The following is a 62647-nucleotide window of genomic DNA, read 5'->3' on the forward strand; positions in this document are numbered from 1 at the left end:
ACTGGTGAGTTTAGCTTAGCTTATTTCAGTTGTTTTAACCAGCAGTTGCTCGCACAGGCAAATTCATCTTTTCCAGCAACTTTTTTTTAAAGATTTATTACTCTGAACTTATTAGACTATTGTTCAACTTTTTTATACATAGAAAAAATACAAAATGAAAACACAATGATATCATCCAAGTAGTTTATAAGATGTGCATATTTATATTCTTACACCATAGCTGCATGTTGTGGCTGTGCATGCATATGAACTGGAAATAGATTAGAAGTTTCATATGTATTTTTTTTAATTGTGAAATAAGCAACTGTAAATTATAGCTAAACATGTTTGTTGAAATGTTTTGACAAAGATTAGTGTATTTTCCATCTTTAGAGCAGAGCTTCTCCTTTTCTACCACAGAACCACCCGTGAATTGAGCTAAACGATGCTAACCTCGCTATTCAACACACCTTCCAAATGCTTACAATGGTTTTCATTGACTACAAGTATACAGGAAAAAATGTTAATTCCTCCCAAGTAACCTAAACTATCTCTTAAATGTTTGCAATGTGTGTTTTGCACGTTGAACACTGTCAGGGTAAAATATTGCCATACAGGTGTCATTCCTACCTATAAAGACTAAATTCTTCTCTCAAGATGCCTCTATTCACTCTCAATGCCATGTGTCCAAACGCCTCCCAGAATAAGAAACAGTAGTGCTGCTCATCCTGCTAATTCAAAATCCTACTCTTGAATAAACAAAGGACAGAGTTTCTAAAAGGGTTCTTGGGCGCCCACTGTGCAAAAGATCACATACTTTATAATATGCTCCTGGGGTTTTATGGTACATTCTCTTCCTTACCTACCATAACCTGTTACCTCAGATGTTTTCTTGAAGCATTTGTTTTGGTATGCATGTCGTGCCCATATCATTTGAGCATCTGTGCCCACATATGTGTCTAAAAGCCAGAAAAAAATATGTGTGTCTCGCATGCCACATTCCTGCCATCTGACCGACCACATTCCTGCCATAGCCTGGCAATTAAAAGCCGTTACCTCCAGATCCCCACCACATAACCTACCCCAGCAGTGAACTAAGAGCACAGAAAGCCCATTAAAATGGGAAGTGCATGCCAGCTTCTTAATCGAAACACATGTAAGTCATTAAGAGTACACTTTGAATTCTTCTCTGTGAGCTAAAGGAGGAAACAAGACACAGAGGGAGAGCGAGCCAGAGACAGACGTCAACTCGGGGAGAAAATTTGGGATTCTGATCTCACTTAAGCAACTTCAAAGTCGGCAACAGAAGGAAAGAAATTGAGATAATAGAAATAGAGACATAGACAAAAAAACGCAGGGACAGAATAAACTCGAGGCTTTGATTAGTGGGCCGGATGATAGTAGTATACGGGGTGTTTAAGCACTGAATCCACACTCTCGCTGGGTTTTCACATCTTCAAATCACCCCCCTTCACATCTTTCAGATGGTTTGGCCGGGGGTTCTTTGAATTGGGTCCCTATGGCGACAGCCCGGCTGGCGGCCAGAGCAACACTCTTTCCTGATGCTGTTTGGAAGTGGCAGGGATCACAGAAGGCCACTTCTGAGCACAGACTCTCTGCAAGGGCTGTCTGTCTGTCTGTTTGTCTGTCTGTCTGTTGGTCTAATCTAACTCTTGTTTCAGCTCAATTATCACAGGCAGTATCTAGAAATTCTTTTTTGAAATTCTTCTTGTTAGGATAGTTGTAAGGATTAAATTATGTATAGTAAAGACTATATGTTAATCTATTTTTTTTTAAAATTAACTTTCAAATAAATGTACTCTCTGCTTTCTTTCAGTTATGCTGGCTCAGTAATATGAAGCTCCCTCTGTGGTTCCCTCTGTTTCATTGTCTCGCTTTTATTCTTGCCCTCTTCCTCGATTTGTACCTCCTAATTCAGCCTCCCACTGTCTGTGTCTTGTGGTTGTTACATAAGTGAACCCAGCATCACACTCGCATACACACAGTACTCATTCATAGACCCCTCGCTCTGGTTCTGTCTCCTCATACACACACTCTCACAGTGTTTAGGTGCTGTTGAAGGGAATACTTTATGGATTTAACCTTATTGCATTTTGCTTGTCCTAATTTGACCATTGATGCACACACTAACTGCAAGTATTGTTTCATGCAGGGTCAAAAAGCTCCAAAATAGTGTTTAAATTCTGACACTCGGGATAGCAGGATGATAGAATAAACTAAAATTAACCAGTATAGATGCATTTACAGATGAATTAATGAATAAGACAGATACGAGGTGTCTAGAATGTATTTGTGTCATGCACCCAATCAAAATGTTGCAAAAGATTCAGTGCTCGTTAAGTGAAATCTGTGAATTATTCATCGACTCTGTAATAAATGTGATCAAATATGCTGCATTATATCAATCATATCACATGAATCTGCTAAATCTCTGTTCAGCTTGCAGTGTCCTCTAGAAGTGCCCTGGGCAGAGGGAGAGGATCATAACTGGCAGCTGCTTGACACACACATTACTGAGGGGAAGTCTCACACACACATACAAAAAAACACATACTTTTTATGGGCTATTTCCAAAGTTTTCTTCATCCTCTCAGCTCTGTTTTTTCTTCAGTTGACCCTCTGTCTTTCTTCTCGCTTTTGTTGTTTTGATGCCACTGATGTTTTTATATTCCCTCTCTTTTTTCTGTCTTTCTTATTGTCAAATCCTTCATGCACTCTCTTTGAACGTACTCAACCTCACAAGCACACGCAAAATTCACAGAAATACAGTATTCTTTTTCCCTCGACCCTCTCATGAATCCCTCCCATTCCTCTGCCCCTTTCTTTCTTCACTTACCTGTCCCTTCTTTCATCACTTCCTCTTTATTCTGTCTTTGTTATATCTCCTTCCTCCCTTCCTCAAACATCCCCATTCGTTTCTACATTACTGTTAAAACTACTGTTTTCCTCTTACCCATCTTCGCCTCACACACCTCACCTCTGCCTCTTTTCCCTTCCTTATGTCCTTCTCTTCCTCCTCTCTCCTCATATCTAACTGCCTGCCTTTGTAACTCCTCCCTCCTTGTGTTAAATCATGTTGGCCTCTGTCTTGGCTGGCATGGCAGGCTGCTGTGGGCTTATTGACCAGGGTCACACAAGAGGAATCCCCGTTCAGCACCCCTCTGTGCAATATAGACATGCCTAGCACATGGCCTCAGTCACACTTAACACTGATCATAAAGGCCTGAATGGTTCTATTTCTGTAATCTGTGCCCTGTTTACACAAATGAGAAAAGGGGAAAAAACGGCAAGATCGAGCTCTTTGCTGGCTGTGAGTGCTTGTATTTGTGTGTGCGTTTGTGTGTGTGTGTACATATACAGTACGTACAGTATATACAATACATTGTTGTATGTGTGCAGTGCATGTAAAGCATTGTATTTACATTTTTTATTATGAAATGTAATACTTTTCCAAAGGTTACACTGTATTTCATGCCTGCAACTGTGACACTCACTTTTTCAGACTTTGACAAGTAAAATGCACCTCAAACTACATGTCAAATTATAAACCATCATTGACCTTCGTTTAAAAAAAAACAGCATATATTTGGCTCCCAGCTTTGCCTAGTGGAGCTTAGTCACTTTAGACTCTCAGGGCTGCAGGAAACTGATCGTTTGAAGATGTTTGCATGTCCGTTTCGTTTATATTTGTACAGCTTTTCGGTATAACATTTAAGTGTTTTTTCTTTCCTGCTTTCAACCCACCTCCCAACATGAATTGTGTCAACTAATGAGCTTGCTTGATGCACACTTTATTGAGATTTGTGAGATGTGCACATTAGTTCCTCTGCGAGCCTCTGCGACCTACAGCTACCCATAACAGCCTAGTGTGTTTTGATGTTGTGTGTGTTGTGTTTTATGTCATTCTTTACAGAACTGTAATTAGAAGAGGACAGTCTTAGAATTGTGTTGCTGCCTGGAGTTTGAAAACAGAAATTGAGCACTGGATAGAACAGACAGGGCACTGAAGTTGTGCTTGTAGTAGCTGATTGGCATCAGTTTCTTCATTCAGGCTTAATCATGAGTGGCTCATTTATGAGCTGCTTGTGTACCAGCTGACTATTAAGATCCAATCATATTTATACAAGTGGGTACGATGGCCTTTATTACCTGACACATCTCATTGACAACACTGCTGATACGGTCACGATGAAGCAGTTTGCTGAAGCTCCCTCCTCCATCACAACTTCCTCCTTATGTGATAATCGTTCCGTGATAATTGTTTGTGGCGTTTGAGCCGCCAGTGTCTGCATGAAGGGTCAGGTGGACAGTCAGGAAAATCAACAGTGTGAGAAGAACACATAGAAAGAGGTGGGAAATGAGAAAAAGACGAAAGAGGAAGCAGATGTTAAGTGCCCAATGACATAGCAGAGGGGTAATTGTACAGTGACTGGATTCTTTTGGAGCAGTCTATATGTGCATGCATGCACCCATGTTTGTACAGTATATGTATGCGTGTACGGGTGTGCATGTGTGCGTGTGTGCATGTGTGTACATTGCAGCCACAGGCAGACACATGGGAGCCTGAGGAGTGGTGAATATTACAGAGGAGTGGACCACAGAGGGACCAGGCCCATAGCCAACAGACAGGCCCCACTCATAAATCCTCTCCACACTGACGCCTTTCTCCTCCGTCTCTGTCTCTCTCTCTTTCTGTCAATCTTTGTATGTGTGTGTGTGTGTGTGTTTCATTGTTTTGTCTCACTCACTCTCTTTGCGTGTCTTTGTCTCCTTAGCTGGGAAAAGGGATTTTTTTACTTGTGGAATATTCAGTAACCATGCATCCATAATATGAACAAATTGTAACCGTCTAAGTCTATGAGCATGAGTTTTATAGACTAATTCTGGCAGGTAGGGAAGTATTCACTGTTCACATGTGCAATAGGACTATAGTGTATGTAAAGAATTTATTTTTTTAACCACTTTGTACAGCTTTTGCAAAGAACTATGTACAGGACATCCATTAGAATCTGTTGAAATATGGTCATTGAAATACCACTAAGACACACTTATTTAAGCTAAATGTCTAAAAAAAAAACATCTAATGTACTGTATGTTAAAACCAAGTAATAAGAGACACCTAGATGTTTTTTACCTTTAAATCGCTAAACCACACTTGCTGCACTGTGCTGTTATCGGCTACTACAAACTTCTACTACAAACTCTACTAAACTTAAACTACGAACTTGTGACAAACTTCAGCTTCAGAAAAACCTGAATGCAAAATCCAAAAGCTTCTGCTCCATTAAATCTTCATGCATTCTTCATGCATTTAATGTCATCACCCTAAAATCCTTGCACACTTGACACCTCTGCATAGGTGCCAAGTATGCAAAGAGGAGAATTCAGTTTTTACAATTTCATATGTTTCAGAATTAAGTTCACATGCTTACAATGCACAAAATGATGTATTCCAAATTTGCTGATTGATAAAATTCTAGTCTGAAAAATTACTCCACAGCACTTTCAAATTCATCCTGTGGAAGTCAGTCAAAAGTGACCATGTTAATGTTATTTTTCTTCACCCAAAGCTTTACTGCAACCAATTATAAAACGGCAAAACCAGCACTGTGCCACAGAACGGGTTGAAAGGCAAAGCCACTTATCCTGGTGGATCTTGTAGGCCAATAACAAAACCCCCAACTCTAGACACCTTTGAGAAGGTGGGAGGCCAGTAAGTTGAAAGCTGGGGGATCCCAGTGGTTCAGTTACACGATCACACAATAGCATGTGGTTGAAACATTGCAGCATCGGGCTTTGAGCATTTATGCCATAGCATCCATCTCTCAAGTTTTACTCTCATCTTTCCTGTTGTTTTCTACCATGGCCTCCAATACTGAAGAAAAAACATCAAAGTAGCTAGCTAGCTTGTGAGCCAGTTCACAAACAATATTTAATTGCAGAAGCGATCTTTGAGAAGTGCAGTGCAAAAACGCCACTGCAATGCAACTTAGATGGCTACCATGGCCCGCATCTTAATTCTTGCCCATCTGTCCATCTTTACTTCCTCCCTTTTCTCTCACTAGCCGAGGTGTCAGAGAAGCACAGATCTTTTCAGCAGGCAAAATATGTTGTGAGTGGCAGAAATGAGATTGATTTTAATCAGAGCCTATAATTACATTGCTGCTGTTGTCACTGATGCTGACAACAGCCAGCCCTCCTATCTGCCTGTCCTTCAGTATGACTATATCTCTTTGTCTCCCTGCCCAATGCCTGTCTCACTGTCAGTCTGCCCGTGTCTCACTGTCTCTGTTAGTTCCTTTATGTGAACCTGGTAGCTGCCTTCCTGTTTGCCTGGCCATAAGTCTCATTGTGTTTCCTGTCTTAAAGCATGTTCTTTTGTCTGTGTTTCTTTAAATCACCATGTAATAAGCAGTATAATTATTTGTTTCTTGCATCTCCCTTTGACACACACAAACAGGAACGCCTTTTGCCAGAAGGGACAAAGAACAAGACAGCCTTGGAATGGCAGCTCAAAACAAATGACCTTGATGCAATTCCCAACCTTCCGCTAGAGTCTGTCCTGCTTCATGTCTGACTCGTTTGCTGTCACTCTGTTTGTTTCCCTGTCTTACCTTGTGTATATGAATGTACTGCCTGTTGTAACAAGTGACCTTGAGTATCGTAAGACTCTTACAACACCTGCATGTAAGGCTGCCTTTGGCTCCAAGCTCAGCCATTCATACAAACCAGCTCTCAGGTATGTCAAGCAGCATCTTTGTCGTCTTTTGAAGGATGTAAACTTAATTCGAAAGGCGGTAGCAAATTAAGCCACTTTTAATGCAAACCAAATCACAGCCAAAACAAAATGTTGACAAGTTGTTCTTTAAATAGGTCAAATGTGCACAAATGTGCAATTTGTACTGTGCCTTTGAGAAGCAATGTCAAGAAGACAGTGAGGTACTTGGAAACGGTCTGTTTCTTAAGAACGAAAAATAGTTCACATACAGTCAGCAAGCTACTCTCCTACGGGGTCAATTATAAACATAAATAACAAAACAAGGCAACTAGTTAAACCAAGGGTATAAAACAAAAGGGAACTGATGACACCAAAACAATTAAGAACACAGTGATGGTGTTAATGCTGCGTTTACACCACATGCAACTACTAGCAGTGTTTACTGTGCATGTAGAGCCTGCCAAGCATAACACAACCACAAGTGTCAGTGTTTCATTACCAAATCTGGATGATGTTCTGTATGTGTTATGTGTTGGTGGGAGTTGCTTGTGGGATCACAGCTCAACAGCTAACCAATCAAAGCTCCTGCTATACTGTCATGGAGACCCAAAGCGTTTGAAATGATAAAATAATAAACATATGAGTAAATACAAAGAAAATATGCAATGTTATCATGAAACTAGACTTTGGAAAGAACTTTAAACTGCTCGGAGGAAATCAAAATGACCTGAAGTAAACTTTGTTGTAAAAAGAAGCAAAAGAAAATAACATTTCATAATAATGAGCTCTCTGAGTTTTAAAACTATTTCACAATTTTATGATTACATTTTTCTCTTTGTATTCATTCATGTGATTATTTATTAGGTGATGTATTATTGAATACTGTGTCTCTGTACTGTGTGTAAAAGAACAAGATAAATTGTGAGATGGAATATGAAACACGTAAATTAATGGAATAACAAAAAATAAATATTAAAAGCCAACTTGAAATTAATTTTGCAATTTCATTTTAAAATTCAATTTTTAACTCAACATTTAAAGACGGAATTAAGAAATTGAATTATTAATTGACAAATGTAATGGTGGATTTTTTTAATGCATAATTTAAATGCAAAGTGTATGAATGAATTTATAATTGCTTTTCCTCTTTCAATTTATCAGTGTATTAATTGATTATAATTAAACATGAATAAAGTCTATACTCCATAGACTGTACCACTTAAGATATAAAGGTTAGTAGGCTAACAGGTGATTGTGGTGAACAGATGTGTATGTAAAGCCGATTCTCTCCTATTTTAAATGAACTTTCACATCACTTAAGCTGCTCCTGTTCTCCGGCTTTAGAAAGCCTAGTGCAGTAGATGTGAAGACATTGATTTTGTGCCACTAGAAATGTCAGTGAGGTGCAAAACTTTGAATTGAACATCATCCTTTAAAATTTGAGCCAGAGGCCTCCATCATGATTGGGCCAAAAGGTCCCGTGGCTCTCCTTGTTCAAGAGCCAGTTCATCCGTCTGCCTGTTGGTCCACTTTCATGTCTGACATGGCAGGTTGCAGCATGGTGAACTCTGCTGCCCGGTGGCACAGAGGACTTGTGACACTGCTTATCCCCACACAGTGAGACGCCGAAGCCGCTAGCATGACAGAATGGCATAGGTCAACTCCTCTCTGCTCCCTCCATCACCCTCAGTGCCAGCGGGCAGAGCAGACTCCCAATTAAATGACTGTGATTCCCTCATAAACAAGGTCAAAGAGACTGGAATCGGAGAGTGAGTGAGCGGGAGAGCATGAGTTTGGACCAAAGAAGCAAAGGGAGAAAGGACAAACAGACAGATGTAGAGGGAGAAGAAGTGAGATGGAGGCCGGGTGAGTCAGGGTGGAGGGAGGGAGTAACTGGGAGGGAAAAAAAGAGAAACAGAAAGAAGGGAAAAAGAGAGGGAGATTGGAGAGACAGAAGGAAAAGGCTGTATTAATATTCACAGACTCCCAGCGCTTCCTAAATATTTTATTACTTCCAGCTGTTTGATGTTAAGGAGACTCACCAGAGAGCCCCCCACTCACTCACTCTCTCTCACACACACACACACACACACACACACACACACACACACACACACACACACACACACACACACACACACACACACACAGTGTTTGCACAGCTATCCTTGTTAGGACATTGCATTGACTTCCATTCATTGTGGACAGCTTAACCCAAACCCTAACCCTGACCTTAACCTAATCTCAATTCACACCTTACCTTTACCCCTAACCGGGACATTTTGCCTCTTTAGGGCCGGGCTTTGGTCCCCATCAGGACTACTGGTCCTGACAAGGTCGGTGTTTACACACACACACACACACACACACACACACACAAACTTGCACTAATAAAAATGGATGCTTGCACACACCATCACAAAGCCACACGCAAGTAAAAACCAACTCACACACTAACAAGAACTCATAACCACAAACTCACAGTCACATGAGCACAACATGGAGACTAATACACACACAGACACACACACACACATAGACACACACACACAGATGTACTATCAAATACACTTTGAACACACACTCATGGGCAATTACATGTATGTGCACAGCAGGAAACACACAATAAAAACATGCATGTTTACAGCCTCAAACACGCATATACCAAACCACATGCAGCGTGGATACATAAGCATACATAGCCATAACACACAAAAGTAAAAATGCATTTACAAAAACTGACACACATGAAACACCACTGACTGTACATCGATCATAATCTGTCTTTCAGGAGTTCTATCGCATTTATTCATTTATTTATTGGCTTATTTATTTATTTGTGTATTCATTATTCGTTGGACTGGCTTTCTTTTTATTTGCGAGCTCAGTTCCGAGGGGAGAGCGGGAGAACATTCATCTTCTGATGAGAGCAGTCATTAATTCAGAACAGGCCTATCCCTCGCTCTCTCCCTCTGTCAGTCTGTCTCTTTCTCTCTGTCCATCAGACAGGCTCACTCGCTCTCTGTCTCTGCCCATCAGCCTAAATTTCTGCCACTGTCTCTGCGTCAGTCTGTCTCTCTTTCTCTGTGTTTCCCAGTTTCTCCCAGTCTCAGTCAATGTCTCTCTTTCTCTCCATCTCTCTCTTTCTCTCTCTGATTTTCCCAGCAGTTTTTCCTCCTCCTGCATTTCTAAGAATATGTCCATATAAAGCGGACTAATTATGAAAATCCTGTTTACGTCTGAAAGCGAACACCACACTAGTGTTTTCAACTAATTTTCTCATTCCACACTAAAACACCAAAACAATACAAAAATGGCAAATTAATTTCTTCTTCATCGTCATCCGTTTTCAATCAGCAAACATTTAAACTGTGCATCACAGAGAACATCTGGTAAGGAATGGGACAGACACAGCCCGGTTACTCTGCTGAGTCTCATCTGATTAAACCTCCATTCCATCCCCCTTCTGCTCTTTTCAATTAACTATTCTGTATTTTAATGCAGCCAAACTCACAACTTAGTTGTTCTGATTGACATATTTTTCTATTTCTGTGGACAGACAGACTGAATGGAAACAGTGATGTGATCAAAGGTCACAAATGCTACCTGTTAACCAGGCATTCATTCAATACTGTGCTAAAAATGTTGATCAGATCATAATTTTATAATCGCAAAGTCATCTGACAAAATCAATATAAACACAGCTTAATGACGACACCAGTATTGAGTGGTCACAGAAAGGGATACCTCTTGCTGGCAATCAGCCCCGGCTTATGTCATCATTCTCTAAAAACTCAGTTTAAACTAAAATGGGAGGCCAGATTTCTTCTGTAACTTTTTAAAAATCTTTGTTTTTTGAGTGTCAAAAACACCAGATTAATGTGAATAAAGTGCCAAGACGGCAGGCTTAAAAATTTTGCATTCTGATTGTTCAAACCTATATCGATACATACATGTAAGTGCAAGGGAACAAGATGTAAAGATAAGGAATTAGAAGAGGGTAACAATCTGGGAATTTATGGAACTTACTGTCCTAATTTTTAGCTAAGGTGTACCTATTCTAATATTACAGGGTACAGTATGACCATTACTGAGCCAAAAACTGGAGGTTTGAGGGAAGATAAGTCAATGAGTTCTGTACCTCTTTATATATCCATCTATCCACTCCATCCATCCATTAGTTATACAGCTTACACTTTAGAGGGTCACAGGGGACTGGAGCCAATCCCAGCTGACAATGGGCGAGAGGCAGGGCACACCCTGGATAGGTTGCTAGTCAATCACAGGGCTGACACAAAGAGACAGACAACCATTCACTCTCATTTTCACTCCTACGGGCAATTTAGAGTTGCCAATTAACCTAACCAACATGATTTTGGTCTGTGGTAGGAAGCCAGAGTCCTCAGAGGAAACCCACACAAGCAAGGGGAGAACATACAAACTCCTAATAGAAAAGCACCAGCCGGCTGACAGGTTTGAACCCAGAGCCTTCTTGCTGTGAGCCGACCAGGCGAGGTGCCAACCACTGTATCCCCATGCCACCCTAGGACAGATATACAGTATATAACAAAACTAAGTACGCCCCTGTGCAATATGAGTAAATGTAAAATGATTCAAAATTGTATCATCTTACAATAATTGTAGTATTTTTAGGGTGAAGTGTTGGGTATTTCATCTTATTTGTAATTAAAAACAAACAGGTTAGATAGACTAAATTGAAAATACAGGCCTCAAAGTACAACCTCAGTGCAACAAAAGTGAGTACAGCTGTGACCACTAAAACAAAAATGAGTACAGCTGTGACCACTGATACAAAAATGATTACACCTGTGACTTCCACTTAAGACTAATTGCCTGAATAAGGTTATAAAAGGACCTGTGAACACCACAACTTTCTCAATTTTGGCTTGGGCTGTGTCTCATGCAACATGGTACATGGTGAGGAATTGCTTGAACAAGTAAGAAACCAGATTGTGACACTTCATAAAGATGGGAGAGGGTACATGATCATCAGTAGACTACTGAACAGAAGCCAAAACATAGTTGCAGCAGTGGTTAGGAGGTACAGGAGGACCCATACTACCAATAACAGAAGGTGCAATGGCTATCCGCGAAAAATGACGGCATGCACAATTTGCTATTTACACAACCTTGCATTGAAAAACAGACAGGCAAGTGCTTCTGACTTGGCACAAGGATTATCTGTAAATTGGTGTTTCAGTGACTGCTCAGACAGTTTTAAGGACAGTGCATAAAGTTAACCTCTATGGACGACGTCCAAAAAGAAAACCATTGCTCACAAAACAGCACAAAACTGCAAGATTAAACTTTGCAAAAGAACGTGAAAATAAGCCTGATGAATACTGGCACCGCGTTCTTTTGTCAGATGAAAGCAAAATAAATTTGTTTGGATCAGATGGGGTCCAGCACGTTTAGCGAGGACCTGTCCAGGATTATCACAATGACTGCGTAGAAACATGGAGGTGGGAGTGTGCTGATATGGGGCTGCGTGAGTGTAAAAGATGTTGGGGAGATGACATTTATAGATGGCACTATGCATGCAAGTTTGTATGCCCAAATACTAAATGAAAAATGACTGCCAGTTTCAAGAAGGTTGGCAGGAGAAGAATTTTCTAACATGACCATGATCCCAAACACACTGCAAAAATCACACACAAGTTTTTTGAAGAAGAAAAAAGTGAAAACTATGACCTGGCCAAGTATGTCCCCTGGCCTGAATCCATTCAAACACCTTCACAGTTTTTTTTTAAAGGGGAAGGTAGAGCAACAAAACCCCTCCAGCAAAGAGCAGCTGAAAAGAATTATCTGTGAAGAATGACAGAACAACTCTCCACAGATTTGGGCAAGACTGGTATCATCCATGCCCAGGAGGATCCAATCTGTCATTAAAAATAAAGGTGGGCATACAAAATATTAAAAAATAAAAGAATACAGTCTCACTAATAACGGGTGTGCTGACTTTTGTTGCAGTTCATTCTTAAATATGGCCTTTTCATTATAATTTAATTAGTCAAACATTCTGATTTTCAAGTGAATTGGCTTAATTCTTCTTGGGTATTGTCTAAAAACAAGTAAAATTGTATTAAATGTAAAGGATTTGTAATTACTTAACATTTTAGTGATACTGACCAGGGGTGTACTCAGTTTTGTTATATACTGCATTTGTGTTTTTACTTCAGAACAAACAGAGGTTTCATATAAAACTGACTGCCGGCTATATAGCTGTTACTGTGTATGTTGTAAAGTAGGCCTGTTGGGGTACAACATTGTAGTTACAGACTTACAACTAAAGAAGCCTGAGGTAGCGCGGGTTTATGTAGATTGACACTGTTGTTACACAGGTTGCTTTTAATTGTTATAATGAAGTACAGTAAATGGAGAAGCTTTTTTTAAATAATGAAGTTTAACCAATAAATACAGCTGAACTGAAAACCAGGAGTGTTCATCTAATGGCCAAGGCGGTTGTTGAAGATGATTGATTATATGTCCTGTCACAGTGTAACTGGCATGAACCTTAAATGAATGACTGGAAAAGTCATTGTACAATATCAAAATTAAAATATGATACAACGAGCTAACTCAGGTCTCCTCTAACAGTAAACTAATTGCAGCTTGCGGTCAAAACTGAGCAGACTTACTGCTATGCAATAACTATACAAAACATCTCAAAACATAGCATCCCTCAACAACATCTCCACAGAAGACATTCTCAGCTGCCATTCACTTCACCAGCAAACTTCAATGGTGGACATTTGTTTATGACTTGTGCGGCTCTCAAAGATGGTCATGCTCATGGGACTCCCCCCACCATCAATGAACCAAATGCACCCACCCTGCAAGACTATGTTTTAGCATCCCTCACTTACTTGTACGTTTTGGAATAAACACATGAATAGGTACGCGGTAATTAAAAATACTTAAAGTTCACTTCCTCCCACATTGTAGTATAGTACAGTATAAACTTCACATCTTGTTGTCTTGTACCTATATGTATGCATTAGTACATACAGTACTAGTACACCTTTAGTACAAAGCGTTACTGATTAATCCCATTGATAGAACAAAGTAACAAAGTAACTGGCATATTTTTGATTTGCCAGCGCATTACTTTGCTGCATTTTAACAAAGGTTCCACTACAGTAGGTTCAAGCCAGGTGTGAGCCAAGTTCAAGCCAATTTTTTTACCATGACGACCCTGCTTTTTTTGATGGAGCATTTTTTGCGTCATCGCAGTGGTCTACTTAAAATGAACAAGCAGTCTGAACACAGCCTAAGTGTGGATGCATTATAACTTGTATCCCCCTCTTATTCTTTCTCTCCATGTCTGTCTTTTTGTCTCTCACTCCTCCCTCTATCTTGCCTCATCTGATCCGTCTACCCCCCCATGTTCCCAAGCCTGTTAATCAGCAGATTGTTAATGAAGGCCTTAGTTCAAAGACACAGAGTGAGAGAGAGAGAGAGAGAGAGAGAGAGAGAGAGAGAGAGAGGGGAGAGGCAGCACAGAGCGGCAAGATCGGGAGGAGTTTTGGAGCAACTGTCTGTTTGTCAAAACATGTCCACCCGTCTGTCTCTTTGCCTGTCTTCTCCTCTGATGTGAGTCCCTCACTGAGCTCCCCGCAAGGACCACAACACAACGTTTGCTCTTTGGGTTTCCCTTTCATGTTCTATTAAATGTGAGAGAGAAGGAGACAGAGAGACAGCCAGTGAGGGTGAGAGAGAGATTAATTACATGTTTCAATAATGGAGATTAATTAGTATTATTTAAACATTGACAGTATCAACTAGTTGTCAAGCATTTTGTGAGGCACACACTGGAGTTCTCACTTTAATGGGTAAATTCATGTCTCCGTGGCAGCCTAAAAGTCATATCCTCATATCTTTTCCCTCCTTCCGCTGCTCCTTCAATACTGTACATCAACACCACTGGCATCCAAAATTGTAGATTTCGTGCGTATCATTTCGTGTTTATTCCTTCCATGTTTGCATGTTTATTTCATTATAATTCTGAAACTGGAAATGGTCAAGTTAGAAGTTAGAATGGTGAATTCCACCACAAAAGGAAAAATACACAAAGAGAAATTGCAGACAGAGTGGCCATGAAGATGTCACACATCCCCCCGCCCCCCTCAAAATAAACACCAATGCTCTCCAGCCTTGGCCCCAATTTGAGCGGGTTGACAGGAAACAGAGAGGGGAGAGGGAATGAAGGCAGAGAGTTACTGTAGCGATGAGAGCGTGAGCACTCAAACCACATCCCAACACCACAGGCTGACTTCACCCTTTTTAACAGCACCATATTTCTCCAAAATGTATCAGACGTAGCACGTGATAGCCAAATGGCAGTGAAATCTCTGATAAATCCAGGCACCAGTTTTTCTCTTGAGGGAAGCGCTGTCTGCTAGAATCATTTATAAGGGAGGGATGGGAAGATCCCGCTGCTTAAAGAACTATAATAACTAAAAATAACTCTAACATGTTGGCACACTTTAATGCATGCTCAACCACACACGCACATATGTGCACATATGCACAAATGCGTGAAACACACACACAAAAGTGAAGCTTCACTTTTAGATCCTGCAAAGGGTCGAAAGATAAATCTGAGCAGTCAAAAGATGATTAACTAGACAGAAAAAAAGAGAAATCATAGTTCTGGGACATTAAATTATGGTCATTTTTATAGACTTGAGTCTTTGTTTTTTTGTTTTTGTGAAATCCTGGATAGAGCTCTTCAGATTTCCAAAATTACTCAAATGAAACCATCTGAGAAGGTAAAATCCTCTTTGTATTTGGTTGAATTTCTCTCAACCAAACCTGTGATATAAGCTCACAAGTAGACAGTGGTTGATTTTAAGGGGTCACAAAAACCAAAAAGTCAGGAACAACTGCAGCAACAACATGGATGAATTATAAAATGATCTGACCCCCATCTACTTGTATGTAGCAGCAACATATTCAAGATTGTTTTGTGTCTTTTTTAGTGACATTTTGCAGGTTTAACATAACAAAGTGCTGCTGTTTTTTGGAAACTGCTGCTGGAAAAAAAACAAAAAGTGATCAGGACATCCCTTCTTTTGACTGATCAACAAGAAATGATAAAAACAGCCACTTCATAAAGTAGCACTGGTTTAGGGGCCCCAGCAGCAGCAGGCATTAATCAGATACATACACAATGTTCAGTGTGATGTCAAATATCTGTCTATGTGTGTAGCCTCTGATTGAGCTGTACCAAGTTTTGAAACCTGGACTATCATTGACTTGTTTCTCTTTAACTTTTACCCAACCAGGGAAGGTATGTGGTTTTTCTGCAATAACCAGCTTCACAATTCTGCCGTTACATGCCCTCACACCTGGGAGTTGTCTAACATTAACCTAAGGTATTTTACTATTGAGCAGCTCTGACACTATAGAGCAGTGTGAAACTCCGATCCATCTCTGCAGATATATGGTAGGTTGGTGTGAAGGTTTGAGATGTATACTGAAGTAACAAGATTTCTGGTTGAACTCTCACAAGACGGAGATGAGGGAAGTGAAGAAAAACCAAACAGCGGGCATCCGCCTCATATTCAGCTCTACAGGGTGCATTTGTGTGCGTGCGTGCATGTGTGTAAGTTTGTGTGTGCGTGTACAGTATGTTGTGGGTGTTTGTGTATACTTTCTCCAGCAGGACCCCCAGATCAAAACCGCAACCCACTCTCCCTCCCCATGCCTCTCTCTTTCTCTCTCTCTCTCTTTCTCCATCTCTCCACCCCCTCTCTCATTAAAAACTGCAGGCCCTGGCTTCTAATTAAATCCCACTTGAAAAGTCTTAAAGTCAGCCTCAGATTGATTCAATTTGCATTTCTGAACAGAGAACATTGCCTAAAAGGATTAATAAATTGGACGAAAAAATGCCTTCTTTCTGCGCCATGCCATCAGAGCTTGTAAGACAACATCCAAAGAGAAATATCCCCCCTCAACAAATGTCTATCCAACATATGCTCTTTCTCTCTCTCGCATGTCCCTCCCAGGATGCCAGCAGAGATGGGAAGTGTGTATCAGGACTCTCTCTATGTGTGTATGTGTGTGTGTGTGTGTGTGTGTGTGTGCATTTCCCCGTGTGTGGAACAAGCTCAGAGTCCTCTGAGGCACAGTCGGGAAGGAACACACACAATCTGACTCTCACTGTGTGTACATGTGCACGTATGTGTGCTTGCGCATGCATGCATATGTGTGTGTGTGTGTCTGTTTACTGTGTGTGTCTGGATATTTGTGTATGTGTGAGAGGGGTGACTTTGCTGGAGCGTGCCAGAGTGCTGAAAGTGACAAGGAGGCGCAGTGGGAAAAGATCCTTGCTGTACTGTCTGTATGTGCAGAAACAGACCACGGTGATGGAGCCATGCCATTGGCTAGTGGACACCTACAGCAACATGTTTGGAAATCCAAAAACACATTGCCAGCTAAGAGAGCCAAATTCAATTAGTGCGATAAAATGAAAAGAGCAAGTAAGACACTCCAAACAAACCCAAAACTGATATTGTTGCCAAAAGAAAAGAGCAAACATTAATATGAGAATTTACATTTGCATTGACACAATAGGTCTGTCTCAAAATCGTCATACATTTACAGGTTCTTTGTATATGTGGCTGTGGATCCATGCTAACAAGATAAGAGAAAATTACCTCTGAAATTTCTTCAGATGACAGCTATCAAAGGCATTTGTGTCTGCAAATCAAACTGCAGTTTGTATAAACGGTTTGCGTGTGTTTTGAGTGTGTAGAATAAGCTTTTTGCCAGGTATTTTCAGTGTCTTTCAACCCTCAATATATGAAAAATGAGAATGCTTATCTAGCTTGTCACCTCTGTAATACCTTTATCAAAAGCTTGTCTTTATCGTGTGGCAACATAGTCACATACTGTATCTCTCGCCTTATAATTTCCTAATCTTTACCCCTTTTTTTAATATTTACTTTTTAAAAGTGTTTTTCTGTATGTTTATAATGATATTTTTATTCCATTTTGGTGAATATTGTTGAAGACTCTCACTCAAGAGTTTTCTTTCACAAAAACACTTACGCAAGACTCTCAGAATAACAGTATTCCTAGTGATGTGGAATGTGTGTCCAATTTGTTGAACCTTGGAAAAGTGCAATTTATATGAGAGGGGACTGTTGGATGGGACACATTGTCAGTGTTATTATTTGCCAGTCAAACTGGCTTGTATAATGGCTGATGGACTTTCATAGACTGCTGGCAGCTCGGTGGTTGAAGCCTTATTAATAAAGAACTAGAACCACATGGAGACCCTGACAGACAGGCACACAATATACAGTAGGCACGGCTTCACCGCACGACACTTGGTTTGGCTATAATTACAGTCACACAGAGGGAGAAACTAGAGAACGATCAGTTCTCAAATATATAAAAAAAAAAGGAAACAGACCCCCAAAAATTTACCTAATGAAAGAAAAAAAAAGATTTAAAAAGAGAAAAGGCCATACTCATCATTAGAATTGAATAAAAGTTAGAGTTTTTAAATGATAGTGAGCAGCAAAGGTGAATAATAAGCGGCACTCTGCTGCTTTCCTCAGAGGAAAGCAGGGATACATCTCGATGAAATGAATATGGGGAAGAACAAGAGTGGCAGAATTATCTTGTCCTGCTTTGTATAAAACAACACTGACCCCTAGTGATATTAGTTAGGATCATCCATAAAGTGATTTGCATAAAGCTTGTGTGCATGCAAGGGTGAATACACTTATGTATCTGCATACAGATGGTGAATACTTAGCTGTGGTACAATATTTCCATAAGATTGTGTTAGTTTATATGTGTAGATGTGCATCTTGTGTACTTCTGTGTGCCTGTGTGTTTTGTGTGTTTGCATGTGTGTTCACGGGGCGTGTGTAGGATGTGAGTGTATTCCTCCACATATGTACAATCATGACAACATTAGATTTAAGAACAGAGTCTTTGTATAGTCTGTACGTGTCCATGAGGGGTGTATTTGTGTGTGTCCTAATAATGGTGCCTGGTGGACTGGGGCTTTCTTTGATGCGATGAGGGCCGACAGGCGTGAAACAGGTCCAATCAGGTTCGTGGGCGATGCCAATTAACCCTTTTCACCGTGTGAAACCAAACATAATTGCCTGGGGTGCAGGAGGCCACTGGGCCATGGCCTGCCCAGCGTAGGCTGAAATGGGCATTAGCAGTGCTGCCAGGTGACCATTACACACAATTGAACTGCTGGGTGTTTCTCCAAATCACATAGTTACAGTTGCTATCCAGACCTAATTGGCATGGCATTACCAAATGGCCCCATATTTCTAATTTTCACACCCACACAATTTAGCTAGAATACCTTTTGAGATACTGTACTGGGCCAGATTTATTACACTACTGCAGGCACACTGTATTTCAGTTATTTTGCTAAGGTTTCAATGTAGGAGTGTGATTTATGTTATGTTTGAAATATTAAATTTCCCTATTTGTAGTACATTCTGATTTTTCCACATTTCTGTTGATAATGTTAAAATAATCTTTACTGGGACAAATAGTGGTAAATAAGTTAAGCTTTGTGTGCACTGATAATCAAATTTTATTCATATTATGCTCAAGGCTAATACCCCACATTTTTAGTCAAACACCCAAAACTAGAGCACAGTTAAATGAAACTAGAGTGTTGCTCTGTACTGCTGTAATGCTGCAATAACATTTAATACAATAATTAGTATTTCCATTTTTATTTGTCTTTCCATATTCTTGCAATAAATTAATGATCATGGTTATTAATACAGTGTGATAAAATATTTGCTTAAGAGTTATAGAGCTGAAAATGTAATCTCTGCAGCAGTTTTACAAGCAAATCAGCAGCAGTGTATGTTGGATGTGATTTATGTCACTTTATTTCCACAGATTTGTTTTTCACATCTATATTTTCATGTCTTATACATTGGAATCTATCTGTGATTAAAATGATAAAATCCAGATTGCAATTTTAATACATTTTTTGAAATAGAGCCACTGTATGTTATTAGATTTTATGTACTTTTTTGTAAAGATGCTTTATTATGCTCTAAATAAGTGCTTTAACTTTCCTTAAATTTTTTTATGACCTGAATTTATGTCACTTTATTTCCACAGACTTGTTTTTCACATCTATATTTTCATGTCTTATACATTGGAATCTATATGTGATTAAAATGATAAAATCCAGATTGCAATTTTACAATGAATATACCCTCAAAAGCACAAAGCACATACGGGACATCTCCCAGGGTTCCAAAATTATATCTCTATAAACTCATCACTGAAATCCGCTGATCCTATTACACTCAGAATCAGCTTTGTTGTCCATGTTTGAGCATACAAGGAATTGGATTCTGGTTTCCAGTAGCTCTCATTGTAATTATAACACAGTGCCAACAACAAATGGACAGGAGGGACACATGTTCCTAATATTTTTTTCCATTTCCATTAACATACATGAGAGGAGCAAAATATTAAGAACACTTTTCAATATAATGCACTCCAGTACACTGCCACCACCCTCTATGACCTCAATAATAAACATAACGTGGAATCATCACCTTTCTGACAATTTCAACACAAACTGAAAATGTATAAGCTTCTGTAATAGAAGAATTTATGGCAGAGCTGTTGTATTGGATTGCATTAGACTGCATTGCACAGGTGTTTCTAATAAAGTGCTTGGTGAGTCTATGTGCAGCATACTGCCTGCTTATAAAATCATATTATGTAGTTACATGCTATTGCACAAAGTTTGATATACTGTATATTAAAAGGGATATAATAAGTACAGTAGATGTTTTGGTATTGCAGTGTAAAATATAACATATAATAGATAATCAGGATATTTGATTTGTTGGTTTACCATACTGCTAAATTGACTTTTGGCCACCAAGGGTCGTTGTTTCCCCCTTTTTCCTCATCCCCCAGCTTGCCCGCCCGGCTGACTGACTGCCCTACAAGAAATGTTAGCAAAACACCCCCTCCTCATCGTGTAGAGAAAAAAATGGCGGACAAGCGCTAAATCCCACATCAGAAACAAACATACACGTTACAAAGCAAGGTAAACATCCTCGGATACACCGAGCAACGTCTCCTTTTAGGCCACGGCTCCATCGCCGAGCCCACATTATCACTAGCTAGCTTCAGTGTGCTGGTATGCTCCCGTTTTGCTAATGCTAATATTTATAATCAGGTCAACGAGCTAGCGAGCCACCTAGCATGCTAAGATAGCATCCCGAGCGGTGGGCATGTCTCTGTGTAGCCGTGCGTAGCATATAGCATGCATGCTGGATGTGGTTCCTGAGCGGCTGCGTGCGTGTTTGCTTTTCATTCAGCGATTTCTTTCCCGGATCTATACCGTGGAGGTTACCGCTAATATAGTGTTAACTCCTGAATAACATTGTAAACGCTGCTGTCAGGTAAAGGAGTATCTGGCACACGGGGAAGGGGTGGGGGGGTCCCATGTTTTGGCTTTGTGTTTTGAATGGAGCTCTCAATAATTTTTGATAATGTAAGACTGAATGCAAACAAAGCGACTCCTGTAGATGTCAGACAAGTGTTAGTAGCTGGACGTTTGAGTTTTCAACAGTTAGCGGGTTTGCAACAGGAGGAAGGTGTACCTGCTGGGCTCTGTTAATAACGCCAGTCCTCCTGTCAGTTTCTCAGACTGGGAAAAACAGGGAGCGGGGTCGCTTTAATTTGGACGCCATCCCCCTTGGCGGAAGAAAAAGGCGCACTTCTATTGAAAAGGAAATCATCCGGAGGGGAGAAACGCTGCTAAACGGTTATGAAGTATTAAGGTAGGTGTGTTTATATCACAGCATAACAGCAATCTGTTCAAATTACAAACTGGGTCCATTGTCACCGTTATAGTTTTAACGCTTTTTCTACCCAACTGTTGTCATAATAAATCTGGTATGTTTTTCTCGGCAAATTCAAATATTTGGCAGATAGAGTTGCTGGATATTGCGTGTCAGTACTAACTCCTGTGCACTTCCCCAAATTAAATCTATTGCATGTTTGAGTGTCTATTTAGTAGATGTCCTCTGTTGCTGTATTGCATCCAAATTTAGGGTTATTTAGGGGATTATGACCTATAAATGCCGCTAAGTCTGTGGGTACCTGCTGACTGGAGGGAAAAAAAAACACTTTAAGTACTTGTTTATATCAGTTTGACCTGATGACCTGTGTGTTGTGTCTGGCTGCTAATGTTGTGGAGCCCATGCTTTGGGTTACAGGGGTCACCGAGGCTCAAAACATGTTGCCTTATTCTAAACCTCTGTCCATTAATTGAAAACATTTTTAAGCATTCAGCAGAGTAAATTTTACATTATGGAAAACACTGTTTTCTTCAACCAAGAGGCTATTAAGTTTAATTGCTTATGTGGTTATGCGGTGATCAAGTGTTTGTTTGGTGTCACCTCTCCAGTTACATAACTTTGCATTGACTCCTTGTGCGAATGTGAAAAGTCATGTGGAATAATGATGATCGCTTTCTGCCCTTAGCAAAACTGATAAAAGTACCTCCAGCTAAAACTGAAGCAAACTTAATAAAACAACCCTGCAATAAATTCTACCTTCGTGAAGATTATAGTGTTGGGCTTGTTGAAATTGTCGAAGAGAGAAATTGATGGTTAATTGGAAACTGTAGCTTGTGGTGCTGTTGAATTATATTGCTTCATGCTGAGAGGTGTTGTTTGAGTTTTCTCTTTTGTCCACAGCATTTATCTAAATAACCGTCTGCATATAGAGTCAATTCAACAAAGAACTTTTATGTATTTAGGTCTTCAACTTGGTGATGTATTTGGATCAGAGCTGCAACGATTAGTTAATGAATCCATTATTTGATAATCAACTAATGTCTTGAGTCATTTTTAAGCAGAAATACTAAATATTAGCTGGCTGCGGCTTCTCAAGTGTGATGATTTGAAGCTTTTCTGTGTTGTTCATGATAGTAAACTGAATTTCTTTGGATTTTGGAGTGTTAATTGGACAAAACATTTTAAGAAATCACCTTGCGAAATGCTAGCAGGTGTTTTTCACTATTTTTTTGACGTTTTATAGACAAACCGATCAATCATTAAGTCTAGACAATAATCAGCAGATTAATCAGTAATGAAAATAATTGTTAGGTGCAGCTCTAGTTTGTGTGATGACCCTCTGTCTGGAGAGAAGGTCAGTAATCAACAAAGCTAATAAAGTCAGCACTCCGGTTTCACTTTGAAACACGGTTGTACAAACATATGGTAGCCACCCTGAGTTTTATTATGTTTGATCAGTTATTTGAGCTCATAGAATCCCTTAAACTCTTGATTTTCTCACTGACTGTTAAGTTATATAATGTTTACACTGCGTTAAATAACCCTCAAACCCAAGACGCCTTGTTTTTAGGGCTTACGTGAAATACAGATATTAATTAAATTAAATTCAGTCTGCCGTATTTGGTGATCTTGAAAAGTTTGAATCGAAAACAAAGTGACAGGAAAAAGACGGATTAATATTTTCAATTCAGTCGTCACAGCAACGATAAACAAGCATCACCAAATTCCTCTTTTTCTCACATGGTTGGACGGTTCACACAGCTGTAACAAAGCTACTTTTTTGTATTTTGTATTTTCCTTCGTCTTTAGAGTGGAGGCCACTGTTGTGTCGTGAGCTTGGTCAGTATTGTTGGAGCATGAGGAAGCCTGTGCCACAGAAAGGTAACAAAGGATTATTTAATTCACAGTATGATAACAATATTTTACCAAATATTTGTATTAACAGACAAGTATTCACAGTAGCTTGCAGGTTAAGCTAGAAGTATGACATATTTTTCCTATTTAGGCAGATTGGTATATTATCTTATAATAGTCGTGTAATCCTGGGCAATGTTTGGAGCAGTGAATGAGGCAAGAATTGCAAGGTATTGACTGATGAGAAAACCACCTGCAGATGAGAGCTTATTTCGTTTTTTCTGGCTCCTCTAGCTATCGAGTGGAAAGATGCCAGAAGGATCAAGCATGCCCGGAGTGGACGACCCTCCCGGGTGCCCTCACAGTACCAAGGTAAATAACCCACAGCAGCCGGTGAAATATGAAGCAAGTTTTGTGCAATTCCAAAGGGTAACAGTGCCCAAGGGTTTGCTTCAGTATTGTTTCATTAATCATCAAGGTGAAGTTTGCCACAAATGTTGATAATGGATTTTAAGCCTCATGTCTCTTTTTGTTGTCTTTTTGTTTTTGGCTCACAAAACATTGTCTGGAAGCTGATTATGACATTTATCAAACTTTTCACAACTTGAAAAACACTATTTTAATATGAAATGGATATTTTTTGCAGGGCATTTCAGTTGGGAGAAATACCTGAAAGAGACGGGTGCCAACGCTGCACCTGCTTCTTGCTTCAGACAGGTGAGCAAGATTGTTGTATTCTTGCAGAATGTCCACTCTTGACTGTCCACATTACGCCTGGGACACGTGAGCAGCGCGTGTGTGTCGCTGAACTGCTGCGTCTCTCACGCTTGCAGCGTCCACACTGGAAGCGTGTCTGCTGCGGCGCTTCTGCCACTGGCAGCCCTATCGTTCTCGTTTTCCCTGTCTATTTCTGCTGAGAACCGCATGTCACGCGGAGAAAACAGGCGAGACATCGAATCTGTAGATGAAGTGACGCAGCAGCCTCACGTGAGACGTGCGTGTCACACGGGCAGTGTGGCTGCTCTAACCTGTTAACATGGGCGCCGAAATGAAAAGCAAGAGGTTCCGCGACGCACACACGCTGCTCACGCACCCAGTGTGTCCCAGGGGTTAAGCCTATTGATAAGAATTTCACCTGTGATTGTGCCACTCTCCCACCAACACTTTTTTTCTGCAGAGCCTCACACCTCCAGTAAATGAGTTCAAGGCAGGCATGAAGCTGGAGGCTCAGGACCCGCGAAACACCACGTCCACCTGCATCGCTACAGTGGTGGGCCTGACAGGCTCACGGCTGCGCCTGCGCTTAGATGGGTCCGACAACAAGAACGACTTCTGGCGCCTGGTGGACTCCTCAGAGATCCAGCCTATCGGCAACTGTGAGAAAAATGGAGGCATGCTGCAGCCACCACTCGGTAAAGACACACAAATGACATGAGTTTTTTTTTTAGTTCACCTTCACATTGTCAGTTGTCTTGCTTTCATGGAACATTGTTAACGGTTTTCCACAGACCTCACATTACCTTTTCTCATTTTTACTTTTTAGGGGTTTTCATTTTGTCCACTAGGTGTCAGTGACTGACTGTACAGAGTGTCATGTTAATCCCCATAAATAACTTTCCAATACAGTTTAGAAAGCCTTATACACAGGTTATTTCAGAATCGACTACCAATGGGAAAAGACACAAGCACTCTTTCTGCCTATTTAGACTGTTACCACAAAGTATTGTTGATAGTTTTTGTCACTCATCACATAATCCGTAGATGTTTAAGCTGTAGTGTGTAGTTACAACAACAGTTGTCCTTTCTCTCAGGCTTCCGTCTCAATGCGTCCTCTTGGCCCATGTTCCTTTTGAAAACACTTAATGGAGCTGAGATGGCACCATCCCGCATATTTCACAAGGTACCTGTACAAGGCTCACAAGCTCAACACACGTGCACACTCTTAAAAACTGGTTGTTTATTCGCTAATTCATAATTCATACTAGAATTCACCAGGAACATTTGATGTTTCACTGGTGTCTTTTAGAGTCCCACTAATTGATTAATTGCTGTTGTAAGAATCAGCTAAATCAGCAAGCAAAAATTCACCAGCATTTGGTTGGATTTACTGAACTCCCCCTCTACATATGTAATCACAAATATTAACACATGCCAACTTCCATACCTGACCCCCTTTGTTTTCTCTCCATGTTCCCCAGCAGGAGCCTCCAGCCCCAGAGCAGAACTCCTTCCAGGTGGGCATGAAGCTAGAAGCGGTGGACCGTAAAAATCCCCACTTTATCTGCCCGGCCACAGTGGGTGCGCTGCGTGGAGTCGAGGTGCTGGTCACCTTTGATGGCTGGCGAGGAGCCTTTGACTATTACTGCCGCTATGACTCACGTGACATCTTCCCAGTTGGCTGGTGCTCCCTCACCGGAGACAACCTGCAGCCGCCTGGTACCAAAGGTCTGAACCTAAACAGTGGGTGGGAAGTTTTGCTGTTTATTTTTATTTTTTTTTCAGTGTCTGTTCACCCAAATGAGAAAAAAACATATATTTTCTTCCTTACTCCTAGTGGTACTGACCTTGCAGATCATTTTGGTTATATTTTATCATATATGAGATTTCTGTCTCTTTGTCAGTACAGTGGAGGAAAATTTTGTTTTTTGGTGGTCACAACAAAAAAACTACATGAAAAAATTAAACAGCCACTTCTCTTTCAAGAAACAGTGTCCAAGTGAACAAACTGTTCTGTATATTGTCTCTGGAAAGACAAAATGTTGATTTATTTCATATTTTTTTAATTATACAATGTCAACACCATGAGCACCACAAACTAAATTCTCTTGACCTCTACTGTTTTGGCATGGAGGCAGAAATCTCAGATATGATATCTCAAAACCTCAGCATATAAAACTAAATGCATTTGCATGGCCAGATACCAGGAGAGGGAAATGAGAAAATGCTTTTTGGAATTTGGGTGACTTTAACCACCATTGGTAGAGGAACATTACATTGCTTTTTAAATAATATATTTACTACACAGGGGGTGGACACATATGTATGTTGAATAATTTACAGTGCATTCAGAAAGTATTCAGATTCCTTCACTTTTTTCAAATTTTGTTTTGTTGCAGCCAAAATTTCCTTCATCAATCTGCAGTTAATACACCATAATGACAAAGTGAAAACAGAATTTTAGAATTTTTTGCAAATTCATTAAAAAGGAAAAACTGAAATATCACGTTGACAAGTATTCAGGTCCTTTGATATAACACTTGAAATTTAGCTCGGGTACCTTCCATTTCTCTTGATCATCTTTGAGATGTTTCTGTACCTTGACTGGAATCCACCTGTGGTAAATTCAATTGATCGGACATGATTTGGAAAGGTACACATCTGTTTAAATAAGGTCTCACAGCTGACGATGCATATCAGACAACCATTACTGCAACACTCCACCGATCTGGGCTTTATGGCAGAGAGGCCAGACAGAAGCTTCTCCTCAGTGAAAGACACAGGAAAGCCTGCTTGGAGTTTGCAAAAAAGTTTATAAAGGACTCTCAGACTGTGAGAAACAAGATTCTCTGAAACCAAGATTTAACTGTTTGGCCTCAATTCGAAGTGTCATGTCTGGAAGAAACCAGGCGCTGCTCATCACCTTCCCAATACCATCCCAACAATGAAGCATGCTGGTGGCAGCATCATGCTGTGGGGGTGTTTTTCATTGGCAGGGACTGGTCAGGGTTGGAGGAAAGTTGAATGGAGAAAAGTACAGAAATATCCTTAATGAATACCTGGTCCAGAGCTCTCAGGCACTCAGGACCTTAGACTGGGCCAAAGGTTCACAATCCAACAGGACAATGACCTTAAGCACACAGCCAAGACAATGCAGGAGTGGCTTATGGACACCTCTGTGACTTGTACCCAATCGAACAGTCTCTGGAGAGACCTGAAAATAGCTGTCCACCGACAATCCCCATCCAACCTGACAGAGCTTGAGAGGATCTGCAGAGAAGAGCGGCAGAAAATCCCCAAAATCCAGGTGTGCAAAGCTTGCAAAGACTTGAGGCTGTAATCGCTGCCAAAGGTGCTTCAACTAAGAACTGAGTAAAGGGTCTGAATACTTATATTAATGTGATATTTCAGTTTTTCCTTTTTAATAAATTTGCAAAAAAAATCTAAAATCCAGTTTTTGTCATTATGGGGTATTGAGTGTAGATTGAAGAGGGGACAAATTAATTTTAATGATTTTAGCATAAGGCTGCAAACATAACAAAATGTGAAAATAGTGAAGGGGTCTGAATACTTTATGAATACACAGTACACAGAAAATGTAATAAGTTATACACATACAGTTGATTTAACACAATTCTGAACAAAAAACAAACTTATGCCAAAATTATAAGCTTCAAAAAGTCACTGTTCCTTACAGACCCATGCATTGGATTGTATTATGCTGTAAAGATGCTTTTATTGTGTCCACCCATTGTATTTGCTCAGCCTATTGCATAGCAACTCCAGTGCATAACAAGTTGACCTGTTTTTCTTCTTGTGCACCCAGTACTTTTCTGCTAAAAGACTGCAGTAACTGAATTTTTTTGTGGTATGTTTTTTTTTTTTTTTTCCAGTTCTGCTTTTTACATCTAAGAACCGTTGCAGAAAAGTAACTTTTTCACCACAATAATGAGCCTGTTTCATCAACATTTCATCAATATATCTCTATCTGGAGTTTTACTGTTTACTGTCTCCGGGGCGTGTATGAGTTGAACTTGTGCGTTGTGGTTTTGCAGTGTGATGGTGAACTCCGTCTGCCTGAAGGCATCTTTAGTAACAGTTGATCAAGTCATCTGCACAAGTTTGCTATTTTTAAATCCCTGATAGTTTCAAATGAACAGCAGTTGAACGTGTTCTTTCGACCTCCGTTATCCAGTAACATCCAGCTCAGTTCGTAGCGTTAAAGTGTTAAAGAAGGGAAATATGAGGGTTATCAGCCACAAGGTCATCTATACTCATCTGTTAGAATCCACAGTGTGTGAAGGAGTGGAAAAGGAAGGAGGGAAATGGGGAGGCAGGACATGTCTTTGTAGCCTGCTAGTGTTTTTATGAAGGCCTGGCACTTACCCAGTTGGCAGAGTGGAGGGGCCATGACGTGGTTGAAACGAGCCTGGATGCCCCTCCACAGGCCTCTTGTTGGCACCCTGGCAGACTGAGGTTCTGATTAGACACATCGGAGAGAATTGAGTTAAGAGAGGGGGCAGAAACCAAGAGAAAAGAAAGACATATGCTGGGAAAGTTGGACTGTTTACATTGTCGGCAGATGGTGGGAGGAGAGAAGAAGAGAAGGGAGGAAAAAGAAAGAAAGGAGGAGCAACGCAAAGGAAGAGTGGGAGAGGAGGACAGGGCAGGAGGAGAGGGTGAATCTGAGGACAGCTGCACAGACAACCAGTCACTTTTTGACTTTCTTTGGGCAAGAGAGAGGTAAGTTAAGATGAATGAAATTACAGAAATGCATTCGGTGTGATAGATTAAAAGGTCTTTAGAAGTTATCTTCCTGTAATATGAAGCCGGCAGTGGTGGCTTTGTGAACTCGATGAACTCAGTGCACTCAGGGGAGAGGGAAAAAAAAAAACAGGAGTTTGCTTGTTACACGACTGTTTGGATGTATTTACAAGGGTTGTTGCTGATCAATGAACAACGTAACCAACAGCTCTTTAAACCTTTTAAACATATTATCTCGGAATCATTATATCTGTGAGGATCAATCTGGTGTCTTGTTTTTCTTCTTAGCCTCATAGTGGCTCCCCTATAAAAAAAAAACTACCAGTAGCCTGCAGACTGAGCTTTGCATTGATTGGTGTGCCCGTGTGAAAGTGTGTTTAATAAATACAGCCCTACGGGCCAAGACCTGTGTTAATGAATGTGGCCGCTCCTCTCATAAATCTGTCCTGTGTTGATCCAGGATGAATACCAGTGCATTTCAGTTTGTTTGTGTATGTGTGTGTGTGTGTGTATGTGTGTGTAGGCTTGCAGGTGCATATGAAGCCAGCTATCTTGGCTATACTGTGATTCTTTAACTGTGGTTTTTTTTTTTTTTTGTGTGTGTTGAAGTTTTTCCAGCTGTGTTGGCTTATATAAAACACATGGCTCATTGGGTTTGCTTTTATCTATTTAATATACACCCTCTTAATGATTTTACCATGTGCGTGTTCCCTCATGTGATTTCTGAAATGCTTCCCATCAAAAAAGGCATAGTGTGTGTTCATTGGTGGAAGTTTAAGAGATTAATTTAAAGAATGTCCTCACCGCTGTCAGCAGCTAGCTTCTTTATTAGGGTTTGTTAGGCTTTTAAGGTGTTCTTTTTATTCTAGCCAACAGGGACTTGGAAGTCAGACCTAGAGAAAATTCTCTTTGATTACCTCTGTCCCTTCTTTTAAAACAGCTGAGTTTTCTTCCCTCTCCTCTCGTCTGATATGTTTCAGCCCTTGCTTTTCCTTTGCTTCATCTTCGTCTTTTGTTCATCGGTATGGATCACAGTTTATGCAGTTAATCATAATAAATGCATGATTGTCAGACTTTATGATACAATATTTTCATACATTGTTGCTTGCCCACCATATACCCACCATAATTATGATGTTCATTTAACTGAGAAGAAAAAAAAAAATCAAAATCTCATCTTCAAAGCAGGATTCATGTATTTTACTCACTGCATTATTAAGTGCCTTTAGTTACACATGATTTTACAGACAATGCAATGTTAAGTGTAAACCACAAACATTCCAGTAAAAGGCTGATCAGCCAAACCTGGATAGTTAAAGAGACAGTTGACCAAAGTTATGAAAAAGCATATTTTCTCACTATCCTCTAGTGTTATTTGGTTACGCAGATAGTTTTGGTTTTATTCGCTCAGATTCTGAGATATCCATCTTTTGAGATTTCTACCGCCACACCAGTAGAATGGAAGTAAATGCAATGTTGTTGATGGTGCCCACAAAACTTAAAAGTGAAGCAAAGGACAGATGTGAGCAGTCTTGTGAAGCGAATTGGTGCGTGCACTTCTAGATGTAACCTCTCTCTACCTGTTTGCTCTCTCAGTGTGAAGCACAAGACAGTCTAAGAGAAGTAGTGTGTGTCCTCAGGGTTATTACCGAGGAAGGAAAACTGTTTTACTGCTGAGAATGTTTGACCTTCTCTGCTGTTGTGCTGCTGTGAGAAGCGTGAGCTCTTGTGATATGAACAGTCAGAATTTAGTTCTGCACTTCACAAACTGAAAGATTTTTTTATTTTTTTAAAGTTTGATGCTACATATTGCAGAAAGGAGGTGGTACATAACTTCTTAGTTAGCATTTGAGGAATGTTTTTATAGAAGAGGTGAGGTAATGGTAATACCTGATAAGCCACATACAATGAGAGTCCGTGATGCATGTGTGTTTAACACAACTTGCTTCTTGGTTGGCTGCAGCTGGAGTCAGACGAGGACATCACAGTTAACAGCACAAAGGGAGGAGCAAGGAGTTGGGCACTCACTCATTCTGCTGTATTTGACTGATGCAATACAAATTCATTACACAAATAATGAATGTGACTAAATGGTGAAACTCAATTTGCTCTTTTTTTGCTGTTATCCCACTGCTTTTCACTCAACTTTTCTTTCTTGTCTGCCTTGTCTTTGCCCGTGCAGTAGTGTTGCCTAAGAGCCTTGGGGCATTGACAGACGGTAGTGTGGAGAGCCCAGCCATGCACCCTGCCCCCACGGTGGGCAGACCTCCGGTTCAGAGAGGACGTAAGCCAGGCCGCAGGAAAACCAAGGTGACGGGGCCCTGGAGTCAGAAGGGATCAGCGTTGGGACCACAGAGCATCCAGCCAGGCAAAGCCCTGGAGCCCATCAAGATCCCCAAGAAGCGTGGGCCCAAGCCTGGCAGTAAGGTAGGCCTGATGTAGCTTACAGATACCAGGGTCAGACCCTCAGAGATATCTAATTGTGTCAAGCCATGTATGTCTTCAGTTTTATTAAGACTACTTCTGTTAGCAGTGAGATCTGTGGATTATACAGAGTAACAGTGACGTCGTTCCTAGAGGGACTCTTTTTAGTGCTGTTTTTAATGCATTACAGATTAGATTTAATTCTAAAAAAAGGGAAAATACTGGAGCACACTGATTGATTTGCAGTCTTCACTTAAATTTTATTCTCCTCCTTTGTACTGAGGTGGTGGTCAAAATCTCTGAGGCGGATATCTCAAAACTATACGAGCAAAACCTGTAGGCTATGTCTCAAAACAATCCCTTGTTGTTTCTTTTTGGTCACCTCTGATGAACAACAGTGCTCAAGTTGTTTCACAATGACAGCCTTGGTTGCATGGAAACATTTTTCACCATATGTCACACTTTGTTTTCTGCTGGAGGGAGCATTACCACTGTAGAGTCTCACAGCATGAGGAGTTAGCTCTACTTGACTCTGTCTCCTTTGCTCTTTGTTTGCAGTTGGGCTGGGCAAAGAGAACTGGCTGGCTGGAAGAAGCCATAGCTGGCCCAGGACGGCCAGTGACAGGCCCAGGGAGACCCAGAGGCAGACTGCCTGCCAACTGGGCACAGAGGATAGCTCTGCAGCAGGCCCAGACTCAGGCAGAACCTATCAAGATCCCAAAGAAAAGAGGGCCCAAGCCTGGCAGCAAGGTAACATCCACTGCATACCCATGAACACAGGCGTCATTAAACCACTGAGTGTCTCATTATAGCATTTTGGCTGCACAAGGAACACTTCTGTAAAATGTAAAAAACATAGTTGTGGGGTAGTCTTTTTTTTTAATACATAAGGTATTTTTAAAGTCAATGGTATGACTTGTTGAGTACTTGCCTCATGTACTTGAACAAGTTGTTTAGTAAGAAACTGACCCAGTTGACCCAGTGCTGAAAAATACCCCTGGTAGCCCACTCCTGTCTTTGTTGTCATTTTCCTTACCAGTTAGACTAGACAGCACCTGAGTAAACAGCTAGTATATTTCAAATTACTATCAAATTGAAAAGGGTCCTTTGTTTCATCATGTGTAATATGCAGGGCAGGAATTATACCACTGCCAAACGGCCAGTGCCATGGATACCACAGAGTGTGGCCTTAATGCCCCTTCTAAAATTAACTACCCACACGGCAAGTTTGGCTTGCCCTGTTTTGAACTGGCCGTTGTCACCTTAAAAGAAAGTTGCGCATTTCCTCATTTAAAACTTCATGCGATGCAGCAAATAAACAGACTCAATGTTTCCCAGTGTTTCCGTCATCAAACTGGACATCAACAGTAGCGTGAGATATCTCCCACTCCCACAAATATATGTGTAACGTAAACATTAACAGTTAACCCGCTAGCTAACGTTAACTAACAATTACTGCACAAACAGCTAAACACTGTACAGTGTAAATATTAATACAGGTTGTGTTTTAAAGTTTCACACACTCTTGGAAGCAGTCAAAATTATTTTCTCCAGCTGTTAACGTTTATAAGACTGCCTGTTTATCTTTTTGAGCTCCTCATCATCTGTGACAGTGGTATTTGGCAGCTTGACATATTCCATTTCTGCAGTAGAGACGCTTTGGACTGGTTTTCACTCGTCATGAATTTATTCCCTCCGTGGCAGAAAAACATGTTACACGAGCATTCAGAAACTCCTGCAGGTTAAACTGGACTAACGAAACACTTTTAGTGCTGACTGACTCTGACACACTCAGTATAAACAGACTTTAAGACACTCGCTAGCCTAGCAACATTAATGCTACAAACAACCCGTAATGTAACGCTCCGTGTAGGAGTCTGTTTTACACATTGACCGACATGCGTAACCGGTCAAAAATATTCTCGGTGCTTAACTGTTGACATCCCTAACCAGGATATTGCTGCATAGTGTTAACTAACTACGAATGTACGTAGAGTATATAACTTGCTCTGAGATCTGACAGGTTGCAACTTTTTCAGTGTGATGCAATGTTAACACACACACACACACACACATCCATTTCTCTGTAAGCAGTCAGCCACCTCTCAGTTAATACAGATCAGGAGAGTCTGTCAGCTGTTACATGACTCACAGTTATCATCGTAGTCTCCCCTTGAGAAGTTTCTCATCAGTGTGTTTAATGTGTAACGTGTAAAAAAGTATTTTTTGTGACTGCTCCTATGATCTTAGACTCAAATGCTAATAGTCGCACGGGTGTTGAAACTTGCTCAGATTAATTTTGATCACCTTTAGCCTATTTAATAGGGATGCACAATGTTATCGGCACATCATTGGTATCGGCCGATATAAGCTCTAAAATGAAATATCGGCATCGGCCCGAAATGAACATTTTCTGCCGATTATGAGAGGCTGATATGTTGCCTTCTCCTCCGCCGCCTGACTGTGCTTCCCTCCACGGACTGTTTCCCCCTGACGGTCCCAGTGCTTCCTCCGCAGGCTCTATTTCACTCAGCTGCCCGTCAGACCAGCTGCTTCTTCTAGCAGAGGCTAGCTGGCTCTGCTTCCCTCCGGTCATGCTGTGGCTAACGCTCTGCTAGCCCCTCAGCTAACGTTAGCCCCGACTCTCCGTGTGGATCCAACCAGAGCACCGAACCCCGGTTTGTTATTCAGGTTTACACGGGAAGCTGAGTGAAGTGGAGCCTGCGGAGAAAGCACCGGGACCGTCAGGGTAAAATAGTCCGCGGAGGAGCTGCTATGATCAGCTGCAAAGATAGGAAACACATTGGCTGACAGGATGTACCACTCTGTTTGGTTTATAACGGCGGTTGGCAACCAGCGTTTTAGGTGCATTACCGCCACCTTCTGCTCCGGAGTGTGGACCAGAGATTAAATCCTACACATTAATCCTGTCTGTCTAATAAACTCAAAGAAAATTCTACTGCTCCACCCACTTGGCAGGTTCGTTAAAGTCTTCCCTAAGTTCCTCCTTCATATATTGTCTTTCTTGATCATAGTTTAATCAATGCTTGCATGCATAATAGTCTCCTCAGCCAGCTGTAAAACATATGTGCATATATCAGTATGGGCAATCAGCCACAATGAGTTGGAAATATTGGCATATCGGATATCAGCAAAAATCCCATATCACGCATCCCTACTATTTATAGACTTTATTTTATCATTAAAATATAACAATAACAATCAATATAATGAATTGTTCACATTTTTAAAAAGAATCAATCAGACAGCATTTTGCAGAAAAGTCAAAAATTCAGTGTAGTTTTAATTTGTTTTAATAAACTCAGTACTGTTTTTCATTGATTTTATACTGTTTTGTCTTCATACAATGTAATTATCACTTATGTTATTGCACCAGTGGTTTTGGCCATGAGCCCTATATTTTGGTTGCTGTGCCCCAATAAATTTGTATTTATCAAAAGCCAAAGTGGCCTTGCCCTAAAAATGAAAATAATGATTCCAGGTCTGAATATGTTTGGGGTTAAAATTCATAAATGAATGTCACGCTGTTTGTTGGTGCTCTGAATGTGAGTCAGATGGAGCTTGTTTTCCATTTCAAAGGCATCTACTTTTACAAAAACACAGTGGTTGTCCACAACAAATGTTGGCAGCTCAAAACCACTCATCATGCCCCAATAATGTATTGAAAAGAGATACTTAGTTATGAATTTTCACCTTTGATCTTTGTTTTGTTTTCTCCGTGTTACACCTTATTACATTTACAGGAAGTTCCTTTGTTTTGTGGGCTCAAATATAAAAATGATGACTATGTGCAACAAAGGAGCAACATTTGTATTAACTGTTTTCATCAAAAGGTACTGATGGTAATGAAACAGTTAAGATACAAATGCTACAAATGTCTCTACGTATGTGTTTGTATCCAGAGAAAACCACGCGTGGTACCTAATCCAGTCCCCACGTCTCCCACCAGCAGCACCCCAGAGCCTGACACCAGCACTGTGCCTCTGGACAACGCCACCATCCCCAACTCTGCACTACAGGCTCCCACAGGTACGTGACGTCCACAGGCCTGGATATTATGAATATTATTGACACTGTGGTGCGGAGAGATTTTCCACCCCTGTTAATACATGGAAACAAGATGTAAAATCAGCATAATAGTCCTTTTAATATTTTTTTTTATTAGATTTAAGTATTAAATAAGTCATATAACATTAATTATTGACTCCTCTGTTTGTCTCTTAGTTTGTGTGTACCTAAACAAGTACGGCAAGGTAGGGCCCCATTTGGACCAGCGGCGAATCCAGCAGCTCCCAGATCACTTTGGGCCAGGCCGGGCCTCTTCGGTCCTTCAGCAGTGCGTCCAGGCATGTGTTGACTCTGCCCACAACCAGGCCACAGTCTTCTCCTGCCTCAAGTCTGGCCAAGGCGGTGAAGTCATTTCAGGTGGGGATTACATTCATTTGAGAGGGAATGTGCTTTCTGTCTCTGTAGCATTTTGAAAGTCTTCATGAAAGACTATTTTAAGCAGTTTAGTTGTATTTTACTTGTTTGTTGTGGCATTTTCACATCTTTGTTCAATTAACTTTCGTAAGAGCAGTAGAGCTGTTGTGAAAATAGCAACAAAACACTACTGCACATGGAGCACCGAGCGTAAATTATGTTATAAATGTGACATGAAATGTGAGGTCCAAACAACACAATCGGACATTGTGCTTTTATTCATTTTAAAACAAAAGAACTGTACACTTCATTGAGCAGCATTTGATCGTCTGGCCTTTCGCCCCCTGTTTCTTGTCCAGCTTACTTTGACCAGCAACATCACACCTTAACCCTGCCCACAGTCAGCAGTGTCACTTACGTCCTCCGCTTCCTGGAAAAACTCTGCCACAACCTTCACTGCGATCCTCTGTTTGGCAGCCAGCCTGTTGCCAGAGGAGGCCTGCACTACGACAGTCACACATACACTACAGGTCAGTGCTGTTGTTATCACAGAGTGGGTTCAGGTGCGCACAACTACATCCTGATAATATTCAGGAGGCTCTGATACTGTGTGTCTGGTGTATGTAAATACTGTTTTTCATTTACAACAATGAATGAATAGGTTTTTTTTTTTTGTATCTGGTCATCTACATGACCCACCCCTCATGGAATCGTTCAGATATATTAACTAACGACAAACCAAACATTGCTGCATGTTAACCCACCATTATCTAACAGCACAGTACATCGACAATCATCCAAACATAAACATAATCCTCCCACAAACGATGATTCAAAAGATATCCCACAATGGAAATACAACAAATATACAAACACAGCCCCATAAGCACAAGACACAACACACAAATCCAAACAAAACAAAATCTACATATGCATCCATTAGTGCCAAACGCTGTGTATAATTATTTTTTATTCCAGTTCATAAACCAATAGTCTGCAATACATATAGAATAGAGTATGAGCAATTTATCTATCATATGTTTTTTTTTTCTCCTCCTATTCAATGCTTTAGAAATATATTCAGAAAACGCAAAAACATTAGCAAAAAGGTATTCAATCAAAGCTCCATTCTCAGTTCCTATCAAATCTAAATCTGGAATTTTTGCCCATGTTTGTGTGCATTTGTAACGAGAAGGGTGAGCTTCTGTCCTCATTATTAGAAATCAGTCTGACTGCTGGATATGTCAGTTGTAACTGGTGATAATGAGGCATGTTTAGAAATATTTATTAAGCTGAAAACCAATAATAGACTCTATATAGCAGTTAGATTGTGTGTGTAACACCAGTATTGGTTCTTTAGTTGTGTTCTTTTATATATTGTCCCAGAAATAATTGTGATAAACAATTTTATTGTCATTATAAGACCATTTTATGCCACAGTTGCAGTTAACATGGTAACATCAGTTTGAATACCATACTTACTTATTTAGGAGGTGCCAGGACCTCTAGCTTCACCTTATTCATTTACACCATACCTGCAGCCTACATACACTCCCCCAGCATGTGTTCACTAGTGGGAGTGAAGAATTTTAGGGTTTCTAGAAATGTCTGCAGGCTTTTTTTATTTGTTGGGGCGTGATGTTACAAAAAATGGATTTTATGAGTTAAATAGTTCATATACACACATCAAGTCCTGCTCTGTTTGTCTTGAAAAGGAAAACAAGAGCAAATTTACAACCACCATAGTAGCAAAACGTCTGAGATTGTCACTAAAATGAGAATACCTGGTCCACCTTAAAGGTCGGTTCACCTTAAGTGAGATTGGTCAGGTTAGGTTTACCCATTGTCGCTAACTTCGGGGCTAACCCCCTTCATTTTAATCATGGGTCATGAGGAGTTGTAGCATTTATTCACTGACAAATACCCTAAACTGTACACACACTGCACTGCAACGTTCACAGCTATACTGATATGTCTGCTGCTGCTGCGGTTGCCAGCGCCAGCCTCACCGTCACACACCCACTCTCTCTCTCTCTCTCTCTCTCTCGACCGCACCCTCCCTACACACCTGGTGACATTCTTATGCAAACAAACACGCGTAAACAGAACGGGCAATGTTGATGTCAGTAAAAATGAATGAGGGTCATGTCCATATCTTACGATAATGTCGATAATGTAATTATTGTGACAGGCCTGATGTCTTACTCACAGAGATGTTGGCAGTAGACTCCTAAAACAAGTTTTGTAAGTGCTCAAGGGAGGTACACTGTGTTCCTCTCTTGAGTATATGTATACTATGTTTACTTGTTTTACTTTGGGAAATGTCAGTTTCTGAGGATAGAGATTAGAGTTCTTGGGAACAAGATAAATAAGGCATAAATGAATTAATTACCGGCCGTACAGCCACTTAATAGTGTACTGACAACAAGATGCTTTATCTGGGTGGAGGAAGAAACACTGCGAGAAATATGTCAAACTGTTCATTGCCAGGCTGATTGTTTGTTGTGAATGTCGTAGATCACCTCCTATTGTTGGCAAGTCAAAACCTTCTAATGTGATTGTGCAGATCATTATTGTGCTATTACAATGGAGGGTGGCTGAGAGAGTGTGTTGTTGCCAGTGTTGTTGGAGATTCCTAAAGTACAAGAATTAATTAATGATTACAGCGAAAACATGACACTTGAAATTGAGTTCACTGACACAAACCAAATTGTGTTTTTAAAAAATTACATAGCTTGACAGGTTTTTTTCTACTAATCAAAATACTTTAATATATTTATCTCTCTCTGCCCCACGTTGCTGTTTTTGTTTTTTTTTTTGTTCCCATTCAGCATCTTAGACCAAAAGCTCTAGATATGTTTTACCCAGTGATTCACAGGTCTGTTTAGCCTCTACCTATATGAGCTCTCATTATTTCCTCCCTCTGTACTGCTTTTAGATAGAAGAAGTTTTGGAGATAACCTGACGACAGGCCCGGGCCGAGGCACTAAGCGGTTCCTCCAGGAGTCCTACAACAGTCCCCTGCCTCAGAAACTGGCCAAAATCCCACGGCACTCCACTGATGGTACATTAACTTTGTTGTTGTTCATATCCCTGTACTTCCATAAATTGTATTATTTTCTGCTTGTTTATATTTAAACAGAGCTGAAGAAAATTCATAATAATAATAATACTTTGAATGTTGATAGTGTTCAGAAGAAACAATATATGTAAATGTATTTTGTAAAATGCCTTGGCCTAATATAATAATGTATTATTTTTTGTCCTTTGTTTGTGAGGGTTGAAAATACACTTAAATGAAAGAATTTCACTGATTAAACAAGCCTTCCACTCATGTACATAGTATTTATTTATATAATCAGTGGCTCTCCACTCTTATACTGCACCGCATTTTATGTAAGACATTTAATTCTGATAACAGACCGCTCTGAGTTGTCCAGTAAAGTTCGGTAGTAGTAGTAGTAAAGTTAATATAATCTTATAAAAAGAGGTAGTAAAACAGAAGAAGCTCTTGGCTCAGGAGCAAGTGGTATTAAGTTCTGGTGCAGGAGGTTAATCATTTAGTCTTCTTTCAATTTCCTTAGATTATAATTAAATTATTGGAGAATAAGAGATTTATATAAAAGGGTAATATCCCCCTTAAACTGGCCTTCTGTCATACTAGTCATAAGTCTTACACTGTGAAATGTGTCATGAGAATAAGCCAGCCACTTGCATTCATTTTGTAATGCTTCTTTACATTCAGCATTTTAAATCTATTTAATATGATGGATTTTTTGGGGCTGGTGGCCACTTTAGGAATTGTTAAGTATCTCTATCTATGTATTTATTTATCTCACTGCTTAGCCAGCTGTCTCTGTTGTCCTCAGGAGAGTCCTTCATGGAGAACAGCGTCGCTGCATCAGAGCACTTAAAGAAGAGCCCTCTCTCCCCAAACTGTACGGGCCAAACACCCGGCCTGAGGTCTCCCTCCAAGCTGCTGCATCATACCAACTCTACAGGTAGGAAGAAACACTTATACAGGAAACACTAGTTTTGTCTAAGAAGTTTGCACCACAATTTAATTGTGTTGTGTTGCTTATAACACCAGAAGAAACCTATTAAATTTACTGCTGATTTACTGTAGTTTGTAGTTGTTTGTGGCATATCTTTGAAATGGTAAATAAATAAATGTAGATAGGAAAATTCTGTTCTTCCAAAATAATTTCAACTTAACAGGATGAAAGTACTTTTTGAAAGCCAGGCAATTGGATTTTTTGAAGCTGGGTTAGTTGCTCTGTTAGAGAGGATAAAGCAGGTTTTAAAGCTCTGTCGTTTCTGAAGACGACGGCACTGACTGACAGTTGTAATTGAATTTGAAAGACTAAAGATTGGCTCAGACACAAAGGAAAGGAAAGCTTTGACTTTTGTAATTGAATCAACAAGTAGTTTTATTAATGTTATTTTGGGATAGCAAGGTAAAGTGTAGGATAGTGCTTGACCAGTTAGTGGATTCTTGGGGAAATCTGCAGTAACATTAACAGTTTAGGTGAATGAAATACCCGATGAATGACCTGAATGTCGTTATGAATGTATGTGCTTGTGCTCCCCTTCAGGCAGTTTTCGGGAGAGCCCCAGGCCCAGTGGTCAAGACCCCAACCTGTGGACAGTAGAGGATGTCATGCAGTATATCAGAGACATCGACCCAGTGCTGGCACCACATGCTGACCTTTTCAGAAAACATGTATGTATACCCTCATAATGATAATGATAAAGAGAATTCTGGCTTATAATAAAATATTCTTCTCTGAAATTGATATATACTTTTTGCAAATAGACTTTCACTGCTAGACATCAGCTTTTATTTAGTACATCTACTACTTTTGCACACTCGGTCCATTCTCCGTGTCTTCTCTTACAGGAGATTGACGGGAAAGCACTCCTCTTGCTGCGTAGCGACATGATGATGAAATACATGGGCTTGAAGCTCGGCCCCGCCCTCAAGCTCACCTTTCACATCGACAAGCTCAAACGGGCCTGAGGAGGTCAGCTGACCAGCCACAACCTTCCAAAGGACTAAACTCCAACCCCGCCTCCCTGTTCTAGGATCAGTATATAATGCACTGCATATCGGACATATACTGACCATTACATGTAGCAACTTCCATCAAACCACCATATCTGGTATTACATACCCCTCTCCTGACCTCATCCAATGAGGAATGTTTATTTTGTGTAGCACAATCCAGCCCTAAGGCAGCATGGGATACGTAGGATCACCCACTTGTCCGTCATCTGTTTTGCATTTCAGTATAACTTGAAGAGTCATATGTGGCCAACTGTAAAAGGCTTTTTTGGCCTTCTTTTATTATGTTACATTTATTCTGTACATTTCATATTTTGTACTTCATGAATATATGGACTCGTATTTTTGCCTTTTTAAACGGTTTGTGTCGGATATGCTAAAAGAAAGAAAACCATAAAGGAAGAAAGGAAATCACTACATTCATCCCAATAGTTGGGAATGTGTCTAATTAACGTCTCTGTTTGAGGCATGGTTTTGCAACTACAACAATATTGATTATGGGGAAAAAACATGTTTTATGAAAGGACAACAAAACATTTATTCGGAGGATACTGCCATGAGGAAATCTGTTTCTTTTCTCTTATTCTGAATGTTGTTTACAATGACTTGTCTTGTCTTTGTTATTTGTACTTTTTTAATTTTTTATACTATATTATTAGAGTTCCTACATGGAGAGCCCTATCATACTTAACATTGTTCAATAAATATATAATAATTCAACTGTTTTGTTTATTTTTTTTTCTGTTTTTTGTTCTGCAATGTTAGAATTTGTGATTCCATCATGTTTAAACTCTCCTGTGTTGCTACACCAATTGATTTCTTCACTTATTTGAATGAGGATCATATTTTCTCTCTCTAATTTGCCTGACCTTTTCATTTAAAGACTGATTATATACCACATACAAATGTACATTTAACAATCTTGACATTTTGAAGCTGTAAAAGGTGTATCTTTTTTTAAATTATACTGGGTTTAAAATGTGCATATTACTTACGTTATCAATACAGATTCAAATTTTTTATTTTAAAGACTACATGTGGTTCCATTCACTGAGTGTGTTTCCAGTGACAGACGTTCACCAACAGAGGGAAGCACAGCTCTTTTAGCCTTTTCGCAGTCAAGTCTCCTTGGTGTTTCTCCTTGGGACTCACTGACATGCACTGCCATGGGTGGCCATATCTCCATCTGGTAGACTCAGCATGATAATCTCATATGATATTATTACACTAAGTGAAGACTACTTCACATGGTTGGTTTTAGTTTTGTTGCTACATAATCATTATTTCTGCTATATTGCGATGTGGTCATTTTACTTACTTTCCATTATTTGAAGACCCTTTCTTTATGATTATGTGAGCCAATTATTTGCTCTGTTTCTGGTAAATGTATATCATTATTTCCATCAGTACACGAGTGGGCTATTAGGTGTGTGGGTGAAAATTACTTGTGTTTACTGAAGCGACCTGATACAAGACAAGAAAATCTAACCACATCCTCCTAGTGAAAACAGGAAAACATATCATGTAGGGTTGAAAACAGTGACCAAACCCACTGATTCTTACTGACATGGATGAGTATGAATGCATGTCTCTGTGTGTGAGCATATGACACATACGCACAATCTGTGCTGTGTTTGTGTGTTATGCTCAGGCACATGTGACAAGCTCAGAGCTCGTGGCTGATGCCTGTGCTTGTTGATGTGTAATAGTAGCCAAAGTGTTGTGCATGAAACTGGCGCTATTTATAGAAATAACAGCTCCTTGTGCTGCATATTGTGTTTGTGAAGGTTGTGAAGTGAGTTTTCACTTTAGCTCCTAACACTAGAGTGGGACTTTTATTAGGTGCCATTCTTGTTCTGCTGGTAAGACAGCAGACAGAGAGGTCTTTCAGTATTAGAGTGAATATTCAACAGCACTGGTTAGGTCATCTGGGAACATATATGCATGACAGATTATCTTCATTGTCATGACACACAATGGTATTAGATAATTTGGGGAAATCCTGCCCCTGATATTTACCAACAATTCTAAGCAGAGCTCCTGAGTCATCCAGTACTGTCTTTGCCCCAACAGTCATACACCATACAGAACAGCGAGACAGTTTCAGTATGTATGAAAGGAAGTTTTGCAGGCTTGCAGATCAGTTATAACTGTGAGAGAAAAAACCCCGACTTTTTCGAGTCTTGCTGCTGCTGTCATGTTATGGCATGGAAGTGCCATATATTCTACAGAACCAGCCTGGCATCTGCTCTCTACAGACAAGTGTGGGCACAGTTAGAGAGAAAGACAAAAGAAAAAGGTGCTCAGTCCACAACCTTCCTCTCCAGCTGATACCAGATTTCCCAGCATGCCTTTGGGCTGTCAGTTGAGGTACTTTAAGTGGGGGTGAGGGCCTCAGATCCTGGTGTGCCTGCAAAGCCCTGAGGCGTCAGTCATAATAAAAACATATACTTGAATTTCTTTGTCAGGTTGATCTTTGAAACATTTTTCCAGATTGCGCAAATTCCTGGTTTATAATGCATTAAATGCATTATCTAAATGCTTCAAGTTCACTTACTCTGGGTATGATCAGTCTGAATTGTCTCTGTTTAAGGTTCTTTATTTTATTTGGCTTTTCAGTGAGTGAGTCCACACAACGCAGTATAGGACACTTCTGTCTGATTGGTCAGTTGTTGTGGAACAAAACTACACGTATTACCAAATACTGAGGGATGGAAAAAGAAAATACTACCACACCTCAGAGGAATCATGACATTTCAGGGAAGTAGGGTCTGTATTACATAACACTGTCATCCATGTCTACGTACGATTGTTTCTAACATCATATTTGATTTCACCACCTTCCACAAATGAGGCCACTTGCTCGTCTCCATTGACTTTTATTGGGAGATAATATCTGCTAAGAACTCTTCTCTCTCTCTTGACAGCCCCTCACCCAATCAGGCCCCTGCCTACAGATGGTGCGTGCCAGCTAATGTCAGGATTTTCCTGCAAGGAAAATGTTGGTCACACGGCAGCGTGGGTATTATCTGTCCATGACTCCAAAAAAAAAAGCATGGATCACACACACACAGAAAATAAAACACAAACACAGAAAAGCACAGGTATAACAGATGCACGGGTGAAAATTACTCACTAATATAATCAAAAAGCAGATGTGAACATGATTCTCCTTGGCATTCACAGATTACCTTATACAGTATATGGAGATTTCATCAGCAGGATAACACTTGTATAAAGCCTGACAAGAACTGCTCTCTTGTATTAATTCCACCCCCCAGCCTATAGCCTGTTACTCTGTCTTTGGTAGCATGTGCTTGCCACTGTCACCAGATTAGGCTTAAAGCCTTGCTCACAAAGACACTGTGTACAGAACATAGCCTGTGCTAATACTGTTTCCATCTATTCTAACCTACAAACCTGTAACTCTTCAGGGCTGGCCTGGATAATTTCCCTGCTCACATTAAATGGGCTCGAGTCAAATAAAATTGCAAGTACATGAGGCGAATACAATGATGAATTCTACAATACAATATAATCCAACGAAAAAAGCTCTACAGCAAAATACTAGTTTTGTGAAACTTAAAATGTTCAATCTTGAGACTGTCAGTTATGTGTTGATACAACTCTACATTATTTTGCACAGTGTAAAAACAGGAACAACTGTGTTCAATTACCACCTTGCTGACAGTGTCATTAAAAATTCCATGGTTTAAGCTTCAAAAAGGGTGATATTATTTGCAGGGCTTTTGTTTTGGACATTATTACATCACACAAGTGTTGCTGTTTTTGTGTCAATCCCCTCTTGAATATCAGTATTTCTTTATAATCGGCTGGGCAGGTTTTGACACATCAGAGAGCCAAACAATGAGGGTGTATTTGAAAGGTAATTTTAACATTATTCAAAGTGAATATGAATTATGCTGATGTTCGTGATAAAAAAACGAACAAATAAAAAAAAACACACTTAAAAAACATTTTAACAAGCGTTATTAACAAAACAGCTGTATTGGATACATGCTGACACCAAGGTTAACTTTCTGCCACTATTGTGAAACCGCAGCTCAACTCAGTTTGGCTCTTGCTGTGTAAATCACACAACCCTTAAATATTTACCACCTTTAGACATTGTTGGGACACCACGATGTGTTTGAGCCAGCTCGACGGAGAAGTGTCAGCTGTGTGCAGGAAAATAAATTATTTACATCCCCTCCCTTTACTTCAAAGAGCTGGCAAACCATTCAACCCCAGATTTGGGGAGGGGGGTCAGAGGAGGAGTCGCTAGTCACTAGGCAACCTCTGTGTCACCTGCCCCGACATGCCAAAATCAGCCACTTACCTCTGCATGCACAAGGTACACGGCTGCATTTAAAAGCCTCCTCAGCAGGACTCATGGAAAACAAAACAATTACTGAGACACAGCTAAACTATGTGGCTCCAGGAAAGAAAGTGTGATGGGATTATATTGCTTTTTCCCTCATGTGGGAAAGAGAAAAGGTTGTGTTGCTTAGAAGACGCTGAGCTTTACTAAAAGCCCGGGAGCAAAATCCAACAGTGCAACAACTGATGTTTTCCACAGAGGGCCTGTTGCATTGAAATATCTGTGATATTTTAGCTTTTTGTGAGGAGAACCTAAAGCTGGGGGAGGGAAGAGCAGTGTCCAATAAGACTGCATGTCAAGTGGAGCTGGAAGGTGACTGTTCAGCTAGAAAATCAGGAAGTTCGGCTTGAGCAACATGTCCACTGAATAACCCCTGCCCTGAGGGATCTGCTGTTTATTTACCCCCTGCCAGCACACAAACACATTCATACACCACACACACACACACACAAGGTTAGCACAAAACATGGCAAAAAAAACTCCAAACTCTCTTGTTAAAGCGGACAAGTTCAAGCATGCGCCCTCTTCATACAATATTCAAACAGACACACACACACACACACACAGATAGAAACATGTTCCTGTTGTCAATAAATAACTCATCCACTCGTGGGAAACTCAAGTTGTCTTCTCACTTTGATTCTCAGTTTCGTGTGTATTTCACTTTTTGCTTTACAGTTATTCACATCGGGGGGATTCTTGACACGACAGGTTTAGTTTTAATCTTAGATTGAATGCTCAGTCATATTTTTTTTAAATCACATGATGTTCACCACATATTTCATTAGCTGCACTTTCTCTTTCACCAACGCTATTGTCTCATTTACACCGACGATGAATTCACCACAATCTACAAACATGCTGTAAGGGTAGCTGTGAGGATCAGACACAATGACCAGAGATGAGACATAAATCCTTTATCTTCCCCTGGCTCCACACTGATATTGAGGTATCCCTGTTAGCCTGTTTGATCAGGTTGTGTGCTGATGCTGTGTATGTGTGTGTGTGTGTGTGAGTGCATGTGAAGACTTGGCCATGCGTGACAGCAGCAAATGAACACCTATCCGTCATTGGCACTAGCCCCTGAGATTACCATGAGCTCAGGTTTGGCACCAGCTGGACCAAAGCCTGGAAAAAAAAGAAAATTAGCCGATGCACGATGCATAGATGTATACAATTCATATACAGATGTGGCTCAGGAGAGGGAAATGTTAACTTGATTGTATTTAGCATACCTTGCGTGATCTTTGTTGAAGGCTTTTAATTGGAATCATAAAAGTGTTGTGGGAAAACCCAGCTAAAAAATCCCCATGCCCTAAAACAAAAAAATCCCTCCACCTAATTTCTAATTGTAAACTGGAGAGATCCTTACATTTTCTCTCCCCTCTTCTTATCTTTTGTCTCTTTCACTTTGCCTGTCTGCCTCTCTGTCATAATGTGGCTTTTGGTCTCTGACTTATATTGAGAAAACAGCAAGCTGCCACAGGAAGACACTGTTGTGTCGAGCAGTTTCTGTGGGTGGGCTAAAAACGAGAAAGTAAGAAAAACAGAACTAACTGTAAACGTCTCTGACTGTCCCACCCTGCTTAGCGTGTGTGTCTAGACTGGCACTCTGTGAGGCAGGCGGCAGTCATAACAAGGGATTGGGAGAGCAAACAGGGCTGTGTGGCATAGTTAGCCATTTGTCTATAGAGTCACAATCAAGTAACACAACATCTGCATTTAATTGGGCCTAAACAAGGAGCTCACAGTGCAGCATACAATTATGAGATATATGAGGAGACAGAGTTCTGACAGTGTGCCAGCATGCCCCATGTGCCACTCACCAGAAGACCATCTCACCAGATTGGCACTGGGCAAGAGATCTGCAACCGTTACTAAGCCCTGTGCCAAGGCTGTTGGCCTACTTATGAGCCATTCTCTTGACAGTGTCAAGCCAAGAAAATACACAACACATACACCCTTAAGCAAGTCTTTGTTACTTGAAGCAAGCCTGCATTTATGGGCAACATATTTCAGAATTTATGGATCACCTATGAAACCATGTTTCAAATTGGTATTGAGAGCACACCCTGTTTAACACAATTGGAGAAAATGAAAAGAGATGAGGCTGCTTTAAGAGCAGAGTTGACTCAAAAATTGAGCAATCAGCAAGTGCTATTCCTGGTTGCGAACAACAACAGTGCTCTCATTTTCCCCTTGTTACTCATGATGCTGCTAAAGATGCCTTTGTTGACAATGTGAAAAAGCTAAATGCGGTGATGACATTCCCAACATGACCTCAATCAAGCATTTTCATAGCCCGAAGGCACAAAACACTCCAACAAACTCAGCCACCCCAGAACACCCCTTCACCCTCATTTCATAATGAATTTCAATTATACAGTATGAGGAAAATTGTTTTATCCCAACTGGCCATGGCTTAGACTGGAGAGGGGTTTGTTTTGAATTTGCATAATTTGTTTAATGTTATTGTTTGACGGGCAATATTCTGTTTCTCTGACCATCCACTGAGCTGGTGAGCTGGGAAAAGGCACCAACCTTCTTTGAGTCAGGGCTTACAAGCCTTAAGTCAGTTAAACCCCCATCAAGGTAAGCATTCTTTGGTCATTTTCACCTCCCCCAACCACACACAGATTACTCTTTACACACAGAAAAGAAACAAATGTTTGTTGTGCTGGAGAGAAACCAATGTTATTTAAATGCTGCTTTTGTAAGCCTGCTACCCTTTGATGGAATATTTTGGCATTATAGTAAACCTTTTCACCACCTGTAATGTCAGTGTGTGGCATTTATTTAGCTAATCACCTGAATAAAACTGTTGAGCAGTAAATTCCATACCACCGCCTGAGATAAGATGTACACAGATAATAATACAGCTATTCTTTTGCCAACTGGCAGAGAAACATGTAATTCCATGTCAATCATGTTATCATCAGTGACACTGTGCCTTGTCTTAGCTATGAAAATGGCAAATTAAGGAGAGTTATGATACTGAAAACCCAAGAGGTACATACTAGAGTACATATCCCTCTCAAAAAGCATAAATATTGCATCCATTTAATGTTTTCATTCCAGACTTGAAAGAAACTGAGGTCTCCCTTCACCCAGAGGTTAACCTAAGCACTTAGCTAGCTTTCCACTGCCGGGGGGAAGAACTGTGCAATGAATGGAAAAGCAGGCCACACTTCTATCCAGGCCATCTTTATTGATCCTCAAAACCCCTTTCACAAAGACCATCCCCCCATCTTGACCACAAAAAAGGGGACAATATAAACAACCAATAAATAAGAATCTGCGCGATTAAGGCGGTTCTACATCTCCAATAGAACACAACAGTGTGGACATGTTGGAGTTTTACAGCTTCATACAGTACAAGCAGTAGATTTTTGAGAACATCACATCTAAAAAAGGCCACTTTTCCAAAAGTGAACCATTTTTAAAATCTGTTTAACATCGTACTTCTGTCGTGTCTGACCTTTGTGATAGCAAAATGCAGGCTCTTTTTAAATGACCTTGTCATCTGAGCTTATTCTTAATACTAGGCCAAATATAATGGAGGAAAAAAAATTAATGAGCAGAGAACTTAAATTCGATTTTCTTCCCCGTCTCATTCTCAAAAATCATTAAAACCACTTGGACCCCAAAATGGAGATGGTGGTTGTTCTTTATATCAGTTTTCTCAGATAGGAATAAATAAATACACCTTTTTACTGGTAAACTGTCATGAAGTCCAGGCTTGGAGGAAACACAGTGTCATAGCATTGTTCAGAGTGGCTTTTGACAATTTCAGCATTACTTTATTACATTCATGTCCAGGAAATGTGAGAGGTGGAACTAGGCCTTAAAGCCAACCACCCTCTGGCCACCAGCACGTGAGACTCGAGCACTGTGCGTTCACTGTGGATATCCAGAGTTCTCTTCTGTGCACCCTGCGCTGCAACTTGGCTTGGTCGTACAGCGAGGTGCTCACAAAATAAAAAGTAAAGAGATGAGCACTCTTCATCCATCCTGGACAATTCTCACTCTGCTGTCTCCATTTGTTCGCCTTCACAAACCAGATCCTCTCAGCAACTAACGGTGCTGGGCTGCTGTTTGCTGACAAAGTCTGAGATGAAGTCAAACTCATTCTGGCCAAGGAAGAGTTCTGGCAGCTCCTGGACCCGGTCCAAGCCAAGCTCCATGACCAGCGAGGTCAGGACCTCCTCGTCGATCATATCTGCATCCATACCGTTCAGGGCCAGTGCTGGTCCAGCCATGTGCTGCATGTTAGCCAGCTGGGCCGGGTTCATGCGGTACTGGGTTGTTGGCCCCATGTGGTTCCCACCCATAGGCCCCAGTGGGTGTCCATGGTACTGGGTGTTGAGTTTCTGCAGCTGCATGCTGGCCATGAGCTGCTGAGATGTTAACCCACCATTCATGAACTGTTGTTGCTGCTGCTGTGGGTGCTGGGCTTGTTGCTGGTGCTGCTGTGGATGCATGTGATGCTGTTGCTGCTGCTGCTGCTGAGGGTGATGCTGTTGTTGCTGCAGCTGGCCATTATACATCATGTTACCAGAGGTCATCTGGTGGTGACCCATCTGGGCCCCATTCAGCTGTCCATTCATGGGTCCACCCACCATGCCCTGCCGCTGCCTCATGGCGGTCTCCATGTTGGCCTGGGCGCCACCGTAGTGCATCATCTGGCCATTGGGCAGCGCCCGCATGCCCTGCTGGTTGGCATGTTGCTGGTGACCTGCCTGCAGGCCGTTCATGCCCATCCTGTAACCGTGGAGACTGGCGCCCGCTGAGCTGTGATTCATGGGCATCATAAGATGGTCTGCCATGCCTCCTGTCTATAAGCAGAGAGGAGACACTATTAGGACAACACAAGAGGCAAACAAGATGTTTGGAAGCAGTAGAAACACTAGAGGAGGTGCAGCAGGGTTAATACTGACATGACATGCATGTATAGCATATTTAACTGTCCTTCAATGTGAGCCAGTATGAAACTGGTCAAGATATACAACAACAATAGTGTTGATGTTGTCATGTGTGAGATATAGCATTGCTTTATTCCAAACCAATTTAATGACAATTGACTTCTTTTATAGTGACCACACTCTTCATCTTCACTGGAAAGAAACAAAGATACATTTTTTTCCCTTTTAATGTCATAATGCCACCTTAAGTTACACCACCAAAAACGCTTCCGGAAAAACAATCTGCAAGATTGTTTTGCATTTTGGTGAACACCAAAAACCTTTCTCGTGTGTTTGGTCTTCCTAAAACCTCCCTCTTTGTGCCAAGGAATGAACGCCCAGGTTGAAATTACAGGTTAACGTCCGACATTGTTTGGAATTTTCAGCCGAATAATTCATGCACGACTAGATCGACAAGAAAAGAGGAAAAATGCGTGCATCGCGTAATGCATTGCTTAAATCCCATCTATGTTGCATGCCAGCTGAGACAGAAAAAAATCTGTTACATTTTACGCACGTAAGGTTGCAACAAAGAACACTGACATCATGCAACATCTCCCCAACAGCTGAATCACCACATTTCTAATAAGGCACGAAATTCAACAAAGGCTTCAGTCCCCCGCTTCGATTTCATTTTATCGACTCGTTTAAATGTTTGTATTCACCAATTTCCCCGACACTGTGGAATAATATCTATTTTCTTAATCTCGAGTTTGAAACAAGGGAATGCAAACAATGGAGCAGCAGCAGCCCTTGAGAGCACCACAGACCAAAACCCCAATTTCTCTAACAAATAAATCCGATAAAGATCACTTACCCGTATCCGCTACGTTTTCACAAAGTTGCGCGACTTTGCTTCGGCTCCGTCTTTTTTAAACAGTTTTCCTCTGCAAGGCAAAGCTCCTCCGAATTACAGTATGTATTCCACAGGGTTACGCTTCATGCTCAAGCGGGGACGGTGCGCACAAAGACTGCCGCATCAGATCTTGAAACGACTGCCTATTTTCTGGGTCAACTCAGGGATTATGTACATCTAAAAAGCTCAGAGGAAGGCAGTAAGGGAGAGGTGGAGCTTCGGTCCTGCCTCTTCTTTGTTCCTATTGGCCCTACTTAATATAATTGTGCATGGGCGTAGAAAAAAAGGGCTGTTGGAGAGCTGTGACACAGTAGCCAATTTAAATACCCTCCTCCCCACTGTTTCTTTTTGAAAGAACACTTGGACATCTTGTTTGTCATCATAAGTAACTGCTGCTCCTGTGTTTGTAAAATACAGGGGCTAAGTTTTATTAATTTAGATAGATAGATAGATAGATAGATAGATAGATAGATAGATAGATTTTTTGTAATAAGGATGATTTTCTGCTTATTATGTGTGAGTCAGTAGCCTGTACATGAGACCAGTATGTTGTCAGACAGCATAACATTAGCGTACTCGTGCATGTTCCATGCACTTGTCTACACCTACTTATCTATTTGAACTATGTGTATGTGTAGCAAGAGTGTTATCCTGGTATGTGCACTTCATCTCCAAGATCACCGAGATCACTGTTAGTCCATGTGACCCACCAGTCTGCTGTGTGAGTCGATGGAGGGAGGGCAGAGGAATGTAGCCTGTGTGCTATTCTAGGCCACACTGGCTGCAGCGGCAATGTAACTACTGCCGTGCATGGATGTGTGTCCGCTCCGTTTTCGTGTATGGACTATGGATGTGTGTGTTTCTGTGTGTGTGTGTGTATTTCCACTCTGCAGATGCACATGTCTCTGATTGCCCACTTCAGGACAACAACCTCTTGCCTGCAATTGCAAATGAATGGAACCACTTTGGGAGCGCAAGCCAATCTATTGTCCAGGGAATTTGTCTATAAATGGGCAACCACTGGCAGGCGTTTGTCATTGTTTGACATTGTCCGGCCACTTTAAGCTAGTGTTAATAAGCCACTCCCAGGTGTGGGTACTTTCTGAGAAACTCACCCAGCCAGTCAGTCCAAACAAAACACAGAATCAACATAAGTTTCTTTCTTTCGCTGTGTGAGAACAGAGCAGGGTTACTGCAGTCTGTGACAGTATGACAAACATACAAACAAGCATTTTAAAATGCATCAAAACAGTCTTTATTTTTTTATCCCAGAGCCAAAAAGCTCCTAATGGTGTCATTTGCATTAGAGAGCATAGACAATGTGTCCAAACCTTCTGGAGCTCACCAATCACATCGCTGCATCTGTTTTAAGATCCAAGATATTTGCATGAAATCTCAATCAGCCGTGATTGTGGTGGAATACATGCATTTTGTAATTATATATCCATTGAACAAGCTTGTGTTGTTGTAATTAGGTACAAGATATGCTGCTTCTTCTGCATTGTGTATGTTCCACAGATTTTTCCGACTATGGCATGATTTGGAGGTGGAGTCTACATACACCTTGCCTCGAGCTATTAATTGATTTTATATGCTTATGCGTAAGTCTGCATGTGTGCTTGCATTACAGGGAGAAGGAGCAAGAAAGTGAGAGTTCATGTGCCTTCATTTAGAGGAGCAATAGGGTGCAAGTGTTGCTTCCATTCCCTGCCTGGATACACCCCTGTGCCACACTGTAAAACATGCAATAAAAACGCTGCAGTTGCAGGATGAGTTGATTTCACACAGGTTTCACCCTCTAACAGGCTCTAAAGAATTAGTTGCTGTGCTCCACATATTCATGCTCTCAGCAAATCAGTATGAATATTTTTAACCATTGGTGAGCTCCCCCTTTAAAATGTCTTAACATTCCTCGTTGGCTCCTCTTTACTGACAGCACACAAAAATGTAGTCAATAACTGCCCTTTCCTTTAGAGAGTGGTAGCAACAGTTGATCCACTCTGTCAGAACATCATCTGCATCTGCATGTTATTCCCACTGTCAGAGGCGACTGCCCTATTTCCAGCAACTTCCTAGCTGTTATGAAGTTGGCCATAAAACATCTAGCTGCCGCTTCCAAGCCCTCTAGGAGTGTCTGAAGAGCCCCCTTGGAGTGAAGGCATCCACTGGAGTAGAGTGGAAGACTGATGCTCTATACAGAAGAATCCTTCTGTTGGATGAGGCATTGACCACAAACTTCATCCCTGGTTCTGCAAGTTGGTTGGGGAGAAGGAAATTTAACACGTACAACCAGAGAACAAGGAAATTGTGGAGCAAGATATTGTTCTGGCAGCCAGTCAAAATACTAACTCTTTGTGGTGTGTCTCTGTTGGACATTCCAAACCAAGAAAACAAAAGTCAAGAGGTCTATGTTGGATGTGCATTATATTCTTCTGCTAGTGAGCGATCTTACAAGGGAGCACTGCTGTCATGGGCCATGTCATTGCTCCAGTCATAATCAATGTCCTGCAGCTTTGCCAGGGCATTCTAACAAAGGGATTATTTTTGTGTTTCATGGGAAACCAAATATATGAAAGCTATCCTGGGCCGTCACCTGCTGAGTGTGTGTATTACATGGAGACTCATCTGCACAGTATCTCTACTTGAAACTTATTTGAAGTTGCTCACCTAATGTATTCCACTGTATTCCAGTATTTGTGTGCTTAATATATTAAATGCAACCTAAGCACAACTTTATGCAGTACTTTATGAATATTATAGTAATTCTAAAGTGGAATTAAGGCCATTGGCTGAATGTACTCCTGAGTGATTTATCCTGTGTTTACAGTACTAGAAGATTAGATGGACAGCTACCCTGAACACTATGAGCTCACAGCTACCAGTGGACACTGAACCAATCGCCCAGTCATCTTTAATCTTTGTCAGCATCTCCCTCTACAACTAAAAGCCACTGATCTACGAGCAGCTGACTCAATCCGACCTACCTGACTAATCCTACCTCTGTTGCCCCTGCCAGTATTCACTTTTAGACTTGTACAGAGCCTTATAGCAGGTATAGACGTTTGGCTTTATAGAGGTGGGACCATATGACCGAGCAATCGGGGAAATACTGCCACATCCTTAAAATAAATTGGTTTCACTTGCATTGATGGATTGGATTTACAGCATGTTGGCTCATCTCATACACAATGAATACTCACTGTATGTGTTTTAATACCTGGAAATTAACTGATCAGGTGTTTTAGGACAGTTTATATATATATATTAAACTCTTTATTTTTGCTGCCTCTAATTTTTGTGATCTTCAAATTTAATGATCAACTTTAAACTGTATAACCTATGGGTCAATTTTGCTAACTTTTCATTTACTTAGTTATCATTGCCACACATAATCCACATGAATGGGGATTCATCTTATTCAACAGGACAAAGTGTGTCCCAGTATGCACATTTCCCTTGAGATGTGAAACCAAAAGTCAGTTTGCCACTCTCTCTCTTGGTGTGGGGGAGGGTTGTTATTGTTCTGGTAAATGAGAGAGACTCTATAAATACTCCCAAGGCTTCCTTCTTGGTCTCAGCCACCAATCAACAGTCACTGTTCGGCAGAGCAGCTGAGAGAGGGCAATAAGCCTGAGTCAAGGCTAACGGGGGAGGGAGTGGGGGAGGGTCTGACTCAAACATATCTTGGTGAAGAAGTGGGTGAGGGACTTTGGAAGGGACTAAGGGGGACAAACCTGGTAACTGCTACTCACAGATTTGAGGCCACGAGTAGGGGGGTGAGGCCTGAGTGAAACTAGTGATTTGGTGAGGTGGGGGGTTGTTGGAATGTACCACATGAAAGCAGTTTTTCCGACAACATTTGTGATTGTTCCATGTGAAGTTAAATGAACAGTCCTTTTTTTTTTTTCTTTAAATAGCCATGACTTCCCTTCTGTGAACTTTGGTCTGTCACTGTTTTGTGGTGACACACTTGATTTGCTTGTTTTTACACACTTCTTTTGTGCCACTTGAAAAGCTCTAGTAGTAGGAGCTTCATATGACCTGTAAGAAGCTACAAATAAAGAACATCCAGAGAATGATACACATCAGAGTTGATTTGTGAAGCCTGTTTTATGCTTGCTGGAACAGGAGTCCCACTATAGATACCTGCGACATGGTTTTGGCTTACAGTTGAGCGTTATATTTCACCTGTTGATAGCACAGATATATCATACATGATCGTGCCATATGGTGCTTTAATTTTACTTCCTTCTGTAACGGCATTTGCATTCTTTCATTCACCTTCTGTTACAGAGCCACAGCGGGAAAGTCCACCTTGTTTCATTACTGGATAAGGGACTACTCTGTGCAGTAACCATTTTAATGTAGTTCCATTCAGAAATAGAGAGCGGGGTTTTGCAGTGAACGGAAAGTTTCCAGTGCAGTTTTTGCTACATGTGTATTACTAAAAAGGAGACTAAAATGGTGGGGTTTTTTTAAAAACACATTGTATGTTAGATTCACCATGAACAATCTCTGCAACTTGCAAGAGACATCCCAAGCAGCTAACCACAGTTCTTGTTTTCCCCATGTGGTATCTCAGTTGTACACACAGAAAGTGCCAGGAATAGTTGAGTATAGAATGAGGAGAAATTCAAACCCTTCTCAGTTTCTCACCTCACAATTGGCTAATCACTGCTTGAAGTGGTTGTGCTTGTTGTATTATCAGTTTCAGAAATGTATAGAAATATTTGAACGCAGTCCCTCTCATTTCCGACAAAGAAAAGTGTGGGAGGAGGAGTTTTCAGAGGTTGTTCAACCATCCAACAAGCACTTTTGGTTTGAGTATACTATTATATACTTTATGCTTCAAAGGAAGAGCTTGTCAATTTGTCTGATACAAAGTGTCATAAACATACAATGTGATAATTACGACAACATTACGCAGTGGTTAACCCTGTGTGCAGAGGTGTGAAAATAAGTCAGGGTTTGAACTTCTCTCTCAAACTCTGTCAAACTGTACACCTGACCGCAATACCATGACAGATAGTCCAAAATTTTTCACCCTTTTGTCTGATTTATCCTCCAACGGCTCCCCTCTCTGTGACAGCAGGCCCCCCACCTATAAACACGTAATGTTACATCCACACTAATATGTTTTCATTTTAAAACGCATAACTTTTACTATGTTTACACCTAGCATCCACACCACTCTGGCATTTTCAAACCCCTAAAATGGAGACATTTGAAAACGCTGCTTTAGTTTAAAAACTGCAGGATTGCGTTTTAGTCTGAACAGGCAGAAATGGAGACTTCTGAAAATGATGATGCATACAGCCATGTCCGCTTCCTGACTGGGTCTTATCACTCATAAATTATACTCATGTTATTTTCAGTAAGAGTTCCACCTCCTCATTGGTCCAGCAAAGAAATCTCTGGTCAATCTCTGGTCTTACCATTGCCGTTCTTCCTCCATAGTATTTACTTCAACTGAGCAACCAACCGCATAGTAGACAATCTGCTTCCTGTTTACACTGGCGTGCGCATGGCTATTTTATGTGACTGGTCATGTGATATGTGTTTTCAGGCGTGTTAATATGGACAGGGATTATCTCTGAAACGGTGCTAAAACGCTCGTGTGGACAGGGATCGTTTTAAAATGAAAACGTATTAGTGTGGACGTAGCCTAAGACGTAGTCGACACGTCTTATGACTTTGTTTGTTTGAAACATACTGAACCCTGGAGTGAAAAGAGTTGTCATAATGCTTTAAAGAATGTGAACTTCCTGTCAGCTGAGTTGAGACCATGAAGGGATGTCTGAGGCACCAGATAACCACTGAAACAACGTCCCCACCACAGCTGAGAATTCCCAGCATACTTATCATGATACTAAAGACATGATAAGTAGTATTAGTGCCTGCAGGTGTTCACACACTCCAGTCATGACTTAATGCAAGCTATACAAACACGACTGGAGTTCTCCCTGGTTTTACGTATCCAATCTTGGCTCATTACCAAGCAATGTCAGTCATTTACAGTCAGCACCACAAGCCCACTGCTTGCATTTTCCAGGCAACACCATTCTTCAGCATTTACTAGCCTGAGGGATCATTGTCGACACAAACACTAATCATGTCCCCTTCACTGCACTTCCTGCCTCACAGCCACTGATGACGTTTCCAGTTACCTCTAGGAACGTACACATACAGCGCAGGAGTGTGGGGGAAACACAGACTAAGTGGACAACAAGAGCCGGCACAACCTGTCAAACAAGTTGTCATTATGGAAGGAGGGAGTAGGAGAGAGTGGGAGAACACAGTGACGATGTGAAGAATGACCTATTAATCATTCATTATCTCCCAGCACTGTTAATGAGGTGACGACTCTTAAATAATTAGCAATGTGACTGAAGCATATTTCCATAGCAGTAGCCTGAGGACGTGGAGAGCATTGGGGACGAGTGGGGAAGGGAATATGGGATGCACCAGGCACAAAAAAGAACAGCCCCCACACCAGCTTAGCAAACAATAACTATCCTGATAGGGGGCTCTGGGAGGAATGGACAGAGAGATAGAGATAGACATAAGAGAAGAGAGATAATGAAGCTATATGCAATATTTAGACAAGAATGAGCCATGGAGGAAATAACACAGTGAAATAGTTATGTCTATAGGTAGTGGGCGTTTAAGTTGTTCACCCAGCAGCCTTCATTATCCGTCTGTCTCATTTCAAGAGGAGCAGGCCAGGGCCTTCAGGCTTTTCTAACACACAAGTCAACGGGGAACCACAGCCGGCTAGCACCCCAGCCTGCCATGGGCCTATTCATCTTGCACAAAACACACAAAAGAGCAGACCATGAGCCGCATTCTTGACATCCAACCTCATCACCCCCACTACCCTCCCACCCCCGGCCCTGACTAGTGCCCCTCCCCCATTGCCTCACACCAGCCTGGGCAGACAGGAGCTGCTATGCTACACTACCTAACTGGCTGGCTGGCTGGTTGGAGTTGTTTGGTGGAGGAAGGGATGCATGAAGGGAAGGGAGGGTGTGGGAGAGAGGGGGCAGGGATGTTTTCTCTTCAGTCAGCTAATTGACTCACAGATGTCAGGAGGAGTCGGGTTTGTGGTGGGGCTCAAGCACCCGGTGACACTTTTCCCCTCTATAAACAAACATAACACCTATGCACACGCACGCCAGCAAATATGGTGCACATGCCCGCGCACATGCATGCACATGTACCTGTGGCCTTACCGTCTGTTTCTCTCACACACACGTTTTCAATAAACAGATATGTCTCTGTGTCGAGTAGGGGAATTGGGGGTGGGCTTTGTTCACTTCTCCAAAATAAATCTTGAGGTATAAATATGACAGTGAGCTGTGAGGCAGCTCTCACTGTAGCTCGGCCTTACAAAAACACCAGGAACTAACTGCCTTTTGCGGACAATAAGAATCTGGAATGTTCTGGGCATAATTTCATTTTTCTGTTTGCCATCTGGGGAGCCTCTCTGGCTGTCAAGCTAAAGCAGGTCTCATCTTCTGATACATTGGTGCAATAACACTTGAGGCAGTTCAAATGTTGTACAACCTATGATATGACCTATTTCCAAGCCAAGGTTTCATGTCACGCCATGTTTGCACACTGCAGTTTCATCTCCTACATGTATGCATTGCAGAATTCAAATGTCTTCTGTGAGCACCCAAACCACTGACAGCTGTGTGTCTGTATGTGTGTGTGCGTGCGTGCGTGCGTCTGTCATCATGTTCACGTGTTTGTGTGTTCCAACTAGACTGCTAAACAGCTGAGCCCAAATTGAAAGTCACTGCTGTCATTCCCTATATTTACCAAATGACTCACTCACAGCAGAAATCTGTTTGGACACACAGTTAGTATTCAAGCAGTTGGTTACAGCATCTTTGACAGCAGCAAAAATAATTAGGGGGGAAAAAATAAAGTGTGTGAGAATAAAGAAAATATTGCAGAATTACAGTGGTGTACTGATTCAATGCTACAAAAAAGACAGTGTAGAATAGGATACCTTTGGTGTCTGGGGTGGTGATAAAAGTAAGTTCTAAAAGGCGCAATGTTGTATCTTTTAGGGTGTATTCAATAACACTTGAGGGATCCGTACATTTTTAGAGATATTCATCCTCCAGAGAGGCATTCAGTAAAGCAATCATGCTGTACTACCAAGAAAACACAAATCATGCATTATTGAGTTTCCCCAAAAGCTCTATGCCTCAGTAAAGTTTCCCCTGTGGTCTTTGTCCACTGGCCTTCCCATCATGAAGTCTGTTAATGGTTGAGCCATATCCCGCTCGTACATGGGCGCTGACAGCTAGACGTCACCCGCCAGGAAACAGCTAGTTCTCTTTCCTGACTGGGAAGCCTATCTGTGTTGCACCACCATCACTTCTAAATGTTGAGCAATGTCCTAGTGAACACATGTCTTAGCTGGTTAACACATATGCTGTATATACACATGCACAGGCTTCAGCACAGATGCACATACATACACACACACACACACACATGCAGGCCAATCCACTGCCCACTAGAGCTGCCTATGGTCTGCCTGTCCTCTTCCTGTTTTTCCACTCACCCACACTGTTGTCACTCTGGCCAGGAAGCTGTGGGAGAGATACGCATGACAAAGTCTCTCTTTATTAAATTGGCAAAGAGTGTCTGTGCTTTTGGATTCCCTGTATGTGTGTGTGTGTGTGTCTGTTTGAGAGAGGGAGAGAAACAGAGGGAGAAAGAGAAGGAGCAAGCACCAGAGAGATGGGGGTGGGGACCTAAGCCAAGGGCTAGAGGCTTATCCAAGATCCACTCTAGGCTCATCCCTGGATATTGCTGTTTGAAACCATGAATCAAGAACAGAGGATACAGAATAAAAACCAAAAGGCCATGGTCATATATCCATAACAATATCTATTCATTGCAAGAAACTGAAAAATAACAATCTGAGATACTGATTTAATAATTGCCTTAACTGCCTGTTCAAATATTTTTCTAAGGTCTCTAGTAACAAAGACTGATACGGATCATCTCATTTACACAGGACTAAGAAACAATGCTGTCATTAAATTGCGCAAGACTAAGACAAATTACTTCTCAAAACTTATTGAAGAGGGTAGCAGCACCAAAATGTGGGTACACATCAATTGTTTAACCAACTCAAACACCCATAAGCATTAGAGAATAAAGGAACTAAGAATAAACATTGAACATATCTCTGATAATGTAACAATTGCAAATGAATCCAATGCTTTTTCCTTTGTAGACTCAGTACAGGAACTTGCCAATAATTTTAAACCAGTTGAGCTGCAACCCAATATGGAGGACCAGAACATTCAAAATCTATTTTACATCAAAAACAAAAATCTTGAAAAAGTCATCAAAATTATGAGTCACTTTAGCAACTCAAAGGCCAAGGACATCCATAATCTTGATTCTGCACTGATAAAGAAATACAGAACCCAACTACTTGAGCCGATAACACACCTTGTGAACTCATCAATCAAAAGAAGAACTTTCCCTGAGACCTGGAAAACAGCTGTTATCAGTCCAATCTTTAAATCTGCTGAGCAAGACTTGACATGTAATTACAGACCCATTGCCATTCTCCCAGTTGTTTCTAAGATACTGGAAAAAATTGTAGCAGGGCAACTCATATTGCATCTAGAGACAAATCAGTTACTGCATCAACAACAATTTGGATTCAGACCCAAACATTCTGCAGACAAACTGCTTAACTGCTTTAACTAAAAAAATAAAAAGTCTTTTTGATAAAGGTCATGCTGTGGGAGCAGTCTTCTTAGACTTGAAAAAGGCCTTTGACACAGTTAACCACAGCATGTTAATATCCAAATTTCCCAAATTCCAATTCTCTGACCATGCCTCTCAATGGTTTGACTCGTACCTCAGGGGAAGAGTACAGTGTTTGAGAGTCAATGGGGAAAAGTCTACCCTCTGCGCCAACAACATGGGGATACCACAGGGGTTGGTTCAAGGTCCATTGCTATTTAGTTTGTATATCAACGACGTACCTGAGAGATGTCCTGGGGTTGGCTGCCAAATGTATGCTGATGATACGGTCATTTATACATCTGCCAGAACATCTAGCAAGGCTGCTGACCAGCTTACTGAATCCCTACATTCTGTATCGCAATGGCTTAAGTCCTCTCACTTAACTGTGAATGTAAAAAAAAAAATTCAATCTGTTCAATACGTAAACAACACAATAATGTAAGATTTATGGTCAAAATAAAGATAAACAAGTGATTATATCTGCAAAAAAGTGAAGTCAAATTTCAACTGCTTCAGACTCATCTGCCTTTCAGCACAGCTCAGCTCTACATGCATGCCATGATATTCTCACACCTATCATACTGCATCACTACTTGGTCACAAGCCTCACAATCAACTATAAAAGCTATCGTTTCACTTTATAATAAAATAAAAAAATATTTTTAACTTTTATATTATGAATTCTTTTTATTAAAAAAGCATCCTGTGGACAGGTGTTGTAATTTAGTTTTTCACTACTCATACTAATACTACTAATTGTATGTTGCAGTTCAAATGCTATTGTAATGTCCATGTCAAATAAATAAACTTAATGAGCTAACTAATATAAATACTAGCCATTCAGTGTTGGATAATATTATGTGGTGCAGGTATATATTAACTATTATTTATACAAACTTTAAGAATCAGACATTAGCAGCCAAATTTTGGACAGTTAATTTCAACGGGACTGCAGCTATCAGTAGATTCACTTGTTGAGGTAAAGTAAATTGGCACTGAGCTTTTCCATTGAGTTTGACTTTGATGAACTTGCAGACCAATTGCCAGCCATCCTAACAGTGCTGACTTTTGAGAGAACAGACTCTAAAATAAAGGAAGCTATCACATTAGCTATGCCCAATTTTATATAACCGTGCTGTCTATCTGTATGAATTGCTCCAGAAAAGATTTGGCAGTCAGCTGCAAGACGTGGGTGGATGGGACAAATACATTTTCTTGAACTGACTAGCTAAATCTCGTACCCGAACAGCAATTGTCCAATCAGAGCTGCAACCATTACTAGACACGAAAGGCCTGCCAAGCCTTTTTCACATGCCTAAATGGTGCACATTGGGCTCTAATAAGAGTAATACTCCGTATCTAAAGGGTTTTTATTACCGTTCCAAAACCAAAACCACATGACCAAAAGTGTAAGTATTGGATTAAACTGTGAGTTTATCTGCTAATGCAAATGTTAGTGTGCCTGGCTAACAAGCTTAAGTACCTACAGTAACAACCTAGTACGATTTCCAAAGAGGTAAAGGGCATGTCATTAACTAACTATATTATTATGTTGGGTCACAACTTACGCAAGGCTTAGCGAACAGTCAATTAAATGTGTTAACTAAGCAACTGAGAGCACATCTAGTCAGTACACTACATTGCTGCTCTGACTGAGGACTAAAGCTACTAGTTTTCTACCCTTAAAACTAAAATTATTTTACTCAAATACTTATTTATACTTTTTTTATCTCTTGATCTAACAACATTCTTCTGCCTTTAAAATATTACATAATATTTTTTGCATGCCGCCAAAACCAAATCACACATTTTGGGGTGAAAGG

General features: G+C 40.8%; 2 protein-coding genes across 8 annotated transcripts; one reads left to right on the forward strand and one right to left on the reverse strand.

The window, feature by feature from the left end:
- The first annotated feature begins 20674 nt into the window (after positions 1-20674).
- LOC137191124 (polycomb protein SCMH1) lies at positions 20675-41557 on the forward strand. Of its 7 annotated transcripts, none has more exons than XM_067600960.1 (18): positions 20675-20810; positions 21408-21549; positions 23380-23451; positions 23719-23796; positions 24071-24141; positions 24602-24836; positions 25236-25324; positions 25623-25888; positions 28724-28884; positions 31088-31332; positions 31888-32079; positions 35253-35379; positions 35575-35775; positions 36132-36302; positions 38711-38836; positions 39642-39773; positions 40368-40495; positions 40673-41557. In XM_067600960.1, exons 3-18 carry the CDS (start codon positions 23427-23429, stop codon positions 40790-40792), a joined length of 2367 nt encoding a protein of 788 aa, XP_067457061.1. In that variant the 5' UTR covers positions 20675-20810; positions 21408-21549; positions 23380-23426; the 3' UTR covers positions 40793-41557. The 7 variants fall into 7 exon arrangements, with proteins under 7 accessions (XP_067457061.1, XP_067457064.1, XP_067457065.1 ...); XM_067600963.1 differs by having other exon boundaries at positions 25626-25888; XM_067600961.1 differs by lacking the exon at positions 20675-20810 and adding an exon at positions 21055-21168.
- Positions 41558-48406: 6849 nt separating this feature from the next.
- Positions 48407-51220, reverse strand: cited4b (Cbp/p300-interacting transactivator, with Glu/Asp-rich carboxy-terminal domain, 4b). The gene is made up of 2 exons (XM_067600968.1): positions 50997-51220; positions 48407-50053 (listed from the first exon to the last, which is right to left on the reverse strand). Exon 2 carries the CDS (start codon positions 50042-50044, stop codon positions 49286-49288), a length of 759 nt encoding a protein of 252 aa, XP_067457069.1. The 5' UTR covers positions 50045-50053; positions 50997-51220; the 3' UTR covers positions 48407-49285.
- Between the last annotated feature and the right edge of the window lie 11427 nt (positions 51221-62647).

The sequence above is a fragment of the Thunnus thynnus genome, chromosome 10 (genome assembly GCF_963924715.1).
Source record: "Thunnus thynnus chromosome 10, fThuThy2.1, whole genome shotgun sequence".
NCBI classification, from domain to species: domain Eukaryota; kingdom Metazoa; phylum Chordata; class Actinopteri; order Scombriformes; family Scombridae; genus Thunnus; species Thunnus thynnus.

Bases quoted from the DNA above. Each gene is read 5' to 3' on its own strand.
- LOC137191124 (XM_067600960.1), top strand. From the start codon at position 23,427: ATGAGGAAGCCTGTGCCACAGAAAG. The intron at 24,837-25,235 runs GTAAAGACACAC...CCTTTCTCTCAG, and splicing joins CATGCTGCAGCCACCACTCG to GCTTCCGTCTCAATGCGTCC. The intron at 32,080-35,252 runs GTAACATCCACT...GTTTGTATCCAG, and splicing joins GGCCCAAGCCTGGCAGCAAG to AGAAAACCACGCGTGGTACC.
- cited4b (XM_067600968.1), bottom strand. From the start codon at position 50,044: ATGGCAGACCATCTTATGATGCCCATGAATCACAGCTCAGCGGGCGCC.